At 44.1% G+C, this 71,569-nt stretch overlaps 1 protein-coding gene across 1 annotated transcript; it reads right to left on the reverse strand.

The window, feature by feature from the left end:
- Positions 1-44,407: 44,407 nt before the first annotated feature.
- LOC135532583 (keratin-associated protein 5-1-like) lies at positions 44,408-60,463 on the reverse strand (the record flags this gene model as incomplete). The annotated part of the gene is made up of 6 exons (XM_064960341.1): positions 44,408-44,600; positions 47,106-47,194; positions 52,165-52,235; positions 52,397-52,650; positions 59,692-59,694; positions 60,210-60,463. Coding segments are annotated over 6 exons (864 nt in total), but the record flags the coding sequence as incomplete, so codon positions are not given.
- Positions 60,464-71,569: the final 11,106 nt, after the last annotated feature.

Here is a 71,569-nt window from a genome sequence, read left to right on the forward strand (position 1 = left end):
TCCGTATCATCCAGAGAGTCAAGGGGCTCTAGAACGCTGGCATCAGACACTGAAGGCAATGCTACGCAAGTATTGTATGGATACCAGTACTGATTGGGATGAAGGGGTGCCCTTTGTCCTATTTGCTATAAGGGAAACGATACAAGAGTCCTTAGGGTTCAGCCCCACGGGGTCCGCTGAAAGTTTTGAAGGAGCATATCTTATCTCCTACACCCAGTAGCGCCCCTAAAAATGTGTTGGATTATGTCAGTAAGATACGGGAGAGACTGCACGCCGCATGTGCGTTAGCCCAAAAGTCTCTCTCCTCGTCTCAAAAACGCATGAAGTTGCATTATGACAAAAAGGTTGTTGGCCGTTCATTTGCACCAGGGGATCAAGTTTTAGTTTTGTTGCCAATCCCTGGCTCATCTCTGTCAGCACGTTTTTCTGGACCATATCTGGTGGAAAAGAAACTCATGACACCAATTATGTGATAAAGACACCAGATCGAAGGCGTTCTTCCCGTGTGTGTCATGTTAACATGCTGAAAACATATTATGTGCGCGATTCTCCCGACAGCTCCTCAAGTAAGCCGGTCCATCCCGCCGTCTCCAGTGTGGCTGCGGTGGTGCGACCTAGTTGAGGATAAGGAGGACGGGTTGGAGTTACGCCATACGTTACAGCAAGGTGAACGCCTATGTAATTCAGAGATGCTGAAGAAGTTACCCCCTCAAATGGAACATTTGGATAACGATCAAACTAAGGATCTTATCCTGTTGATAAACAGTTTTCTCAGTGTGTTTCAGGACATTCCAAGTCGCACATCCATCTTGGAACATGACGTGGATGTGGGGAACGCTGTTCCTATACGTCAGCATCCGTACCGGGTTAATGCTAAGAAAAGGGAGGTAATGAAAAGTGAGGTAGCTTATTTATTACAGAATGACATGGCAAAACCCAGTAACAGCTCCTGGAGTTCCCCATGTATTCTTGTTCCTAAGCCTGATGGTACGTCCCGCTTATGTACGGACTATCGTCGCGTAAATGCAGTTACAAAGTCTGATTCTTTTCCTCTACCTAGCTTAGATGCCTGCATTGATAGAATTGGCTCTGCTGCTTACGTTAGTAAGTTAGATTTGCTAAAAGGTTATTGGCAAGTGCCTCTGACCTCTCGAGCTTCTGACATATCGGCTTTTGTTACGCCAGATAACTTTGTACAATACACTGTGATGCCCTTTGGCATGTGTAATGCACCTGCTACTTTTCAGCGGCTAGTTAACATTGTGTTTGCAGATGTGCCAAATTGTACTGCTTACCTTGACGATGAGGTGATTCATTCGTCTACTTGGTCTGATCATCTCTCCACTTTGAAAAGAGTGTTTCAGCGGTTGGAGAATGCTTCTTTAACCCTCAATTTGGCCAAGTGTGAGTTTGGGAAGGCTACAGTGACTTACTTAGGGAAACAAGTGGGACGAGGTAAAGTGCACCCAGTAACTGGCAAAGTGGAAGCAATTGTTGCTTTTCCTGCTCCCACGACTCGCCGCCAGTTGCGCAGATTCCTAGGGATGGTAGGGTACTATCGTACATTCTGTAAGAATTTCTCAACGGTAGTAGCTCCCCTTTCATCTCTGCTTAGTCCCAAGGTACCATTCAAGTGGTCCAAGGACTGTAACTATGCTTTTGAGTCCGCTAAAGCGCTACTTTGTAGTGCTCCAGTGCTTGCCGCCCCCAACTTTGACAAACCTTTTAAGTTGGAGGTAGATGCTAGTATAGTGGGGGTGGGTGCGGTTCTCCCCATTTTTCCTCCAAACATAACGATGGTCATTATGTCCAAACAGTTCTATTTGTATTTCATCAGACCAGAGGACATTTTTCCAAAAAGTACAATATTTGTCCCCATGTGCAGTTGCAAACTGTAGTCTTGCTTGTTTATGGCCGATTTGGAGCAGTGGCTTCTTCCTTGCTGAGCGGCCTTTCAGGTTATGTCGATATAGGACTCGTTTTACTGTGTGATATAGATACCTGTTCTTAGGTTGTCCCCATAGGAGAACCAGGTAGAACCGTTTTGGTTTCAGCTAGAACTTGTACAAGTATATATTTTTTATAGCATCAACATGAAGCATTTAAAAGCAAAATAACCATGGATCTCTGATAACAGCCAGGACAATTTCTGAATTATATCTATGGCTGTTGCGTTAACTGTATTTCTGCCACACCGGCAGTCATGACAGCAGTCAAAATCCACTTGACCGTTGAGTCATGGATCTCCTCTTATGCACTGGTGAACATGCGTTGGTAGTACCCAACTTGCTAACGATGGGCTAATGGCCTGGGACTCAGTGCTCTATTGTCCCTTTAACCACATCAATGCAAATTAAATCGAAAATCACATCAAATACTTATCATTAAAACAGTATCATGCTTTAAAAAGTCACCGCTAGGCTACATTGTACTACATGTTACGCATAACAACATTTCTTCGTTACATATTTTGTCTAGCCTTTGAGTGAGGACTGTATTATGCATTGCATTGCAATTTTCTTTTACTTTTACATTAACGTGGAGTTTATGTATAAAATGGTCTGCCAGTGGACGTACTCTTTATTCAGTGGACATACTCTTCATTCATATCCCTTATGAAATAAAAGAACTTATTACAACACATTTTTACAGAGGGTTAGCAAAAATAGAAAATATCTGGCTTCCACGGAAACCTGTCTATTTGTGAAAAAATCTCCCAGATGAATTCTTTAGTCTTATCAGTTTACCTATTCACTTTATGGCCCTGCCTACACCGAACGATTTGTGTTTTAAAATATTTGAGCAAAACATATTTTGCTTTTCTGGAATGGCAAGCCAGACAAAATAAATGTGCTAATTTATATAAGGAATGTGAGTTCCGGGGGCAAAATTAACCTCTACTATAAAACCACTATAAAAGCATATTTCATACAAGTTATACTTAAACCCGAACTGGTTCTCAAGTAGATTAGTAAGAATGGCTCATCCTTTGTTAAAAACTTGCCTTTTTCCATTTATCCAGATTACAACCATCCACTTTCAGTTATTTGAAAATATAAGCCTTTTCAAAATATCACCATTTCTAAAACAAGCCATATAAAGCTGGTTGCAATTCCAGTTTCGTACTCCAGAAAAGACAAATATCACCACAAATAATATGGCTAAGTTCAAATATACTAATTGATAAAAAGAAATAGCAGATTCCATGGCACATGGTTTATGAACTGAATAGCAAAACAACGCTTAAATGATTATGCAAAATTCTTGTCGCAAACAGAATGTTATATATATATGGGGCATATATACAGGGCGGCAGGGTAGCCTAGTGGTTAGAGCGTTGGACTAGCAACCGGAAGGTTGTGAGTTCAAACCCCCGAGCTGACAAGGTACAAATCTTTCGTTCTGCCCCTGAACAGGCAGTTAACCCACTGTTCCCAGGCCATCATTGAAAATAAGAATTTGTTCTAAACTGACTTGCCTGGTTAAATAAAGGTAAAATTAAAAATTAAATAACCCATCTCAGCTCTGCAGATTTTTCTAGGACGAGAAAGAATCATTAGAACACTTATTTTGGTATTGCCCCTATGTAGCCTGTTTCTGGTCACAGGTTCCGGAATGGCTGAAAAATCACAACATTTATCTAAAATTAACCCTACAAATAGCACTGTTGGGAGATATGGAAATCCATAGTCAATCAATCAACAATATAATAATACTTTTAGTAAAAATGTTTACCTTTACCTTACAATCTGTAGATACTATGCAATTAGACAGGTTCAGAATTTATCTGAAACATCAAAGCACAGTTGAAAAATATATGGCACATGGAAATCATAAGAGGGTGGTTTATGGAGTTGGGTGGATTGAGAGTAGCTGAGGGGTGTGTTAAAAGCTCATGTTCTATAATAGTTATGACTGAAAACACGATTTATAATCTAAATGTAATGTATATCAATGTATATCAAATTACTTTCTTTTTGCTATTATGTAACTACTGTAAAAAAATAAAAAAATAATTCCCATGTATGTAAAATATGTGTAGAATATCAACAAAAGAAAAAGCAGTGGGTGCAAGTTGTAGAGCTAGGGACAGGACACAGGGTTGGATTCTCTTCCATCGTTCTTCATAGAGGCTTGTGACTTGGAATACTTAAGGTTGCCATGCTAAACAGCCTGCTGCCTTTTTAAATATCCAGACCAGTGTTTGTTTGTTTGTTTTACCCCTAATTTCATAAGCAATTGGTAGTTACAGTCTTGTTACAGTCTTGTCCCATTGCTGCCCATCGCTTGTTCCAACCCTGCCGCACTGCTTCTTGACACAGTGCTCACTTTACCTGGAAGCCAGTCTCATATGTCAGAGGAAACACCGTAGGCCTGGCGACTGAAATCAGTTTGCAGGCGCCCGGTCCGCCACAGGGAGTCACTAGAGTGCAATGAGCTAAGTAAAGACCACCCTGGCCAAACTTTCCCCTAATCCTGGCTGGGCCAATTGTGCGGCGCCTCATGGGTCTCCCAGAAGCGGCCGACTGTGAAACAGCCTGGGATCGAACCCAGGTCTGCAGTGACACCTCAAGCACTGAGATGCAGTGCCATAGACCGCTGCTAGACCGCGGCTAGACAAAGGTGTTTGAGTGTATATTGTTGGCATATTGGATTCCTAACCAACAGTGGTGATCGGTGCCGTTTAAGATGAGGGAGGATCATTTTTTTATGAGCATGGCCTTGTTTCTGTTACAGTATATTGGATGACTGTCATTCATATTTCAATGTATCATCAACAGGTTCAGGCTACTTCATGATAATCACATTTTCCCTAATGACGTTGCTACAACCTAGCCTATGAATGAAAGTTTACAGCATGAGAGCACAGGTCCAGAGAATTTTGACTAATCAAGGTGACAGACAGTGTCACATTCAATACCGCCTTGCACACTCTTGCCTGCGTCGAGCTGGTCTAGGATGTAGTCATTAAGTCCAGAGTTTTTATTTGACAAATTCGGGTATGTTTATCCCCTTTTTGTTCCATTTTCTTCCATTTAAGAATTTTTTTCAACAGAATTGGGGGAATAAATACAAACACAGTTCACTGTCATAGCAGCCACATAAAAACACCAGAATCACTTTGCTCATTGTATATATAATTCCTTCTCGCAACTATCTATCTACGAGCTCTCCGACTTTCTCCTTTTCCATTTGCTTGTGGGTCTTCAGTGCACAACACATCAGCTGTCTGTGACCAGGTGAAAAAATCTTTCCAAGCCAAACCTTCATATCATGACCGCTAACCACTAGACACAGCCTACATCGTTGTCACGTCATAGTCAACATACTACAACTAACGCATTAGTAAACCCGCTACAATGATGCAGTACAGTGTACTGCCAGAAAGCAGTTTAGCAGTTACACCGGCGAGCCCCTGTGGCAATACAGACCCCTTCACTTTTTCCACATTTATTCTAAAATGGATTAAGTAAAATGTTTTCCTCATCAATATACACACAATACCCCATAATGATGAAGCAAAAATAGAAATACCTTATTTACATAAGTATTCAGACCTTTGCTATGAAACTCGAAATTGAGCTGTTGTATCCTGTTTCCATTGATCATCCTTGAGATGTTTCTCCAACTTCATTGGAGTCCACTTGTGGTAAATTCAATTGATTTGACATGATTTGGAAAGGCACACACCTGTTAATATAAGGTCCCACAGTTGACAGTGCATGTCAGAGCAAAAACCAAGCCATGAGGGCAAAAGAATTGTCATAAAACTCTGAGACCGGATTGTTTTAAGTCACAGATCTGGGGAAGGGTACCAAAAAAGATCTGCAGCATTGAAGGTCCTCAAGAACACAGTGGCATTCTTAAATGGTAGACGTTTGGATGCACCAAGACTCTTCCTAGAGCTGGCTGCCTGGCCAAACTGAGTAATCGGGGGAGAAGGGCCTTGGTCAGGGTGGTGACCAAGAACCCAATTGTCACTCTGACAGAGCTCCAGAGTTTTTTTGTGGAGATGGGAGAGCCTTCCAGAAGGACAACTGTCTTTGCAGCAGTCCACCAATCAGGCCTTTATGGTAGATTGGCCACATGGCACATGACATCCCGCTTGGAGCTTGCCAAAAGGGACCTAAAGAACAAGAGACAAACAAGATTCTCTGGTCTGCTGAAACCAAGATTGAACTCTTTGGCCTGAATGCCAAGCGTCTCGTCTGGAGGAAACCAGGCACCGCTCATCACCTGGCCAATACCTACAGGGAAGCATGCTTATGGCAGCATCATGCTGTGGAGATGTTTTTCAGCTGCAGGGACTGGGAGGCTAGTCAGGACCAAGGGAAAGATGAATGAAGCAAAGTCCCCAGAGATACTTGACGAAAACCTGCTCCAGAGCACTCAAGGTTCACCTTCCGACAGGACAATGACTCTAAGCACACAGCCAAGACAATGCAAGAGTGGCTTTGGGACATGTCTCTGAATGTCCTTGAGTGTCCCAGCCAGAGTCCGGACTTGAACCCAATCAAACATCTCTGGAGAGACCTGAAAATTGCTGTGCAGCGACGCTCCCCTTCCAACCTGACAGAGCTTGAGAGGATCTGCAGAGAAGAATGGGAGAAACTCCCCAAATACAGGTGTGCCAAGCTTGTATCGTCATACCCAAGAAGAGTTGGGTATGATGCTGTAATCGCTGCTAAATGTAATATTTTATTTTTATTTGCAAATATTGCTCTCTCTCTCTCTCTTGCATCTCTTTCATTTGGAAGAAATTAATTTGTTCAAAACTGTTAAACTATTGTCTTTCTCCCTCTTTGAGTCAACTACTCACCATGCTTTATGCACTGCAGTGCTAGCTAGCTGTAGCTTATGCTTTCAGTACTAGATTCATTCTCTGATCCTTTGATATTGTGGACAACATGTCAGTTCATGCTGCAAGAGCTCTGATGGGTTGGAGGACGTCTTCCTGAAGTTGTCTTAATTACTGTGTAACGTCTATGGAAGGGGGTGAGTCTCCTAGATTTTGTATTGAAGCTAGCTGTCCTCTGGCTAAACTGTGGTGCTACCCTACAGAGGGCTGCTGAGGCTACTGTTGACCTTCATTGCAAAACATTGTGTTTTAGTCAATTATTTGGTGACGTGAATATTTTTAGCATCGTTTTATATAAAAAGGATAGCTCTTTTAATTTTTCACTATTTAAAAACAAATGGAATTCACTGAGGAGGATGGTCCTGCCCTTCCTCCTCTGAGGAGCCTCCACTGCTAACCAGTTCAGTGTCTGAACGATTAAAATAAACATTAAAAAGCTTGTGTAACTGTATGCACTTGTCAGGCAGGACCATGGGGCCATGGGGCTCCTTAGTGGCGCACTGCATCTCATTGCTAGAGACGTCACTACAGACACCCTGTTTTGAATCTAGGTAGCATCACAACAACCCGTGATTTGGAGTCCCGTAGGGTCCCACAGTGTCGGGTCCCACAGTGTCGTCTGGGTTTGGCCGGTGTAGGACGTCATTGTAAATAAGAATTTGTTCTTAACTGACTTGCCTTGTTAAATAAAGGTTAAATACATTTTTTTTATTTTTTTATTACAGTACTGAATGAGAAGAAATTTGACTTGGAAAGTTGTCTATTGAATAGCTACATGCATTATAAATATTCCTAGTTGATATTTCCATCTATTGTATCTGTATGCTTACAGCTTTCTGTATTTCCGATATGCATTAAGATATCCTAATGTTTGTTTGTGTACGTAGGGCAGACAAAAAAAATGGCATTTTGGGCTCATTGTGATTTTGTGTGTCACAATATCTTTCAATTTAACCACTTTTGCTGTAAAATATTTGGATACAACCATCCATTTCATATATGGGAGACCTTGGAGATATGTAAAAACATTGTTGTGCTTTGTTATACCTAGGGTATATCAAAAACAAAAGCCTTTTTTGAGGATTGTCCAGTAGCCTATTCTTCTGTTTTTATGGCTGTGTGTGTGTGAGCTCTGGGAGCTCTGCCAAGGAGACCAAGAGCAAGGCCAGCCCTGGCCTCCTGCCAACACTCCATTAAAATACCAACAGAGGAGGGGAGTGGGGGAAGAGAGAGAGAGTAATGGGGGGGGGGGTACTGGGATGGGAGGGAGTATAGAGTGACTATTCACTTTTTAGATATTAAAATAAAGGTATGATTGTTAAGATCATTTCATAGTGCAGCGTGTGGTAAACAAAGCACATTCACACAGAGGAATAAATAAGAAGAAGAAGGAGAGAGAGAGAATAGAGAGGGAGAGATAATAGAGAGGGAGAGAGAAGGGGGTAAAGATAACAAGAGGAGGATAGAGGACAAGAGGATGAACGCATCTGCGTGGCAAATGGCACACTATTCCCTATGTAGTGCACTATTTTTGACAAGATCTCTCAACCAAACAGTAATTAAAATCTACACGCGAGGACACATTCATCAACAGAGATGACAGAGAGAGGGGAAGGGGCCAATCTGGGGGTTTGTGTCAAAACCCTTGAGTTTTGGAATCAGAAAATTATTGTAATAATTGATTAAGTAAAACTACAATAATTGTAATACATAAAAATACTGTAATTCCCATAGACTAATAGGCTTCGTATTGTTCATGTGTCTTTATGTATGCTAGATTCTGGGAATAAAGAGTAGTGGATGTAGTCATGGTTGGTGTGTTTGGGTTGGGGAATGGGGGGAATGTTTGTGTACGAGTGTACGAGTGTGTGGATATTAATCAATGTCAAGTTGGATTAGAATGCGCTCCCTCCCTGCCCCCCCCCCCCCAGTCCCACCTCCTCACCAGTAATGCCTTCAACCTCCATTCCCTCCTGTTACTCCTCTCCTCCCCTCCAACCCCTGTCCCTTATTGCAGATTTTCTATGTTGTGACAGGAGTCCTGCTGTGTCCCGACAACGACTCTAATTTTCACACACACATGTCCACACACGTCCATATATGTACACATGTACACAGAGCCCTATGCTCAGCACCAGCATGATTTGAAGGGGACAGAAGGGTGTTGAGGGAGGGAGTGTGGGGTTGTGGTATTGTTTGATGTGTGTGCATATGTGTGTTGCCACCACAGCAGCTGTTAGCATGTTTTATCCTGCTGCCTGTCTATACAGGGACGGGTGAGTGTCTGGAGCCTTTGTGACATCATAGAGATCAACACCCCTGACACACATGCATAGACATACATAAATAATCATGCAAACAAACACACTATCCATGTGCTTATCATATGGTTTTGGTGAAGTTGAGTTGTGTCTGCAACTCAAATAGGCTAAAGCTTTACCTTTCTCTCTGTCTCCAGCTCTGTCTTGCAACCAGTTGTGTAGGAAAGGGTCAACACACATAAACGCCATTTACACAACTGTTTTATTTGCGCAAGTATATTGAAAATATAGGAAACTGTTCGCTGCAGACATCGATCAGTGGAGGCTGCTGAGGGGAACACGTTCTAGCTCATAATAATGGCTCGAACGGAGCGAATGGAATGATGTATTTGATACCATTCCACTCATTCTACTCCAGCCATTACCACGAGTCCATCCTCCCCAATTAAGGTGCCACCAATCTCCTGTGACATTGACCAGCGCTGAACCACTTATATTGACTGATACATTCCAGCTTTCAACCCTTTAAATGAATAGCATCATGCTAAATCAGCCTTGTTAGAGAAATGTATTCATTTATGCACTTTCCTCTCTACGTGTATTCTGACCATGAATTTAAGCATGAGAATAGTTTAAGAATATTCACGTTTTTTGTTTGGGTTGGAGATTTAAAAAAAATCAAGGTATGGCGGAGGTGTGTCTAATAAGGTCAAGCAACCCGTTGGTTCCAAGTGGAACAATCTGTATTTTTCTGGTAGAAATATCACCATTCTCCACTGTAATTTACAAATTGAAAAGAGCAATTGATATGAGCTAGGTAAATTAGTAAGCCATTTGGATGAGGGGGATTGTAAATATAAATTACAATTGTTTTATACTGAACAAAAATATAAATCGAACAAGCAACAATTTCAAAGATTTTGCTGAGTTACAATTCATATAGGGAAATTAGTCAATTGAAATAAATTCAGGGGGTGCAGCCATGGGAGGGCATAGGCCCACCTACTTGGGAGCCAGGCCCACCCACTGGGGAGCAAGGCCAAGCCAATCAGGAGTTTTTCCCCATAAAAGGGCTTTATTACTGACAGAAATTCTCCTCAGCACCCAGCATGCTCACAGTATGCTCACAGTGATGAAAACACATTTGTGCACATCATTTGGAGGAAATAAGGAAATAAGTGTGTATGGAACATTTCTGAGATTTTTTATTTCAGTTCATGGAACATGGTACCAGCACTTTACATGTTGAATTTATATCGTTTCAGGAAACTAGGGGTATGTCTAACGTCACTACGTTACAGGAGAAGCCTAAATGTAAACATTTATTTTTTATCAAAATGCATTTTTTTGGGCAGAAATGCCTTCTGGAACATGTGAACTTTCATGTGCCTTAATAACAAACTTGTATTCCGTCCATAAATATGAATAAAATTGTTAAATTATGAGTCTAGTTGGTTTAGCTACAGAAAAAATAAAGGAACCTTCCCACTAGCCATGATTGGCTGAGATAATGGATGGACTGGACATGGCGGGGAGTTTGTATTAGTATGCCATGTAGCATGCTTCTGTCTGTAACTTGAGCTGTTCAGTATGTGTTGATTGCCTTTTATACTGTGCTGTTTTTGAAAGATATCACATTAGCCTTCGAGAACTACAAAAGTGGGCCTCCCGAGTGGCCCAGCAACCATGGCCGGGATTCCAATAGGACTGCACACAATTGGCACAGCGTCATCCGGGTTAGGGGAGGGTTTGGCCGGTGGGGCATTACTTGGCTTACCGCGCTCTAGCAACTCCTTGTGGTGGGCCAGGTGCCTGCAGGCTGATCCCAGTCGCCAGTTGTATGTTGTTTCCTCTGACACATTGGTTAAGCTGGTGTGGTTTTTGTTTCGGAGTACCCATGACTCCACCTTCACCTCTCCCGAGCCGGTTGGGGAGTTGCAGCAATGAGACAAGATTGAAAATTGGGGGTAAAAATAACAAAAAAATATTTGCTACTGTTCTCAACAACATGATGGGCTACTTTCTGCACACGCCACGGTCAGTGTTAACCGGAGTGACTTGACACAACGCTGGCTACAAACAAAACAGAGTTAATTGGGGCGGCAGGGTAGCCTTGTGGTTAGAGCATTGGACTAGAAACCGCAAGGTTGAGAGTTCAAACCCCCGAGCTGACAAGGTACAAATCTGTCGTTCTGCCCCTGAACAGGCAGTTAACCCACTGTTCCCAGGCCGTCATTGAAAATAAGAATGTGTTCTTAACTGACTTGCCTGGTTAAATAAAGGTAAAAAAAAAAATGGGTCCAGTCTGCCGTGAAACATTCATCCATGTGTACAGTAAGAGTCTAGCTACATTTTCAGATATTTGTTTCAAATTTAGTTAGAAAGTTGTTTGTATTACAAGCTAAAGTGTACTGTTAGTTAGCTAGCGAATGTTAACTTGCTGGCTCGCTAGCTAACGTTACATGTATGATCTGTGTAGTAATATTATTTGAATCAGAACTCCAATTTGCATTGCTAGTTATAGCCTATTGTTAGCTAGCTTTTGTTTAGTTTGTTCTCTTTTAGCTACCTGCAGATTTGTACTCCAGCTATAACAATGTACGTTTTGGTGGTAGAATGAGTTTGTATTATGCTGGTTGATTGTTTAGCTAAAGGTTTAGCTACATGTCTAAACAAAAGATTCCACTTCGGCCGGATTATTACATGACCCATCCACTTAGCTATATGTGTCTGGGGGTGGTTATGGAATTTCCTTCACAATGACCCATCAATTTAGACAAGTGTCAGGTAAGCGTCATCTAAAAATGATAAATATTTATAAAATTGTTTTATCTGGACACTTCCTGCTTTTGATATTTTTACATTTGGTCATAATCACCACCAGACACACCTGGCTAATTTGATGGGTCATGTAATTAGTATTTTGTTTAGACATATAGCTAGCTACTATAGAAGTAACCATTTCAGTGTACTGTTTGCACCTTCTGTGCATGTGACAAATAAACATACATTTTATTTGATATAGTGTGTGTTTACCACATGGCCTCAAATGTGAATTCTTAAGGCTTAAGAGCTTGTGAGCGATGCAAGAATGGGTGTAGAAAAAGAAGAGCTCTCCAGTAGGTGTACCAAAACTGTCAAGGGCCATTTCTCAAAAGTGGGTTTATCAACTTTCAAATCAGAATCAACAAAGCATATCAACAAATCACTATCAACAAAGCATATCAACAAAACACAGTATAGCACCAAACCTACCAAGTAGATTTATGATTTCTGGAATGTTTTAATTATAAGCCCGGCCTTTGCTCTGTATTTTTTACATTTTGTATTGTGTTAAATATTAGCCACTATCGGTAGCTGCCGTCAGTTATACCCACACACATGTATAACTGTCACTGACTTTAGTGTTAGTTTCCTTATATTTTGCATTTTTTCCATTACATCATAAGTTTACCTTTCTTTCCTATATCACGGTTGTGTGGTTGTTCCTGAGGGTTGCTAGCAGGAGGGAAACATAGTTTTGATGTCTTCACTGTTACTCTACAATGTAGAAAATAGTAAAAATAAAGAAATTCCCTTGAATGAGTAGGTGTGTCCAAACATTTGACTGGTACTGTATATCGCCCATATCGGTGGTCATTTTAGGTCATACCGGTATGTCAAATTAGCTCAATCGACAACTTCTCAGTGTAACGGCGTCGGTGGAAGAAGGTGAGGACCAAAGCGCAGCGTGGTACTTGTTCATGTTATTTATTTAAACTGAACACTATCAAACAAAGAAACATAAAGCACAACCGAAACAGCTTCGTCAGGTGCAAAACACACTAAACAGAAAATAATCACCCACAACTCAAGGGTGAAAACAGGCTGCCTAAGTATGGTTCTCAATCAGGGACGATTGACAGCTGCCTCTGATTGAGAACCATACCAGGCCAAACACAGAAATACCAAATCATAGAAACAACAACATAGACTACCCACCCAACTCACGCCCTGACCATACTAAAACAAAGACATCACAAAGGAACTAAGGTCAGAACTTGACAGTAACCCCCGTCCAAAGGTGCGGACTCCGGCCACAACCCTGATCCTATAGATGACGGTCTGGTGGGCGTCTGTCCGCGGTGGTCGCTCTGGCGCGGGACGTGGACCCCACTCCACCATAGTCTTTGCCCACAACCTTTACCCGCCTGCGTGGTGTCTTTAGAGCGGCGACTCTCGCCACCGACCTCGGACTGGGGACCCTAGCAGCGGGCCCCGAATGGACTGGCGGCTCCGGCAGCTCCTGACTGAGGGGCGGCTCCGGCAGCTCAGGACAGACGGGAGGACAGACAGGAGACTCCGGCAGATGGGAGACTCGGCAGCTCAGCACAGACGGGAGACTCTGGCAGCTCAGGACAGACGGGAGACCCTAGCAGCTCAGGACAGGAGGGAGCACCTGGAGGAAGTAGATGGAGAGGCGGTGCCTGCCTCTCTTCACGGTAAGCACGGGGAGTTGGCTCAGGTCCTACCTGACTTAGCCACACTCCCCGTGTTCCCCCCCAATACATTTTTATTTCGCTGCCTCCAGCTCTGCTTTGGGGTGGCGATATTCCCCAGCCTGTGCCCAGGGTCTCTTGCCGTCTAATATCTCCTCCCAAGTCCAGTTCTCCAGGTATCGCTGCCTCTCGTCACCACGCTGCTTGGTCCTTGGTTGGTGGGTGATTCTGTAACGGTCGTCGGTGGAAGAAGGTGAGGAACAAAGCGCAGCGTGGTACTTGTTCATGTTATTTATTTCAACTGAACACTACCAAACAAAGAAACAAAAAATCTTTATCTGTATTTTTTGAAACTGCACTGTTGGTTAGGGGTTCGTATGTAAGCATTTCACTGTAAGGTCTACTACACCTGTTGTATTCAGCGCATGTGACTAGTAAAATTTGATTTGATTTGAAATCTGTCTTCCGTATTTAACCCAACCCCTTAGAATCAGAACAGCCGTAATCTACGTCCAAGTCATCGGAGCCCAGGGAACAGTTGTTGTGGGGGTTAACTGCCTTGTTCAAGGGCAGAACGACAGATTTATCCACCTTGGGGTCCAAACAAGAAACCTTTCGGTTACTGTCCCAACGCTCAAACCGCTAGGCTACCTGCCACCCTAATAGTAGTTAGCCTAACAAATACTGTAGGTGAGTACTCTTGAATTTTTTTTTTTACATTTAAAATATTGGACCAAAACACAGTATCCAACATCCCTTCTATTCGTGTGACTTGTCCAGTGACCCTGTCCTTTTCCTCTCTCTCTCCAGCCCTCTGGACTGCACTTATTAAGCTTGTGAATGGACAGAGAGGGTCTGGCAGCTGCCTCATGAAGGAGAGAGAGAGAGACACGCACAAACACTCACAGCTCCTAATGAGATGCACAGTATCAATGGCCCTCCCTTTCTGAAGAAGGAAGAAGAAAAGGACTCTTTCTCTCTTTCTCACCCCTCTTCTGCTCCGCTCTGTCTTCTATGCCCTTCTCCCTCCCTCTCTCTCCATCTCCTGGCCTACTCCCCAGCTAGCCAAGGCTTTTGTTCAGACACCAGATGATAACCCAAATGCCCCAGCGCAGCCGGCCTTTTCAGCCACGTTCACCAGTCTACCCTCGAGTCACAAGTCACCACAACTGGGCAGCTGAATGCATCACGTGACAACGGCAACCATTGCAGGATTTTGATGATGGCAGGGTACTTGTAATTGTTGTGGACATTGCAAGACAGGACTGTTCCATTGGTGATGGAAATATGTACGATTAGTTTGATGTGGGCCTGAGACACTTTTTTTAAAGTAGAAGATGTGTAGAGAGCAGCCTCTAAAATACTTTTCTTTCATGGTCAAGAAATTGATGCATGTCAACTTGTTCAGCCTTGTGAGGACACAGATGAACTTCGCTCAAGTTCTTAGCTACCTTAATAGTGCCCAAGCCCTCTGCAGGACAAGAAGAGAACTGCACGGCTGGTCTCATTTTTATCTAATCCAACTCTTTATGTACTGTACTTTATGTAAGATTATAAACTGGGTGGTTCGAGCCCTGAATGCTGATTGGCTGAAAGTTGTGGTATATCAGACTGTATACCATGTATACCTTTTCATTGCTCAAATTATTTTGGCAACCAGTTTATAATAGCAATAATGTACCATGGGGTTTGTGACATTTGGCCATATACCCCCCCCCCCCCCCCCGGGCCTTATTGCTGAAATATAACCTGATACAACATGTTTTGTGAATAAATAACATGAATAAAAAAGTAGGCGGAGTCTGGTTAAGTTTGAGTCGCTCTGCGGCTGCTTTTCTCTCTGAAGCTGCTCTATAGGGAGCAGAGGAGAAAGTCCTGACCTGGTCATCAGCTAAGACAGCTTCTATTCTAAAGACAGTGGATCTTTTTGCCTGTTGGCTAATATAAGGAATCCGTTGAAAGTAGAGTTTTGATTTTGTCATTGCATTGGCGATTATCTGTTATAAATCAGATAAGTCATCCTATCATCCTTTATCGTAAAACATATTTTTTTTAAATCAGAAATAACATTAATAATCTGATTTAATTGATAAATGTTAAGACAACATGTTATAACACTGTCTTTATATCAGCCAACAGGCAAAATATCTTTGGGCTTTAGAATGTATTAGCTGATGACCAGATTCTCCCTGCATTCTCCTGACTGGTCTTTCTTAACTGGACATTTCGCCAATGTCTATCTATTGGTTGGTCTCTTTGCAGTTACAGTAGCTACTCTATCTTGACTGATCCCTCTTGTGGCACGTCTCTGTCTGTCCCTACTCTCTCTCTATAGCTGGATGTGTTGTGGAGCTCCATTGGTTCACACTGTCCAAACTGTTTTCTTTATTTTTACCTTTATTTAACCAGGTAGGCTAGTTGAGAACAAGCTCTCATTTACATCTGCAACCTGGCCAAGATAAAGCAAAGCAGATCGACACAAACAACACAGAGTTACACATGGAGCAAACAAAACATACAGTCAATAACACAATAGAAAATAAGTATATATATAGAGGCAATAAATAGGCCATAGTGGTGAAAAATTACAATTTAGCAATTAAACACTGGAGTGAGAGACTGGAGTGATAGATGTGAAGAAGATGAATGTGCAAGTAGAGATACTGGGGTGCGAATGAGCAAGAAAAATTAAAATAACAATATGGGGTGAGGAAGTTGGATGGGCTATTTACAGATGGGCGATGTACAGGTGCATTGATATGTGAGCTGCTCTGACAGCTGGTGCTTAAAGTTAGTGAGGGAGATATGAGTCTCCATCTTCATTGATTTTTGCAATTCGTTCCAGTCATTGGCAGCAGAGAACTGGAAGGAAAGGCGGCCAAAAGAGAATTGGCTTTGGGGGTGACCAGTGAAATATACTTGCTGGAGCGCGTGCTACGGGTGGGTGCTGCTATGGTGACCAGTGAGCTGAGATAAGGCATGGCTTTACCTAGCAAAGACTTATAGATGACCTGGAGCCAGTGGGTTTGGCGGCGAATATGAAGCGGGGGCCAGCCAGCGAGAGCATACAGGTCACAATGGTGGGTAGTATAAGGGGCTTTGGTGACAAAACGGATGGCACTGTGATAGACTGCATCCAATTTGCTGAGTAGATGACATCGTCAAAGTCAAGGGTCGGTAGGATAGTCCGTTTTACGAGGGTATGTTTGGTAGCATGAGTGAAGGATTCTTTGTTGCGAAATAGGAAGCCTATTCTAGATGTCATTTTGGATTGGAGATGCTAAATGTGAGTCTGGATGGAGATTTACAGTCTAACCAGACACCTAGTTATTTGTAGTTTTCCACATATTTTGAGTCAGAACCATCCAGAGTAGTGATGTTGGACGGGCGGCCAGGTGCTGGTAGCGATTGGTTGAAGAGCATGCATTTAGTTTTACTTGTATTTAAGAGCAGTTGGAGGCCACGGAAGGAGAGTTGTATGGTATTGAAGCTCGTCTGGACGTTAGTTAACACAGTGTCCAAAGAAGGGCCAGAAGTATGCAGAATGGTGTCGTCTGCATAGAGGTGGATCAGAGAATCACCAGCAGCAAGAGCGACATCATTGAGAAAAGATTCGGCCCAAGAATTGAACCCTGTGGCACCCCCATAGAGACTGCCAGAGGTCCGGACAACAGGCCCTCCGATTTGACACACTGAACTCTGTCTGAGAAGTAGTTGTTGAACCTGGCATGGCAGTCATTTGAGAAACCAAGGCTGTTGAGTCTGCCGATAAGAATGTGGTGATTGACAGAGTCAAACAAGGCAAAGTTCACACGATAAGGAGAGGTCGAACAGAGGGGCCTATTCACCAGCCCAGACCCCATCCGCACAACACGTGTGCAAACACACACATAGAGATAGAGGAGGGGAGAGAGAGAAAGAGGGGGAGAGAGAGAAGATGCAAGAGAGGGCAGTGAGGGTGGGTATGCTTTGTCCTGACAAGCCCTCTTAGCGTAATAGAGAGAGAGGGAAAGAGAAAGACAGACAAGAGAGTGTTTTGTGTCTGTCTGTCTGTCTGTCTGTCTGTCTGTCTGTCTGTGTTTCCCAAGTCCCCTGTTACCAGTAAAAACCTTGAGGTTTGCCTCTCTCACCCTTAGTCATGAAAGGGCCTAAGAGATAACACCACAAAGACAGATTACACCAAACAACCACAACAGGCCATGGTGGGCTTCCTATGGCATGTCTAAATACACATTGCCACATTTGGATGTTTTTATGTCGGTCACTGGGTGTGCTGTTATTTTCAGTCAGGCCACTCTTGTAAAATATCAATTATATCGCAATGAGACTAACCTGGTAAAAATAAGGTAAAATAGATTGATTGTGCACTTTGTTGGACTTTTTCTAAAAAAAAATGACAAGGCGCAGAAAAACAACTATTTTATTGTAAGGTAAATAAAATATGTATTCAGATCTGAGCCTCTTTTGGATCCTGGTCTTAAGTGTTGGCTGAATAACCCACTTTTTTTTTACATTGTTAAAAGGAACTATTCCAAAAGTATGGAAATTAGCTCTTGTGCTGCCACTCTATAAGGGCGGGGATAGTAGTGATTTTAATAATTATTACCCCATTTCAAGGCTTCCTTGTCTAGCTAAGAATCTTGAATCCTTGGTAAATGTACAACTTTGCTATTTTTTATTTGAGAAATATATTTTGAATGTAAACCAGTTTTGGCTTGGGCAAAGCACAATTATAGCAATCACTTCAGTTTTTAATGATCTTGTCAGTGCTTTGGACACCAAAATTAAATGTACCTGTCACGCCCTGACCTTAGAGAGACGTTTTATTTCTCTATTTGATTAGGTCAGGGTGTGATGTGGGGTGGGCATTCTATGTTCTATTTTCAATGTTTTGTATTTCTTTGTTTTGGCCAGGTATGGGACAGGGACAGCTGTCTATCGTTGTCTCTGATTGGGTACCATACTTAGGCAGCCCTTTTTCCCACCTGTCTTTGTGGGTAGTTAGCTTTGTTTGTGGCACTAATGCCCTGTAAGCGTCACTGTAAAGTTGTTTTTTGTTTGTTGGTGTCATTTATAAAAATAAAGAAATGTACACTCACCACGCTGCACCTTGGTCTTCTTCCAGCAACGGCCATGACAGTACCGCTTTGTTTATGGACCTGTCAAAAGCTTTTGATACAGTTGATCATGCTACTTTATTGAATAAGTTGTCCTGGATAGGCCTTAGCTCTGACACCTGTTCATAGTTTCATGATTATCTTACTGACAGAACTTAGGCCACCGTGATTGATGGGGTTAAGTCTGCATTTGTTGATGTACATAAGGCTGATTTTGGGACCTATTCTCTAACCTATTTATAGAAAAAACATTGGTCAGGCTGTTATAAATTGTAATCTTCATCTGTATGCAGAAGATACTATTATGTATGCTATTGCCATGACTGTTGATCTGCCTGTGTCAAAACTAAAGTCCGACATTATAGCTATGCAGAAATCACTTGCTATTTTAAAACTTGTGCTTAATACAGGCAAAACAAAATGCATGTTGTTTTCAAACTGTCATAAGAATGTTTCAGATGAACTACACGTTAACTCATTAGATAGTTATCCAATCGAACGTTTGCCCACATAGAAATACTTAGGCATTTGGATTGATATGGATTTGACGTTTAAAACACATAAATGAGCTGGTTAAGAAGCTAAGATGTAAAGTTGGCTTTTTCTACAGAAACAGATGGCGCCTTTCTCTAAACAGTATTGTCACGCCCTGGTCTAAGTATTTTGTGTTTTCTTAATTGATTTGGTCAGGTGTGGTGTGGCATGGGTTTTTGTATGTGGTGTGTTTTTGTATTGGGATTTTTTCACATGTATTGGGAGTGTAGCTTAGTGGGGTGTTCTAGGTGTATCTATGGCTGTCTGAAGTGGTTCTCAATCAGAGGCAGGTGTTTATCGTTGTCTCTGATTGGGAACCATATTTAGGCAGCCATATTCTTTGAGTGTTTCGTGGGTGATTGTCCTTATTGTCCTTATTTCCTTATGTCTCTGTTCTGTGTTAATTTACACCAGTATAGGCTGTTTCGGTTTTCGTTACGTTTGTTGTTTTTGTAATTGATTCGTGTTTACTTTTGTTTATTAAACATGGATCGCAATCTACACGCCGCATTTTGGTCCGACTCTCCTTCGCCTATAGAAAACCGTAACAGAATCACCCACCACAACAGGACCAAGCGGCGTGTAAACAGGCAGGAGCAGCAGGAGAAGCAACAGCGGCAGCAGGAGCAACAAAGTTTGGAGTATACGACTTGGGAGGAAATAGACAGGTGGGCGGACGACCCAGGGAGAGTGCCGGAGCCCGCCTGGGATTCGCTGGAGCAGTGCGAAAAGGGTTATAGGAGAATGGAGTTGGAGAGACAAGCACGGCGGCGCGGAAGGAAGCCCGAGAGTCAGCCCCAAAAACTTATTGGGGGGGGGGGGCTCAGGGAGAGTGTGGCAGAGTCAGGAGTCAGACCTGAGCCAACTCTTCCTGTTTATCGTGAGGAGCCAAGGCGGAGACCAGAACCAGAGTCGGTGTTGGAGGTGAGCGAAGCAGAGACTGTGAAGGAGTTAATGGGGAAATTGGAGGAGAGAGTTATGAGGGAGTTGCTGTGTTGGTGCTTTAAGCATGGAATTCGCCCAACGGAGCGTGTCGGGGATTTGATGGCACCTGGGTCAGAGCTCCATACTCGTCCTGAGGTGCGTGTTAGTCAGCTGGTAAAGATTGTGCCAGCCTCACGCACCAGGCCTCCTGTGCACCTCCCTAGCCTTGCACGTCCTGTGCCAGCCCTGCTCTCAAGATCTCCAGTATGCCTTCACGGTCTAGCCCATCCTGTGCCACCTCCACACACCAGCCCTCCGGTGGCAGCTCCCCGCACCAGGCTTCCTGTGCGTGTCCTCGGCCCAGTACCACCAGTGCCAGCACCACGCACCAGGCCTTCAGCGCGCTTTGCCTGTTCAGCGCTGTCAGAGCCTTCCTCCTCTCCTGCGTTGCCGGAGTCTCCCGCCTGTCCAGCGCTGCCAGAGCCTTCCTCCTCTCCTGCACTGCCGGAGTCTCCCGCCTGTTTAGCGCTGCCAAAGCCTTCCGCCTCTACAGCGCTGCCGGAGTCTCCCGCCTGTTTAGAGCTGCCAGAGCCTTCCTCCTCTACAGCGCTGCTGGAGTCTCCTGCCTGTTCAGCGCAGCCAGAGCTGCCAGCCTGCATGGAGCAGCCAGAGCTGCCAGCCTGCATGGAGCAGCCAGAGCTGCCAGTCTGCATGGAGCAGCCAGAGCTGCCAGTCTGCATGGAGCTGCCAGAGCTGCCAGTCTGCATGGAGCTGCCAGAGCTGCCAGTCTGCAAGAAGCCGCCAGAGCTGCCAGTCTGCATGGAGCAGCCAGAGCCGTCAGTCATGGAGCAGCCAGAGCCGCCAGTCAGCATGGAGCAGCCAGAGCCGCCAGTCAGCATGGAGCAGCCAGAGCCGCCAGTCAGCATGGAGCTGCCAGAGCCGCCAGTCAGCATGGAGCCGCCAGTCCATGGAGCAGCCAGAGCCGCCAGTCAGCATGGAGCAGCCAGAACCGCCAGTCAGCATGGAGCAGCCAGAGCCGTCAGTCTGCCAGGATCCGCCAGTCAATCAGACTCTTCCAGATCCGCCAGTCAGCCAGGATCCGCCAGTCAGCCAGACTCTTCCAGATCTGCCAGTCAGCCAGACTCTTCCAGATCTGCCAGTCAGCCAGACTCTTCCAGGTCTGCCAGTCAGCCAGACCCTTCCAGATCCGCCAGTCAGCCAGACTCTTCCAGATCTGCCAGTCAGCCAGACTCTTCCAGATCTGCCAGTCAGCCAGACTCTTCTAGATACGCCAGTCAGCCAGACTCTTCCAGATCCGCCAGTCAGCCAGACTCTTCCAGATCCGCCAGTCAGCCAGACTCTTCCAGATCCGCCAGTCAGCCAGGATCTGCCAGAACCGCCAGCCTGCCAGGATCTGCCAGATCCAACTACCTGCCTGAGCTTCCTCTCAGTGCTGAGCTTCCTCTCAGTGCTGAGCTTCCCCTCAGTCCCGAGCTGCCCCAGTCCCGAGCTGCCCCTCGGTCCCGAGCTGCCCCTCGGTCCCGAGCTGCCCCTCAGTCCCGAGCTGCCCCTCAGTCCAGTGGGGTCCTGGGTGAGGACTACTAGGCCAAGGTTGAAGGCGAGGGACACCTATCTAAGGACGAGAGGAAAATGGACAAAGACTTTGATAGAGTGGGCTCCATGTCCCGCGCCGGAGCCGCCACCGTGGACAGGCGCCCACCCGGACCCTCCCCTATGGGTTTTGGTGTGCGGCCGGGAGTACGCACCTTGGGGGGGGGTTCTGTCACGCCTTGGTATTTTGTGTTTTCTTATTTGGTCAGGCCAGGGTGTGGCATGGGTTTTTGTATGTGGTGTGTTTTTGTATTGGGGTTTTTTCCACATGTATTGGGATGATAGCTTAGTGGGGTGTTCTAGGTGTATCTATGGCTGTCTGAAGTGGTTCTCAATCAGAGGCAGGTGTTTATCGTTGTCTCTGATTGGGAACCCTATTTAGGCAGCCATATTCTTGAGTGTTTCGTGGGTGGTTGTCCTTATTGAACTTATGTCCCTGTTCTGTGATAATTTACACCAGTATAGGCTGTTTCGGTTTTCGTTACGTTTGTTGTTTTTGTAATTGATTCGTGTTTACTTTTGTTTATTAAACATGGATCGCAATCTACACGCCACATTTTGGTCCGACTCTCCTTCGCCTATAGAAAACCGTAACAAGTATGTACCAGATTATTCAGTCAACCTTTTTAAATGTTCTTTATTATGTTGAAATGATTTATCAAAGTGCAGCTGCTACTACTCCTAAACCTTTGGATTCCATCCGCCATAGTGCCCTTCATTTTGTTACAGCTGACAGTTTTGATACATCACTGTATCATGTATCAAATAGTTGGCTGGACTTCACTAAAGACCTGTAGATCTCTACATTGCTTCCTTTTTGTTTTCAAGACCCTACTTCATAAACTTCTGTCTTATCTAACTTTGGTGTTGAAGTTTAGATACCTGAGATGCCTAACCCGTTCACAGGAATGAGGTTCCTAGGGTCTCCACCAAGCTCCACATATATATACTATATTTTATACCATCTACTGCACCTTGTTAGATTTGTGTGTTAGGTAGTTGTTGGGGAATTGTTATATTACTTGTTAGATATTACTGCAATGTTGGAACTAGAAGCACAAGCATTTTGCTACAATCGCATTAACATCTGCTAACTATGTTAGATTTGATTTGATTTGATGCTAGGTACTGTGGGGCAAAAAAGTATTTATTCAGCCACCAATTGTGCAAGTTCTCCCACTTAAAAATTTGAGAGAGGCCTGTAATTTTCATCATAGGTACACTTCAACTATGACCGACAAAATGAGAAAAAAAATCCAGAAAATCACATTGTAGGATTTTTAATGAATTTATTTGCAAATTATGGTGGAAAATAAGTATTTGGTCACCTACAAACAAGCAACATTTCTGGCTCTCACAGACCTGTAACTTCTTCTTTAAGAGGCTCCTCTGTCCTCCACTTGTTACCTGTATTAATGGCACCTGTTTGAACTTGTTATCAGTATAAAAGACACCTGTCCACAACCTCAAACAGTCACACTCGAAACTCCACTATGGCCAAGACCAAAGAGCTCTCAAAGGACACCAGGAACAAAATTGTAGACCTGCACCAGGCTGGGAAGCAGCTTGGTTTGAAGAAATCAACCGTGGGAGCAATTATTAGGAAATGGAAGTATACAAGACCACTGATAATCTCCCTCGATCTGGGGCTCCACGCAAGATCTCACACTGTGGGGTCAAAATGATCCCAAGAACGGTGAGCAAAAATCCCAGAACCACATGAGGGGACCTAGTGAATGACCTGCAAAGAGCTGGGACCAAAGTAACAAAGCCTACCATCAGCAAGGGCATTGAAGATGAAACGTGGCTGGGTCTTTCAGCATGACAATTATCCCAAACACACCGCCCGGTCAACGAAGGAGTGGCTTCGTAAGAAGCATTTCAAGGTCCTGGAGTGGCCCAGCCAGTCTTCAGATCTCGACCCCATAGAAAAACTTTGGAAGGAGTTGAAAGTCTGTGTTGCCCAGCAACAGCCCCACTGTAAATCTGCTTTTAGTTTTAATGCACTGTATTGCTGGAAAAAAATCTAAATACATTCCCTGATGATGTTCTGGTGCCATTTTGGGCAGTTTTAAGTATTGATCGGGGACCTATTTGTCAATGAATACTACTGTTTTTCTGGGTGATTTGTGATTATTATTATTTGTGCTTCCCATTACTGTATTTTTGTATTTTAATGGGTATATTTTGGGATATAATGTGTATTTATGCTGTATATACAGGGCACATTTGTAAAAGAGACCTAGGTCTCAATATGTTTTCCTTGTTAAAATAAATGATAAGTAATAAATCAATAAAAATCCGCTTTTGTGTGTGTGAGGGACTTATGATGAGTGTGGACAATATTATGGTAACTACACCTATAGGTTTGAGTGAGATTTGCAGTTAGGCTTATGGCCATATAATTTATATTTTTAAGTGTGATTCCAGTTCAGTAAACTGTCAGAAAATCATGAAATCATATTTTATGATTACATAGTCAATTATGTGTCAGGATTACATTTGAGAGGTAGAATGTTGACGTAATGCTAGATGTTTGAACATTGGGTTGGGCTTGCAATCATTTTTTCGCTTATAAATTACTCATTATTGGGGCTTGTGAAGCATTAAATCTTGAAATCCTCTTACACAGTTAAAGCTAGAAACGGCATTCAAAAATTAAAATGTGCAGAGCTGTTTTAAGATTAGTTTAGTCATTTGGAGTCACCTTTTATTGTAAATAAGAATATAATGTTTTTAAAAAACTTATACATGAATGTGGATGCTTCCATGATTACGGATAATCCTGAATGAATCGTGAATAATGATGAGTGAGAAAGTTACAGAAGCACAAATATCATACGCCCCCAAAACTGCAATGGTGAGAGGTTAGCATGTGTTGGGAGTATGCTATGTGATATTATTATTCACAATTCATTCAGGATATCCTTAATCATGGTAGCGTCCACAATGTAGAAGTGTTAAGAAACGTATTGTATTGTTATTTACAATAAAATTGACTCCAAAATGACACACTACATTATTTACCATTCATTTATTTTGGGCACAAAATAATCTGAACACAACCCAAACAAACAGCAAATGCATTCAACAAATGTGTAGTCACAAGCTTGATGTAGTCATTGTGTGATATTAATATGGGACCAAATAATTAACCTTTTACTACTTTAATACACATCTAAGTGAATTCGTCCCAATACTTTTGGTCACCTAAAATGGGGCTACTATGTACAAAAAGTTCTGTAATTTCTCAACGGTTCACTTGAAATGGATTAAAGTACCCTCAAATTAATGCTGACAGTCTACACTTTAACCTCATAGTCAACATCGTATCATTTGAAATCCAAAGTGCTGGAGTACCGAGCCAAAACAGAAAACATTTGTCACTGTCCCAATAATTTTGGAGCTCACTATATGTATAAATTATTTATAATAAATTATGTATATTAAGTCTTGGTGATTCAATAGCTTAGTTAATCATTACATGACTGTCTATGACTGTCTAAACACTGTCTATGTTTTGCACAGTCTGGCAGTAACCCAGGACTTTCAGAGGCAGAGGATCTCTCTTTCGGCTGCTGCTGACAACAATTGCATGTAAGTTGTTCTACATTATTATAATTATGTATCTGCATTGCATTTGTGACCGCCCAGTGGATTAAAGGTGAGACACAGAGCTACAAAATGATATATCATACACTGGTATATCATACACTGGTATATCATACACTGCATTTTTTTGAAAATGGGAAAGTAATTCTTCTTTGAAAGTTGATGAACTTCTAACCTCAATTTTGAGAAAATGTCCTTTGAATGTTTTGGTAGTACTAATGGAGAGATCTCCTTTGTCGACACACCCGCTCACACCCTCTTAAGCCAACCACACCCATCTCTTTAAGGATTCACATGTGAGGTCATGTGCTAAACAATGAGTAGTGTAGTAAAGATGAAGACTAAAAGTGGTAAAAGTAATACCCTGCAATAAGGAAAAAAATCCAGGTTAACAGAACATGTCCAGATAAATACATTTCATAAATATTAGATGACGCTTACCCAGACACTAAATTGATGGGTCATGTGAAAGAAATGCTATAACCCCCAGCCACATCTTGCTAAGTGGATGGTCTCTACATGGTCTCTACAGAAGGTGTGAACAGTACAGTCAAACAGTACAGTCAAATGGTTACTTGCATAGTAGAAATATTAGAAATAGATAGGTAATGTGAAAGAAGTGCTATAACCCCCAGCCACATGTTGCTAAGTGGATGGGTCTCTACAGAAGGTGTGAACAGTACAGTGAAATGGTTACTTGCATAGTAGAAATATTAGAAATAGATAGTGTCAATATGAATAAAATAATATACAGTATGTACAAGAACAATATCAATATCAGTGATAGATGAGGTAGTTCTATGCATACAATCAGGGGTAAAGTGGCTAAGCAGTGGCTTGTCCATAGCCTCTTTGTCGCAAAACTCCCTGATATTCTCAAAAAGGTTAAGTTTGTCTGTGTCCAGTCCAGGTGGTGCTTGTACAGGCAGACCATCTATGGGAGGAAGGATGTCACCGTTGTGCAGCAGCTGAAACCTGGTCCCGACTGAGTCCGACAGCTCCTTGACGACAACAACACCAGGCTCCAAAACATCAAAGCTGTAAAACAGGAAATAACAAAAACAAATTGAGAAGAGGTTACAACCTTGCACAACATCAATTCACACCCCAAGTTTAAAAAATAAATAAAAATCTCATACAATTGCAATGAAGATGATATTCACCTGAAGTGCTGATACTGGTTGATCTGTGGCAGTCAGGTGTTGTTGCCAGCCATAGCTTTCCACCAGCACCGTACCATCCTCCAGTCCAACCAGCTGTGGGATGTTGACCCCTGTTACAGTGCTGTCCGTCACAAAACCAGCAATCTCAGACAAAGTGACAATCATGTTGGAAGTCAATTAAATAATCAAAACGTGTTGTTTATGCTACACATACTAAGTGTTGTCATCGATTCCTTGTAGAGACGCCACACTGCTGATTTTGTCACATGGGATGACAGCAGCTTTCCACCAAAGTGTTTGTGTCCTGAGTGGCGTCCTGGTAATACTATTGCATTATCCTCTGCATAGTTGTTGATGAAGTTCACCACTCTCTGCTGGTCCTCATGCTTCAGGTGTAAGCTGCGCTTACTTGGGCCAGCTCTCTTTTTGATGGGAGGCATTAGACCATTCTCCTTGAATGACTGGTGGAGGAGAGTCAGGTATGTTCTGCTGATGCTGAAAGACAAATTCCAGAAACAAATATTTCAGCATTATTATACAAAAGCTAGCCGTAATCACCGTCAGACACACTTGGCTAACTTGATGGGTTGTCAGCTAGCTAGCTAATAGTAAGCTTTAACTTGGGGTCTTTTGTTTAGACATGCAGCTAGCTAGCTAAAGAATTAACCATAATCCCAATCCACTGTCAGGATTTGGCCAGCGTTGTTCCGGGTTTTGGTCACTAGATGCCCCCATTGTGCTTTTTGACCTTATGTTTTTTCCCTTGTTCCCCATTATTATTTGCACCTGTGCCTCGTTTTTTCCCTGATTGTATTTAAACCCTTAGTTTCCCTCAGTTCTGTGCTCTGTGTTTGTATGTTAGCACCCAGCCCTAGTGTTCTGTGTATTCTTGTCGATTCCGGTGGATGCTCTTGTAGAATTCTGTTTTTGTTTTTGAGTATCTCTTGAGGCTTTTTTGTGCTATTCCTACCACCTTTTGGATTTGCCATTTTTGTATTGAAGGACTTCTCCTTTTTACTTTATTAAATACACCGTCTTAAGTACTGCTGTGTCTGCCTCATCTTCTGGGTTCTGCTGACTATTCGTGGCTCAGTTGGTTAAGTGACTGTTTCTCACTCCGGAGACCCAGGTTCGTAACCGGGTCCTGACATCCACAGAGTACTAGCAATACAAACCGATTGTCATAGTTAGTTAACCAAAGTTAACCAAACAGGTTCAATGCTAGCTTTTTAGCTAGCTAACATTAGGCTATAACTAGCAATGTGAAATGGCAGGATGACATTACTACACACAGATCATAAACGTAATGTTAGCTAGCGAGCCAAACATCTAACTTCAGCTCGTTAGCCAACAGTAAGCTTTACTACTTGGGGTCTATTGTTTAGACATCCCAGCTAGCACAGTGGATCTGGGCTGATTCCGGCTGAGAGTTGGGGCACTCGGCTGAGAGTTAGATTCGGCTGATGTCATGTGGCTCCAGTCTGGGCCGCCTTAGGCAGTATTACTTATGGCTAAAATGCAGGGATTGAGCTCGGGCTGATTCCGGTGAGAGTTTTCTGGCCCAAATGTATTACTTGGGGCTCGGGCTGATTAAGGCTACTCTCTGGCAGATGATTACACGGGCTGCTTGATATAAATTAACATTTCATTTTTTTATTTTTTTTATTTCACCTTTATTTAACCAGGTAGGCTAGTTGAGAACAAGTTCTCATTTGCAACTGCGACCTGGCCAAGATAAAGCATAGCAGTGTGAACAGACAACACAGAGTTACACATGGAGTAAACAATTAACAAGTCAATAACACAGTAGAAAAAAAGGGGAGTCTATATACATTGTGTGCAAAAGGCATGAGGAGGTAGGCGAATAATTACAATTTTGCAGATTAGCACTGGAGTGATAAATGATCAGATGGTCATGTACAGGTAGAGATACTGGTGTGCAAAAGAGCAGAAAAGTAAATAAATATATAAATAAAACAGTGTGGGGATGAGGTAGGTGAAAATGGGTGGGCTATTTACCAATAGACTATGTACAGCTGCAGCGATCGGTTAGCTGCTCAGATAGCACATGTTTGAAGTTGGTGAGGGAGATAAAAGTCTCCAACTTCAGGGATTTTTGCAATTCGTTCCAGTCACAGGCAGCAGAGTACTGGAACGAAAGGCGGCCAAATGAGGTGTTGGCTTTAGGGATGATCAGTGAGATACACCTGCTGGAGCGCGTGCAACGGATGGGTGTTGCCATCGTGACCAGGGAACTGAGATAAGGCGGAGCTTTACCTAGCATGGACTTGTAGATGGCCAGTGGGTCTGGCAACGAATATGTAGCGAGGGCCAGCCGACTAGAGCATACAAGTCGCAGTGGTGGGTGGTATAAGGTGCTTTAGTGACAAAACGGATGGCACTGTGATAAACTGCATCCAGTTTGCTGAGTAGAGTGTTGGAAGCAATTTTGTAGATGACATCGCCGAAGTCGAGGATCGGTAGGATAGTCAGTTTTACTAGGGTAAGTTTGGCGGCGTGAGTGAAGGAGGCTTTGTTGCGGAATAGAAAGCTGACTCTTGATTTGATTTTCGATTGGAGATGTTTGATATGAGTCTGGAAGGAGAGTTTACAGTCTAGCCAGACACCTAGGTACTTATAGGTGTCCACATATTCAAGGTCGGAACCATCCAGGGTGGTGATGCTCGTCGGGCATGCGGGTGCAGGAAGCGATCGGTTGAAAAGCATGCATTTGGTTTTACTAGCGTTTAAGAGCAGTTGGAGGCCACAGAAGGAGTGTTGTATGGCATTGAAGCTTGTTTGGAGGTTAGATAGCACAGTGTCCAAGGACGGGCCGGAAGTATATAGAATGGTGTCGTCTGCGTAGAGGTGGATCAGGGAATCGCCCGCAGCAAGAGCAACATCATTGATATATACAGAGAAAAGAGTCGGCCCGGGAATTGAACCCTGTGGCACCCCCATAGAGACTGCCAGAGGACCGGACAGCATGCCCTCCGATTTGACACACTGAACTCTGTCTGCAAAGTAATTGGTGAACCAGTCAGTCATCCGAAAAACCGAGGCTACTGAGTCTGCCGATAAGAATATGGTGATTGACAGAGTCGAAAGCCTTGGCAAGGTCGATGAAGACGGCTGCACAGTACTGTCTTTTATCGATGGCGGTTATGATATCGTTTAGCACCTTGAGTGTGGCTGAGGTGCACCCGTGACCGGCTCGGAAACCAGATTGCACAGCGGAGAAGGTACGGTGGGATTCGAGATGGTCAGTGACCTGTTTGTTGACTTGGCTTTCGAAGACCTTAGATAGGCAGGGCAGGATGGATATAGGTCTGTAACAGTTTGGGTCCAGGGTGTCTCCCCCTTTGAAGAGGGGGATGACTGCGGCAACTTTCAAAACCTTGGGGATCTCAGACGATATGAAAGAGAGGTTGAACAGGCTGGTAATAGGGGTTGAGACAATGGCGGCGGATAGTTTCAGAAATAGAGGGTCCAGATTGTCAAGCCCAGCTGATTTGTACGGGTCCAGGTTTTGCAGCTCTTTCAGAACATCTGCTATCTGGATTTGGGTAAAGGAGAACCTGGAAGGGCTTGGGCGAGAAGCTGCGGTGGGGGCGGAGCTGTTGGCCGAGGTTGGAGTAGCCAGGCGGAAGGCATGGCCAGCCGTTGAGAAATGCTTGTTGAAGTTTTCGATAATCATGGATTTATCGGTGGTGACCGTGTTACCTAGCCTCAGTGCAGTGGGCAGCTGGGAGGAGGTGCTCTTGTTCTCCATGGACTTCACAGTGTCCCAGAACTTTTTGGAGTTGGAGCTACAGGATGCAAACTTCTGCCTGAAGAAGCTGGCCTTAGCTTTCCTGACTGACTGCGTGTATTGGTTCCTGACTTCCCTGAACAGTTGCATATTGCGGGGACTATTCGATGCTATTGCAGTCCGCCACAGGATGTTTTTGTGCTGGTCGAGGGCAGTCAGGTCTTCTGGAGTGAACCAAGGGCTGTATCTGTTCTTGGTTCTGCATTTTTTGAACGGAGCATGCTTATCTAAAATGGTGAGGAAGTTACTTTTAAAGAATGACCAGGCATCCTCAACTGACGGGATGAGGTCAATGTCCTTCCAGGATACCCGGGCCAGGTCGATTAGGAAGGCCAGCTCACAGAAGTGTTTTAGGGAGCGTTTGACAGTGATGAGGGGTGGTCGTTTGACTGCGGCTCCGTAGCAGATACAGGCAATGAGGCAGTGATTGCTGAGATCCTGGTTGAAGACAGCGAAGGTGTATCTGGAGGGGCAGTTGGTCAGGATGACGTCTATGAGGGTGCCCTTGTTTACAGAGTTAGGGTTGTACCTGGTGGGTTCCTTGATGATTTGTGTGAGATTGAGGGCATCTAGCTTAGATAGTAGGACTGCCGGGGTGTTAAGCATATCCCAGTTTAGGTCACCTAAAAGAACAAACTCTGAAGCTAGATGGGGGGCGATCAAATCACAAATGGTGTCCAGGGCACAGCTGGGAGCTGAGGGGGGTCGGTAAGCAGGCGGCAACAGTGAGAGACTTATTTCTGGAGAGAGTAATTTTCAAAATTAGTAGTTCGAACTGTTTGGGTATGGACCTGGAAAGTATGACATTACTTTGCAGGCTATCTCTGCAGTAGACTGTTTTTTTTCCACCTAGTGAACACTGAATTTTTTTTTACAGTTCTATCTTGACGGAAGATGTTATAGTTGGGTATGGAAATCTCTGAATTTTGGGTGGCCTTCCTGAGCCAGGACTCAGACACGGCTAGGACATCAGGGTTAGCAGAGTGTGCTAAAGCAGTGAGTAAAACAAACTTAGGGAGGAGGCTTCTGATGTTGACATGCATGAAACCAAGGCTTTTTCGATCACAGAAGTCAACAAATGAGGGTGCCTGGGGACATGCAGGGCCTGGGTTTACCTCCACATCACCCGCGGAACAGAGAAGGAGTAGTATGAGGGTGCGGCTAAAGGCTATCAAAACTGGTTGCCTAGAGCATTGGGGACAGAGAATAAGAGGAGCAGGTTTCTGGGCATGGTAGAATATATTCAGGGCATAATGCGCAGACAGGGGTATGGTGGGGTGCGGGTACAGCGGAGGTAAGCCCAGGCACTCTCTCCGATGAGAGAGGTTGTATCTCTGGACATGCTAGTTGTAATGGGTGAGGTCACCGCATGTGTGGGAGGTGGGACAAAGGAGGTATCAGGGGTATGAAGAGTGGAACTAGGGGCTCCATTGTGAACTAAAACAATGATAAGTAACCTGAACAACAGTATACAAGGCATATTGACATTTGAGAGAGACATACAGCGAGGCATACAGTAATCAAAGGTGTTGAATTGGGAAAGCTAGCTAAAACAGTAGGTGAGACAACACAGCTAATCAGCTAGCACAACAACAGCAGGTAAAATGGCGTTGACTAGGCAATGGGGCCGACAGATAAAACATAAACAAGCAGAATGGAGTACCGTGATTAATGGACAGTCCAGCGTGCATCAGCTATGTAGCCAAGTGATCAGTGTCCAGGGGGCAGGGAAGCTGGATTAGTGAGTGTTATCCAGGTTAAAAAAACTAACAATGACTAAATAGCTTGTAGCTAGTTAGCTGGTTAGCTTCTGGAGGTTCTTGAGTGTGTTCTAAAAATTAAACATAATAGCGATTCCGTATCACATTGGGTGATGCAGGTTACCGGAAGGTATAAACAAATTAAAAATCGAAAAGAGATAAAAGAGTAAATATGGGTCCAGTGAGTGTTTGGGACGCGGCGATTCAGACGGTTAGCAGGCCTGTGCTAACAGGCCGGGGCTAAACAAGGTAGCAGTTAGCGGACCGGGGCTAAACAAGCTGGCAGTTAGCAGGCCGAAATAGCAAGCAAGGAGATAGCAAGGGCTAGAGAGTTAGCCTTTGGGGGACTTCGCGATTATTTATTTATTATTCCATATTTTCTCAATATTTTCAATGTTTCTGTGATCAAAAAATACAATTAACATTTAAATTAAATTTTTTAACCTGATTAAGTAGTGTAGTATTTTGATACTTTGTGCAAGGCAATTGATAAGCATTAAACACTTAATGCGTCCCGAGTGGCGCTGCGGTCCAAGACACTAAATCGCACTGCGTTGCTTCAGATGCTGGTTCGATACCCATGCCAGCAGCGACCGTGTGTCACGACTTCCATCGAAGGTGGCTCCTCTCCCTGTTCTCTCGGCGGTCATCATCGCCGGTCTACTAGCTGCAACCGATTCATTTTTCCTTTTCTTTTGGTTATGTCTGTTTTGTGTTTCACCTGGTTTCATTTTGGTTAATTAGGGGGGATACTTCATTGACATTTCCTTTGGGGTTTTGTGCGGGATTGTTTTCGTTTGAACTATCAGTGAGTTTGGGTTTCGTTTTATTAGCTCATGTTTTACAGGTGTTTTTCCCTGGACTGTGTCTGAGTGGGGTTTTCGTGGCTATTGCTGTAGTCCGGTGTCCTGTTGTTTTTTGAGCTAGTTTAATAAAACACCCTTTTCTTTGGAACTTGTTTCTCCTGCGCCTGACTCCACACCCACATCTCCTTGGGGAGATCTGACACCGTGAGACCCATTAATTGGCCCAGCGTTGTCCAAGTGTTTTCTCTGACACAATTTTTTGGGGGGTGGATGGGTATAATTGTACGGATAAAATGTATAATAGTAATATTTAAAGTGACTAAATCAGGTCATTTTGTATACATTTAATACATTTGCATCGGACCGCTTCTGGGGAAATTCTGGTCAGATGCCAGTAAGGTTGGCTGAATTCCGGTTGACGGAAACGGGCCGATTCTGGGCAGTCATTAATTTTGATTCCGGGCCGAGTCCGACACCTGATTCCGGGCCGATTCAATCAGTTCCGGCCCCTGAAGAGGGTCGCTTCTGGGCCGATTCCTCATTGCTATCTGGGATGTAGCTAGCTAGCTTGCTAAACAATTAACCATAATCTCAATCCATAGAGTACTAGCAATTCAAACCGATTGTCATAGCTAGCTAAAGTTAACCAAATAGGTACAATGTTAGCTAGTTAGCTAGCTAACATTAGGCTATAACTAGCAATGTGAAATGGCATTCTGAGAACATTACTACACACAGATCATAAACGTAATGTTAGCTAGCGAGCCAGCCATCTAACATCAGCTAGCTAGCTAACAGTATGCTTTAACTTGCAATGAAAACAACTTTGACAAAATTAGAAACGTATAATATCTGAAACTGTAGCTAGACTCTTATCCGTATACATGGATGAACGCTTCACGGCAGACTGCAACCCCTTTCATTAAATAAGACATCCTGTGTTGTTTCCGTTTTGTTTGTACAGCTTGCTTGACCCATTGTGTCAAGTCACTCTGGTTCACACAGACCGTGTGCAATGCCATGAGAATCATCTTAAGCTTTAGCCCCCACCCAAACTCTGACCATTTTACTCCCCCTAGCAGAGCTGGTTAGGCTATTTTTATGTTATCTTGACCCTTGGTGACTGTAACTGTGCACCTGGCAACAATTGCATTACTATTTTTTGTCTACGTTTACTGACACGTCCATATTCAACTGGTGTTGAGCGTTCATAAATTCATCAGTTATTCTGCGCTCTGGCACATTCAGACGAGAGTGCTCTGAAACAGTTGTTGCAGTGATATTCTATGGAAATGGATACTTGCATAGTGGGGTCTTTTGTTAAGTTTTACTACGCGATACATAAAAAAGCAGTGTTAGACAGGATTACCTACACATACTGACCAGATCAAATAGACAGAAGCGAACTATATGGCCAACCAATCCAAATTCATCTCTTGGCATGTCCAGCCCACTCATTATCTCAGCCAATCATGGCTAGCGGGAAGGTTGCTGGCTTTTTCTGTGTTTTAATCTTGATACTCCCCATCCCGGATCCGGGATCGTGAATAAAGCCTCAGGCTCATTAGCATAATGCAACGTTAACGATTTCTGAAAATCGCAAATAAAATGAAAATAATGCGCCTGCTCTCAAGCTTAGCCTTTTCTTAACAACACTGTCATCTCAGATTTTCAAAATATGCTTTTGAACCACAGCAAATCAATCATTTGTGTAAGAGTATTGCAAGCTAGCTTAGCATTTTGCGTAGCATTTAGCACGCAACATTTTCACAAAAACCAGATAACCAAATAAATAAAATCATTTACCTTTGAAGAGCTTCGGATGTTTTCAATGAGGAGACTCAGTTACATAGCAAATGTTCAGTTTTTCCTGAAAGAATCTTTGTGTAGGAGAAATCGCTCCGTTTTGTACATCACATTTGGCTACCGAAACGAAACGAAAATTCAGTCACCAAAACGTCAACCTTTTTCCGAATTAACTCCATAATATCGACCGAAACATGGCAAACGTTGTTTAGAATCAATCCTCAAGGTGTTTTTCCACATATCTCTTCATTGATATGCAGTTCGTGGAAGCCTGCTTTCCCCTCAGAATCGCATGGAAAAATACCAGCAGCTGAAAATGACGCACCAATTTCGACGGAGGACACCGGGCGGACACCTGGTAAATGTAGTCTCTTATGGTCAATCTTCCAATGATATGCCTACAAATACGTCACAATGCTGCAGACACCTTGGGGAAATGACAGAAAGGGCAGGCTCATTCCTCTCGCATTCACAGCCATATAAGGAGACAATGGAAAACGGAGCCTCAAAAATCCTGCTGATTTCCTGGTTGCCGTTTCATCTTGGTTTTGCCTGTAGCTCCCGTTCTAGGGCACCCACAGACAATATCTTTGCAGTTCTGGAAAATTCAGAGTGTTTTCTTTCCAAAGCTATCAATTATATGCAGAGTCGAGCATCTTTTTGTGACAAAATAGCTTGTTTAAAACAGGAACGTTTTTCATCCAAAAATGAAATTGCGCCCCCAGAGTTTCAAGACCAACTAGGCCCATCATTTAACAATTTTATTTGTATTTACAGATGGCATAAACATTTGTTATTAAGGCACATGGAAGTTTCCATGTTCGAGAAGATTTGTATATAATACCCACCAACAATAACTGTAACTCTTGAACTGTTCAAACTAGAGACACCAAGCCAATTTTCACATGTTCAGGCTATCCTATTCTATCAAACAACCAATCAATAATTTTATCATCACTACGTTTTCAACTATAACCAGTCAACACCATTACTACTACAGACACTACCACCACTACTATAACTTATTTCAAAACCATACATACATTAAAACTAGCAACCACACCCCATTTCTTTCAGGAAATGTACTTTGCAGTGATCATTGTTAGCCTAAAGAGGTTATTTCTTAGATATAACTACAGCTAGCTATCAGTAGGTCTACATATGAACCTATTCTACATAGTTCTTCAACTACCACAGAAATACCTTTGCAGAGCTGTCATTACTAGATGCACAATCATAATTCTCTCCCAAAATAATAGCTTAAAATGCTACTATCATTACATCATCATTCAACTAAAACCAAACTTAATTTACATTAAACATTTTTGTAAATTGTGCATTTGATGATCTGAAACCCACAGCATGAATGATTCAGAGTTGCTTTGCTTTCCTAAAGTGTTGTTCACGTTATCCTGTCTTTTATTCCCCTCTTCCGACAGAAGATCACTTTGTCCTATGTCTTTCTTCTTTCAGTTTTCATAAGCAACAACAATAGTTTAGACAATTTTGTGATCTATCTGGCCCACAATCAAAATAAATAATGTCGATAGTAGTCTATCAAAGTATTCAGACCAACTATTTTATCTTGACTAGAATTAACTGCTTTGCATTAAATAGTAAAGTAAAACTTTATAAACTTCTTTCATTACCACAAAAAAATACTTTTAAATAGCTAAAGAAAACCCCACAACTTTACTGGTAAAGTTACCATCTAGTTACACCACACTAACATGTTCTCATCAGTCATTGCACCAGAATCAAAACCAGGATGAGTGATTATCTATACAGACCGATGTGTTGTTTTATGTTTGTGGAAGGCATTAGTTTACGCGTTAGTGTATGGTATAATGTTATCATACAACTTAATCTATTACAGTAACGTAAAGCTAATGGACAAGCTTCAACCCTGAAGATCCCCCAATACCACATGTCCTTCATGCCATAAAACACACACACACACACACACACACGCTGAACTCAATGGGGGTCTTGTGACACACTCACTCTCCTTGAACTGGTGGATAAAGTCATGTATGCCAACCATGTGCTACACAATAATTAACTCTTCTCCAAGGCGTTGCAGCCATTAAAACAGTGTGTATAGAGTGAGGGCATGGTGAAAGGCCTGCTTGTCCAGAGGTCCCAGCAGACAGTCAGGCCTATTGATGAGTCCTGGGCTTAATCAGGGAATAGCTGGAGCACAGCTGTGAATAGTAATGTTTATGCTTTTGCGGACAGAGTGGAAAAAAACCCCGATGCCACACAAAAGCCTGCCATGTCACCTTTGCCCCTGCTGTTTTCAAACATCTATATTTTTGCCTCAAAAACTTAACATTTTCACACTGAGATTGAGGTGACTTTGTTGTTTTTTGTTACAGTAAGATGATTTATTTATACACTCCCCCTACATATGTATTTGGACAGTGAAGCTAAAAAAAATAATCCAGCATTTTAGATTTGAGATCAAGAGTTTCATATGAGGCGAAATGCCAGCCTTTATTTGAGGTTATTTTCGAACATATCTGTTTTACCGTTTACAAATAACTCACTTTATAGTGTATTCAATTATTCAGTAGTGAATGGTGAATATTGCATTATGTCATTTTGGAGGCACTTTATGTTTAAAGAAATCTAAAATAAATGTACCCCCACTGCAACTCCCTAACGGGCTCGGGAGGCAAAGGACAAGTCACGTATCCTCCGAAACATGACCCGCCAAACCGCACTTCTTAGCACCCGCCCACTTAACCCGGAAGCCATCCACACCAATGTGTCGGAGGAAACACAGTTCAACTGATGACTGATGTCAGCCTGCAGGCACCCGGCCTACCACAAGGAATCGCTAGAGCGCGATGAGAAGGACAGCCCCTTCCCTCCGCCCAAGCCCTCCCCTAACCCAGACGACATTGGGCCAATTGTACCCCACACCATGGGACTCCCAATCACAGCCGGGTTGTGATACAGCCCGGGATTGAACCCAGGTCTGTAGTGATGCCTCTAGCACTGTGATGCAGTGCCTTAGACCTCAGCTCCACTCGGGAGGCCCTTGGAGTCACTTTTATTGTAAATAAGGATAGTGGATGTTTCTGAACACTACATTCATGTGGATGCTACCATGATTATAGATGATCAAGAATGAATTGTGAATAATAATGAATGAGAAAGTTAGCCTCTCCAGTTGGTAATGGTGAGTGGTTAGCATGTTTTGTTCGTCTCTGTAACCTTCTCACTCATCATTATTGATTCATGATTTCTCTTAATCATGACATTATCAGAAATATCTTACCTACTCACTTAGAAAGAACATTACTCCAGTCATCGTTCACCATTCAGTTCCTAACGGGCCAAACATAACCCAACACTCAACTGCAAATCACAAGCTTGATGTAGTTATTGCGTACTAGGCAGGGGTGCTACTTTCACTGGGTGATGGAGGAGACATGACCACCCGACATTCTAAAATTGAATTTTTGTCCCCCCCAGTTTTTCATTGCACTGTGATACAAAAAAAAGCAGCAACAGCGTGCTTTAGGACCATGCAGACACCTCAGAGCGGTCAAGTAGGCTGTACATTTTTGCCAGTTAATGTACCATTAGAGCTAACGAAAAGTTTGCTCACGTTAGCAAGCTAGAGCACAAACTTAAGGTTTTATTTTTGCCTCAATCACACTAGATCTATGAAACCAGCAGACAAACTATTTTTTTGACAGTGCATTGTGAGTTTTTATTAGTCAGTATAGCAATGTAACATCATTGATCTGTCAGTTTCCCTAGCTTTTCACACTGACACAGTATTATCAACTATAGACTACACTGTCATGGGGAAGAGTCAGTACACAACACAACATTGATGATTATGAATGGACACAGTTATATTTAAATGCCCAGTCATGGTCATCTAATCTCTGTTATAAATTACTGCAGTTTAATACCATCCATAGAACATCCTATATGCCAGTGAAAATGAATATCTGCTGGAAGTGTAAAACAAAAAAGGGGACATATATGCACACTAAATAGCGTTTCAATCGGTGACGTCACTTGCTCTGAGACCTTGAAGTAGTGTTTCCCCTTGCTCTGCAATGCTTTTGTGGAGCAACTGTTGTTGATGTGTGCAGAGGGTCCCTGGTTCACGCCTGGGTATGGGCGAGGGGACGGTCTAAAATTATACTGTTACATTGATGCTGTTGACCCAGATCACTGATTGCTGCGGAAAAGGAGGAGGTCAAAAGGAGGGTGAGTGTAACAGATGTGAAAAAGCTAGCTAGCTCGTTAGCGGTGGTGCGCACTAAATAGCTTTTCAATCAGTGACGTCACTTTCTCTGAGACCTTGAAGTAGTAGTTCCCCTTGCTCTGTGTGTAACGATGCTTTGTGGGTGACTGTTGTTGATGTGTTCGCGAGGGGACGGTCTGAAGTTATACTGTTACATGTGTCCCACCTTTTTTTCAGGTAAAGTAACCAATTTATGGTACTAACATAATGCAACATTGACAAATCGCTCTGCAATGGTAAAGTGTAGGCCTAGTACCCTCTAAAACCACTATAGCTCATAGTGAAAAACCACAACACACGTAGTCTAGTGTACCCTCTTAAACCTTGAGACCTAGATAGGGTATGGTGAGACGAAACCTTACATATTTAAAATAGTTAGTTTATCTGGTGCTTCTCTCTTCAATACAGTTTTCAGTTGTCTCTCTCTCTCATTCAACTGACTTGGCTACTTTTATAAAATTCTAAATAATCAACTAAAAAACTATTTGTTAAAAGGTATTAGTATTATCATCTTATCTCATAGACACATTTTCATCATGTAATTCTCAACAGATCTCTGAAACCAGCAAGTTACAATGTTTCCCTTTGATTATACTCTGTGTTAACGTTTGTTGGTCCTGTCGCCATGACTATGACTGGCTCTCATCAAGCTGCTCAATCAAGAAGATACTGCAAACTGTAACCAGTGCCTGCAACCTGGATCCGGTTATCAATCAACCTAACAGTTACAAACAGCACAGGAATGAAATCGTCATCATGTATTGACACATCTTTACCAACGCTGCAGATATTTGCTTTAAATCCATAGGATGTAGTGATCACAATATATTAGCCATATCTAGGAAAACCAAAGTTCCAAAGGCTGGGCCTAATATAGTGTATAAGAGGTCATACAATACGTTTTGTTGTGATTTATATGTTGATGATGTAAATGATATTTGTTGGTCTATGGTGTGTAATGAGAAGCAACCAGATGCTGCACTTGACACATTTATGAAATTGCTTATTCTAGTTACAAACAAAGCATGCACCCATTAAGACAATTATTGTAAAAACTGTTAAATCCCCTTGGATTGATGAGGAATTGAAAAAAAAATATGGTTGAAAGGGATGAGGCAAAAGCAGTGGTGGAAAAAGTACTCAATTGTCATACAGAGTACAGAGGACAAAGAGCCGGATGCCTGGTCAGGACCCGGAGAAGGCGACTGGGGGAAAGCTGCCGTTATCGTCAATATTACTCGCCGACGTGCAATCATTGGACAACTAGACGACAACTAGACGAGGTACGATCATGAATATCCTACTTACGGGACATCAAAACTGTAATATCCTATGTTTCACGGAATCGTGTCTGAATGATGTCACGGATATTCAGCTAGCGGGATATACGCTGCACCGGCAAGATAGAACAGCACACTCCAGTAAGACCAAGGGGGGGCGGTCTGTGCATATTTGTAAACAACAGCTGGTGCACGAAATCTAAGAAAGACTCTAGATTTTGCTCACCTGAAGTAGTGTGTATTATGATAAATTGCAGGCCACACTACTTTCCTTGAGAGATTTCTACTATATTCTTCGTGGTGGTTTATTTACCATCACAGACAGATGCTGGCACTACACCGCACTCAGTCAGCATGTATAAGGAAATAAGCAAACAGGAACAGGAGACTTTCATGCAGGGAAACTTAAATCAGAACTACAAAATCTCTATCAACATGTTAAATGTGAAACCAGAGGGAAAGGAATTCTAGATCACCTGTTGGTAATGGCACACATCAACAACATTATCCCAGAAACCCTAGACCCACTCCAATTTGCATACCGCCAAACAGATCCACAAATGATGCAATCTCCATTGCACACCACACTACCCTTTCCCACCTGGACAAAAGGAACACTTATGGTGTTGTACAGCTCAGCGTACAACACCATAGTACCCTCAAAGCTCATCACTAAGCTAAGGACCCTGGGACTAAACAACTTCTGCAACTGGATCATGGACTTCCTGACGTTCGCCCCCAGGTGGTGAGGGTAGGTAGCAACACATCTGCCACGCTGATCCTCAACACTGGAGCTCCCAAGGGGTGTGTGATCAGTCCCCTCCTGTACTCCCTGTTCACCCACAACTGCATGGTCAAGGCACGACTCCAACACCATCATTAACTTTGCAGCCGACACAACAGTGGGAGGCCTGATCGCCAACAAAGACGAGACAGCCTATAGGGAGGAGGTCAGAGACCTGGCCGAGTGGTGCCAGAATAACAACCTATCCCTCAACGTAACCAAGACTAAGGAGATGATTGTGGACTACAGGAAAAAGACGACCGAGCACTCCCGCATTCTCATCGACGGGGTTGGAGTGGAGCAGGTTGAGAGCTTCAAGTTCCTCGGTGTCCACATCAACATCAAACTAGAATGGTCCAAACACACCAAGACAGTCGCGAAGAGGGCACGACACAGCCTATTCCCCCTCAGGAAACTAAAAACATTTGGCATGGGTGCTGAGAACCTCAAAAGGTTCTACAGCTGCAACATCGAGAGCATCACTGCCTGGTACGGCAATTGCTCGGCCTCTGACCGCAAGGTCTACAAAGGGTAGTGCGTACTGCCCAGTACATCACTGGGGCTAAGCTGCCTGCCATCCAGGACCTCTACACCAGGCGGTGTCAGAGGAAGGCCCTAAAAATTGTCAAAGACCCCAGCCCCCCCAGTCATAGACTGTTCTCTCTACTACCGCATGGCAAGCGGTACCGGAGTGCCAAGTCTAGGACAAAAGGCTTCTCAACAGTTTTTACCCCCAAGCCATAAGACTACTGAACAGTTAATCAAATGGCTTCCCGGGCTATCTGCATTGTGTCCCGCCACCCACCACCCGCCAACCCCTCTTTTACGCTACTGCTACTCTCTGTTCATCATATATGCATAGTCACTTTAACCATATCTACATGTACATATCACCGCAATCAGCCTGACTAACCATTGTCTTTATGTAGCCTCGCTACTTTTATAGCCTCGCTACTGTATATAGCCTGTCTCTTTAATGTGGTTTTATTTCTTTACTTACCTATAGTTCAACTAACACCTTTTATGCACTATTGGCAAGAGCCTGTAAGCAAGCATTTATCTGCTTCACGGCGCACGTGACAAATGAACTTTGATTTGATTTAAAGTAAAGATATTTTAATAGAAAATTACTCAAGTAAAAGTGAAAGTCACTTTCACTTTTAACGTGTCTGTTAGATCAGAGGCAGTAGGGAAGACCAGGGATGTTCTCTTGATAAGTGTGTGATTTGGACAATTTTCCTGTCAAAATGTAATGAGTACTTTTGGTTTCAGGGAAAATGTTTGGAGTAAAAAGTACATTATTTTCTTCAGGAATGTAGTGAACTTGTCACGTTCGTTGAAATGAGCGGACCAAGATGCAGCGTGGTATGTTCCCATCCTTTTATTCGGAAGAGAAACTTAAAGAACAAAACGAACAACCGAAATGTGACGCTATAAATAATGATCAACGGCAACTACACATAGACAAGATCCCAAAAAGCACAATGGGAAATAGGCTACCTAAATATGATCCCCAATCAGAGACAACGATTAACAGTTGCCTCTGATTGGTAACCAAACTAGGCCAACATAGAAACATAGAAATATAATTCACACCCCGACCCACCCTTAATCACACCCCGACATAACCAACATAGAGAATAAATGCTCTCTATGGTCAGGGCATGACAGATCTAAAAGTAAAAGTTGGCAAAAATATAAGTAGTAAAGTAAAGTACAGATACCCCAAAAAACTACTTAAGTAGTTTCATTTAACATTTTTGGGATAGGGGGCAGCATTTTCACTTTTGGATGAATAGCATTCCCAGAGTGAACTGCCTCCTATTCTGTCCCAGATGCTAATATATGCATATTATTATTGTATTGGATAGAAAACACTCTGAAGTTTCTAAAACTGTTTGAATGATGTCTGTGAGTATAACAGAACTCATATGGCAGGCGAAAATCTGAGAAAACTCCAACCAGGAAGTGGGACATCTGAGGTTTGTAGTTTTTCAAAGCTTGACCTACCGAATACACATTGAGAAATGGATGAGATTGCACTTCCTAGGGCTTCCACTAGATGTCATCCGTCTTTAGAAACTGGTTTGAGGATTGTACTATAAAGGAGGGGCTCATGAGACCTCTTTGAGTCAGTGGTCTGGCAGAGAGCCTTGGTCTCCCAACAGTTACCACTCGTTCCAGTGCTTTTCTGAAGACAAAGGAATTCTCCGGTTGGAACGTCATTGATGTTTTATGTTAAAAACATCCTAACTATTGATTCCATACATTGTTTGACATGTTTCTAAAGGACTGTAATGGAAATTTTTGAGTTTTTGTCTGGATGAAGTGCCTGCGCCTCATGAAGTTGAGAATCACCAGCAGCAAGAGCGACATCATTGATGCATACAGAGAAAAGAGTCAGCCCGAGGATTGAACCCTTGTGGCACCCCCATAGAGACTGCCAGAGGTCTGGACAACAGGCACTCCAATTTGACACACTGAACTCTGTAAGATAAGTAGTTGGTGAACCAGGCTAGGCAGTCATTTGAGAAACCAAGGCTGTTGAGTCTGCCGATAAGAATATGGTGATTGACAGAGTCGAATGCCTTGGCCAGTTCGATGAATTCAGCTGCACAGTATTGTCTCTTATCGACAATGGTGGTTATGATATCATTTAGGACTTGTGGCTGAGGTGCACCCGGGACCAGCTCGGAAACCAGATTGCACAGAGGAGAAGGTACAGTGGGATTCGAAATGGTCGGTGATCTATTTGTTAACCTGTTGTGGCTGCAATCCCCCGATCGGGATAAGTGTCATCAACAACCGCTGAATAGCATAGCGCTACATACAATAAATATTACTATAAATATTTATATTCATAAAATCACAAGTGCAATATAGGAAAACACAGATTAGCCTTGTGTTAATCTACCTGTCGTGTCAGATTTTGAAATTATGCTTTACAGAGAAAGCAATCCAAGCGTTTGTGTAAGTTTATCGATCGCACAATAAAACATTAAGTACACTTAGCATCAGGTAGATTGCTTTTCTGATTTTCGTGACCAATCAAATTAATCATTTACCTTTGATGATCTTCGGATGTTTTCACTCACGAGACTCCCAGTTACACAAAATGTTCCATTTGTTTCATAAAGATGATTTTTATATCCAAAATACCTCCGTTTGTTTGTCGCGTTATGTTCAGAAATCCCCAGGAAAGAGCGGTCACGACAACGCAGACAAAAATTCCAAATAGTTTCCATTATGTCCACAGAAACATGTCAAACTTTTTTATAATCACGTTTTTAAAATATATAATCGATAATATATCAACCGCAAATGTCTTTTACAGTAGGGGAGGTAGGGAGTGTTTGACAGTGATGAGTGGTGGTCGCTTGACCACAGACCCATTACGGACGCAGGCAAAGATGTCGTGATCGCTGAGATCCTGGTTAAAGACAGCATAGGAGTATTTGGAGGACAGGTTGGATAGGATGATGTCTATGAGGGTGCCTGTGTTTACGGATTTGGTGTTGTACCTGGTGGGTTATTTGATAATTTGTGTGAGATTGAGAGCTTCATGCTTAGATTGTAGGATGGGCGGGGTGTTAAGCATGCCCCAGTTTAGGTCACCTAGCAGCAAGAGCTCTGAAGATAGATGGGGTGCAATCAATTCACATATGTGTCCAGGGCACAGCTGGGGGCAGAAGGTGGTCTAAAGCAAGCGGCAATGGTAAGAGACTTGTTTCTGTAGAGGTGGATTTTTAAAAGTAGAAACTTAAAAATTGTTTGGGCACAGACTTGGATAGTAAGACAGAACTCTGCAGGCTAACTCTGCAGTAGATTGGAACTCCGCCCCCTTTGGCAGTTCTATCTTGTTGGAAAATATTATAGTTAGGGATGGAAATGTCTTCCTAAGCCAGGATTCAGACACGGCTAGGACATCTTGGTTGGCAGAGTGTGCTAGGGCAGTGAATAAAAAAAACTTAGGGAGGAGGCTTCTAATGTTAATATGCATGAAACCAAGGCTTTACGGGGAATGGGAGTGGAGCTAGGCACTGCAGGGCCTGGATTCACCTCTACATCACCAGAGGAACAGAGGAGGAGTAGGATAAGAGTACGGCTAAAGGCTAAAATAACTGGTTGTCTAGTGCGTTCGGAACAGAGAGTAAAAGGAGCAGGTTTCTGGGCACGGTGGAATAGATTCAAGACATAATATACTGACAAAGGTATGGTAGGATGTGAATACAGTGGAGGTAAGCCTATGCATTGAGTGACGATGAGAGAGATATTGTCTCTAGAAACATAACAGGCGAGGTCACCACATGTGTGGGAGGTGGAACTAAAGGGTTAACTAAGGCGTATTGAGCAGGGCTAGAGGCCCAAAACAGCAATGGACAATGCATATTGACGTTAGGGTGAGGCATGGGTAGCCGAGTTATTATAGAAGTCCAGTGAGTGGCTTCAGGCAGCTAGCGGGTCGTTTCTAGCAAGCTAGCAGAAGAGCCCTTGAGGGACGTCGTGACGGAAGAAAGTCTGTTGTGGCCCATGCAATTACGTCGGCAGACACATAAGCAGGGCTCCTTGTGGTAAACCAAGCCAATTGGCAAAATTGGTATCGTGGCCAAAGAATTTGTCCAATGGCCCTCTTAACATCAACGGGGCTGTAGTGGAGCGGGTCGAGAGTTTCAAGTTCCTTGATGTCTACATCACCAACGAACTATCATGGTCCAAACACACCAAGACAGTTGTGAAGGGGGCAAAACAAAACATTTGAACCCCTCAGGAGAATGAAAAGATTTGGCATGGGACCCAGATCCTCAAAAGGTTCTACAGCTACACAGTCAAGAGCTTCCTAACCGGTTGCTCTGCCACCTGGTATGGCAACTGCTCGGCATCTGACCGTAAGGCACTGCAGAGGGTAGTGCGTACGGCGCAGACTGGACAACTGACGTGATTCGCCTGAGGGGGTCTCTCAACTGGCTCCATCCACTGAATGCCCATCCGCTAGCCGCAGCCCGCGAGCTGTCTAGAGCACATCGGACTGTTACCGTAACTTCTTCGATATAGGGGGCGCTCTTTTAATTATTGGATAAAAAAACGTTCCCGTTTTAAACAAGATATTTTGTCACGAAAAGATGCTCGACGATGCATATAATTGACAGCTTTGGAAAGAAAACACTCTGACGTTTCCAAAACTGCAAAGATATTATCTGTGAGTGCCACAGAACTGATGCTACAGGCGAAACCAAGATGAAATTTCAAACAGGAAATGCCCCAGATTTTGAAGGCGCTGTGTTCCAATGTCTCCTTATATGGCTGTGAATGCGCCAGGAATGAGCTTACACTTTCTGTCGTTTCCCCAAGGTGTCTGCAGCATTGTGGCGTATTTGTAGGCATACCATTTTACACTACATCTACCAGGAGCTTGCTTGGTGTCCTCCGTCGCAATTATTGCGTAATCTCCAGCTGCGTGTATTTTTCCATTTGCTTCCGAGGAGAAACCCAACTGCCACGAATGATTTATCATCGAATAGATATGCGAAAAACACCTTGAGGATTGATTCTAAACAACGTTTGCCATGTTTCTGTCGATATTATGGAGTTAATTTGGAAAAAAGTTTGGCGTTGTAATGACTGAATTATTTATTTATTTTCTTAGCCAAATGTGATGAACAAAATGAAGTGATTTCTCCTACACAAATAATCTTTTTGGAAAAACTAAACATTTGCTATCTAACTGAGAGTCTCCTCATTGAAAACATCCAAAGTTCTTCAAAGGTAAATGATTTTATTTGAATGCTTTTCTTGTTTTTGTGAAAATGTTGCCTGCTGAATGCTAGGCTTAATGCTATGCTAGCTATCAATACTCTTACACAAATGCTTGTGTAGCTATGGTTGAAAAGCATATTTTGAAAATCTGAGATGACAGTGTTGTTAACAAAAGGCTAAGCCTTTGAGTGAATATATTTCTTTCATTTCATTTGCGATTTTCATGAATAGTTAACGTTGCATTATGGTAATGAGCTTGAGGCTATGATTACGCTCCCGGATACGGGATTGCTCGACGCAAGAAGTTAATGGGGTTCTGTTCGGCCCCCCTTTTCATGTAGTCCACGATCAGCGCCTTTGTCTTGCTCACGTTGAGGGAGAGGTTGTTGTCCTGGCACCACACTGACTGTTCTCTGACCTCATCCCTATAGGCTGTCTCATCGTTGTCGGTGATCAGGCCTACCACTGTTGTGTCATCAGAAAACATAATGATGGTGTTGTAGTCGTGTTTGGCCACACAGCCATGGGTGAACAGGGAGTACAGGAGGTACACAACCCTGAGGGGCCCCAGTGTTGAGGATCAGCGTGGCAGATGTGTTGCTACCTACCCTCACCACCTGGGGGTGGCCCATCAGGAAGTCCAGAATCCAGTTTCAGAGGGAGGTGTTTAATCCCAGGGTCCTTAGCTTAGTGATGGGCTTCATGGGCACTATGGTGTTAAACGCTGCGCTGTAGTCAATGGACAGCATTGATGTTGAGATGTGTCTGTTACTTGAACTCTGTGAAGCAGTTATTTGGGATGCAATCTTTGCAGAGGTAACTCTGGGTCTTCCTTTCCTGTGGTTGTCCTCAGGAGAGCCAGTTTCATCATAGCGCTGATTGTTTTTACGACTGCACTTAAAGAAACGTTCAAAGTTCTTGACATTTTCTGTATTGAGCTGTTCTTGCCATAATATGGACTTTTACCAAATATGGCTATCTTCTGTATACCCCCCTACCTTGTCACAAGACAATTGATTGAAATTCCATAAATTAACTTTTTGAAATGCATTCATCAAGCTGGTTGAGAGAATGCTAAGAGTGTGCAAAGCTGTCATCAAGGCAAATGGTGGCATCTTTGAAGAATCTCAAATATAAAATCAAAATCAAATGTTTTATTTCATAGTTTTGATTCTAAAACCCTTGAATAAGTAAGTGTGTCGAAACAATTGAGTGGATATATATACATATATATATATATATATATATATATATATATATATAAAGGACAGAGACACTTCTGAAACAATTTCCTTTAGATTTGAATGCAATGTGTTTGTATGGGCTAATAGCAATTAAGGCAATTTTTATTTTATTTTAATCTTTTTTTACATATTTTTGGGAATGTGTCATGTCTTATTATATCTTGTTCCTGTTCTTTCTCTTCACTCTGTCTCTCTCTGCTGGTCTTATTAGGTTACCTTCTCTTTCTCTCCTTCTCCAGCTGTTCCTCATCTCCTCTAACTACCTCGTTCACCCTTTCCCCACCTGTTCCCTTTTTTCCCTCTGATTAGGTCTCTATTTCTCTCTCTGTTCCTGCTACTTTCGGTGTCAGATTCTCGTTTGAGTTTCTCATGCCAGAAGCAAGCTATCGTCTCGTTTGCTTCATCCTTGTCCTATCCTGTCGGAATCTGCCTGGCAGGTGCATCCTGTACACTACTAACTGTCTTTCGTTTGCACTGTGTCCAGTTCATCTGATGCTACGTGAGATCAGGTACCACTGTTCCTCTATGACCCGCGTCTACCCAGAGCGACCTGCAGCCTGTCGCCGCTAACCCAGCTATTCTCCTCTGCTGCTAAGGGGACTCTCTTGTTATTTATCAGAGGGACTTTATGTTTCATTTATCGCCCTCTCTGCGGGTTGTCTATTTTGCCGTTATCAACGTCTGAAGAGGATCTATGTCTTTCCTGTGTTCTCATTAAAGAACTCTGTTTTTGTTAAACCGCTTTTGGGTCCTCACTCAAGTGCACAACAGAATGCTTCAAAGTGCTGGTTTTATTTGGAACCATTTAAAAAAAATCCCTAGTGGACTCTAGTGGAGTGTGTATGGCAGGGTCTGTCAGGGACACATCTCCTGCTCATCAAATATACATTAAAGTGCCTCTCTTTGAACAGCTGTACTGTTGATACTTGATTAAATATTAACCACTTATTGTACCTAGAAATCCCCGCACTTAAACATACAACTGCTGATCCAGAGGATGCAATGCAACAGGATACACACACACATGATTCATTAACTATTTTGGGGGTTTGTGTGATGTGTGTGTCTCTCTCTGTGTGTGTGTGTCTCTCTTGCTCTGTGTGTGTATCTCTCTCTGTGTCTCTGTGTGTCTCTGTGTGTGTGTATGTCTCTCACTCTGTGCGTGTGTGTGTGTGTGTGTGTGTCTCTCACTCTGTGTGTGTGTGTGTGTGTCTCTCACTCTGTGTGTGTTGTGTGTCTCTCACACTCTGTGTGTGTGTGTGTGTCTCTCACACTCTGTGTGTGTGTGTGTGTGTGTGTCTCTCACACTCTGTGTGTGTGTGTGTGTCTCTCACACTGTGTGTGTCTCTCACACTCTGTGTGTGTGTGTGTGTGTGTGTGTCTCTCACACTCTGTGTGTGTGTGTGTCTCTCACACTCTGTGTGTGTGTGTGTGTCTCTCACACTCTGTGTGTGTGTCTCACACTCTGTGTGTGTGTGTCTCACACTCTGTGTGTGTGTGTGTCTCACACTCTGTGTGTGTGTGTGTGTCTCACACTCTGTGTGTGTGTGTGTCTCACACTCTGTGTGTGTGTGTGTCTCTCTCACTCTGTGTGTGTGTGTGTGTGTGTGTCTCTCACACTCTGTGTGTGTGTGTGTGTCTCACACTGTGTGTGTGTGTGTGTCTCACACTCTGTGTGTGTGTGTGTGTGTGTCACACTCTCACACTGTGTGTGTGTGTCTCACACTCTGTGTGTGTGTGTGTGTCTCTCACACTCTGTGTGTGTGTCTCTCACACTGTGTGTGTGGCTCTCACACTCTGTGTGTGTGTGTGTGTGTGTGTGTGTCTCTCACACTCTGTGTGTGTGTGTGTGTGTCTCTCACACTGTGTGTGTGTCTCTCACACTCTGTGTGTGTGTGTGTGTGTGTCTCTCACTCTGTGTGTGTGTGTGTGTCTCTCACTCTGTGTGTGTGTGTGTGTCTCTCACACTCTGTGTGTGTGTGTGTGTCTCTCACACTCTGTGTGTGTGTGTGTGTGTGTGTCTCTCACACTCTGTGTGTGTGTGTGTGTGTCTCTCACACTCTGTGTGTGTGTGTGTGTGTCTCTCACACTCTGTGTGTGTGTGTGTGTCTCTCACACTCTGTGTGTGTGTCTCACACTCTGTGTGTGTGTGTCTCACACTCTGTGTGTGTGTGTGTCTCACACTCTGTGTGTGTGTGTGTCTCACACTCTGTGTGTGTGTGTGTCTCACACTCTGTGTGTGTGTGTGTCTCACACTCTGTGTGTGTGTGTCTCTCACACTCTGTGTGTGTGTGTGTGTCTCTCACACTGTGTGTGTGGCTCTCACACTCTGTGTGTGTGTGTGTGTGTCTCTCACACTGTGTGTGTGTGTGTGTCTCACACTCTGTGTGTGTGTGTGTGTCTCTCACACTCTGTGTGTGTGTCTCTCACACTGTGTGTGTGGCTCTCACACTCTGTGTGTGTGTGTGTGTGTGTGTGTGTGTGTGTGTCTCTCACACTCTGTGTGTGTGTGTGTGTGTCTCTCACACTGTGTGTGTGTCTCTCAGACTCTGTGTGTGTGTGTGTGTGTCTCTCACACTCTGTGTGTGTGTGTGTGTCTCTCACACTCGGTGTGTGTGTGTGTGTGTGTGTGTGTGTCTCTCACACTCTGTGTGTGTGTGTCTCACACTCTGTGTGTGTGTGTGTCTCACACTCTGTGTGTGTGTGTGTGTCTCACACTCTGTGTGTGTGTGTGTCTCACACTCTGTGTGTGTGTGTGTCTCACTCTGTGTGTGTGTGTGTCTCACACTCTGTGTGTGTGTGACACAATGTGTGTGTGTGTGACACAATGTGTGTGTGTGACACAATGTGTGTGCCACACACACACACACACACACACACACACACACACACACAGAGAGAAAGACACAGAAAGAGAGACACAGACACACACACACACACACACACACGGAGACACACACACAATGAGAGAGACACAGCCCCACAGAGAGAGAGAGAGACACACAGAGAGAGATTTGACACACAGAGAGAGGGACCCACAGAGAGAAAGAGTGAGAGAGACACACACAGAGAGTGACACACATACATAAAGGGAGACAAACACAGAGAGAGACACACAGAGAGAGAGAGACACACACACACTGAGACACACACACACACACAGAGAGAGAGCGACACACACAGAGAGAGAGACATGCACACATAGTGAGACACCAGGAGAGAAAGAGAGATACAGAGAGAGAGAGACACAGACACAGAGAGAGAGAGAGAGACACACACAGAGAGACACACACAGAGAGAGAGACAGAGCGAGAGACACACACATAGAGATACACACACACACACACACAGACACGCACACAGAGAGAGAGAGACACTGTCACGCCCTGGTCGAAGTATATTGTGTTTGTCTGCATTTATTTGGTCAGGCCAGGGTGTGACATGGGTTTTTTGTGGTGTGTTTTGTCTTGGGGGTGTGTAGCATTGTCTATGGCTGCCTGAGGCAGTCATATTCTTTGAGTATTTCGTGGGTGATTGTTCCTGTCTCTGTGTTTGTTGTCACCAGATAGGCTGTATAGGTTTTCACCTTCCGTTTGTTGTTTTTGTATAGTTCGTTTTTACATTCCTCATTAAACATGTCTCAAAAATACCACGCTGCATGTTGGTCCGCTTCTCTTCCACCAGACGAAAGCACACAAAGAGAGAGACACAGACCCACAGAGAGAGAGACACACACACACAGAGATATTTGATACAAAGAGAGAGACACACACACAGAGAGAGAGAGAGAGAGACACCGAGAGAGAGAGACACACACAAAGAGAGAGAGAGAGAAAGACAGACACACAGAGAGAGAGACACACACAAAGAGAGAGAGAGAGAAAGACAGACACAGAGAGAGAGAGAGAGACACACACACATAGAGGGAGACAAACAGAGAGAGAGAGAGAGAGAGAGAGAGAGAGAGAGATATAGTGAGACACCAGGAGATAAAGAGAGATACAGAGAGAGAGAGAGACAGAAAGAGAGACACAGACACAGAGAGAGAGAGACACACACACAGAGAGAGACACACACAGAGAGAGAGACAAAGAGAGATACACAGACACACACACACAGAGACACACAAACAAAGAGAGAGACACAGACCCACAGAGAGAGAGAGACACACACAGAGAGATAATTGAAACACAGAGAGAGATACCCAAACAGAGCGAGAAAGAGAGAGAGACACACACCCATAGTGAGACACCAGAAGAGAAAGAGAGATGCAGAGAGAGAGAGTCACACACACACACACACACACACACACACACACACACACACACACACACACACACACACACACACACACACACACACAGAGAGAGACACACACACAGAGAGACACACACACAGAGAGAGACACACACAGAGAGAGACACACACAGAGAGAGAAACACACAGAGAGAGAGAAACACACAGAGACACAGAGAGAGAGAGACTCACACACACACACACAGAAGCACAGAGAGAGAGAGAGAGAGAGACACACACACACAAAGAGAGACAGAGAGACACACACAGAGAGAGACTCTCAAACAAAGAGAGACAAACACACAGAGAGATTGACACACACACAGAGACCCCAAAAAAGGAGTTAAAAAGAGAGACACATACTGAGAGAGAAACACACACACAGAGAGAGGGTCACACACACACAGACACACACAGAGAGAGAAACAGAGAGAGAGACACACAGAGAGAGATAAATACAGAGAGAGAGAGACAATTACAGAGAGAGAGACACACACAGAGAGAGAGAGACTCACAGAGAGACACAGAGAGAAAGAGAGAGAGACACACACAGAGAGACAGAGAGAAACAGAGCGAGAGAGACTCACACAGAGAGAGAGATACACACACACAGAGAGATACACACAGAAATAGAGACACACACACACAGAGAGACACACACACACAGAGAGACACACACACACAGAGAGACACACACACACAGAGAGACACACACAGGGAGACACACACCGAGAGAGAGACAGAGAGAGAGAAAGAGAGAGAGACACACACACATAGAGAGAGATGCACACATAGAGAGAGAAGCACACAGAGAGAGAGAGACACACAGAGAGAGACACACCTAGAGAGATAAATACAGAGAGAGAGAGACAATTACAGAGAGAGAGAGACACACACACACACACACACACACACAGAGACACACACAGAGAGACACAAAGAGAGAGATACACACCGAGAGAGAGACAGAGAGAGAGAAGAAGAGAGAGAGACACACACACACAGAGAGACGCACAAAAAAGAGAGAGAGAGACACAGATTGAGACGCACACACAAACACCAAGAGAGAGACACACACACACAAAGAGAGACACACACACGTAGAGAGAAAAACACACACAGCGAGAGAGAGACAGAGAGAGAGACACACACAAAGAGTGAGAGACACACACAGAGAGACACAGAGAGAGAGTGAGAGAGAGAGAGAGACACACACAGAGAGAGACACACAACAGGGACACACACAGAGAAGGAGACACACAGAGAGAGTACACACACAGAGAGAACACAGAGAGAGAACACAGAGAGAGTACACAGAGAGAGTACACAGAGAGAGTACACAGAGACACACACACCCAGACAAACACATAGAGAGAACACAGAGACACACACACACACACAAAGTGAGACAAACACACAGAGAGAGACACACACACATAGACACACACAGAGAGAGAAACACAGAGACACACAGAGAGAGTTCAGAGAAATACACCAACTAATGCATGTAGGGCAGAATTGGGCCGTTTTCCAGTAATAATGAAAATACAGAAAAGATCATTAAAATTTTGGCTACATCTGAATTCAAGTCCAAATTCAAGTCTGCAATTTAAATCACTTCAAACCCAAGAGCTGAGCCCAGAAACGAGCCCTCTCAGTCAGCTGGTGTTGGACCTCACCAACCAAGCTGACACCAGCACTGCTTCAAAAGAAAGAATTCCAATAAGCAAAATCATGAACCAATCAAAGGAATCATATTTACAACATTGGAAAAATGAAACAAAATCCCAAAGCCGACTAAATTGCTATCTGACCCTAAACAGAGAATATGAATTGGCTGATTATCTCTACTCTGTCAGAGATACGAAGCAGAGACAGATCCTTACCAAGTACAGGCTGAGTGACCACCGATTGGCAATAGAAACCGGCAGACATAAAAAGACATGGCTACCCAAAGAGGAGCGTGTATGTGGTCACTGCATAACAGGGGAGGTAGAGACAGAGATGCACTTTCTCCTTTACTGTGATAAATATTCCTCACAAAGAGATTCATTATTCACAGAAATTACTAAACATATTCCAAATTTTTACAAATTGAACCCAGAGGAAAAACTAAGAATCCTCATGGGCGAAGGAGCAATGGCTCCTCTTGCAGCCAAATATGTATTTTCCTGCCATAGCCTGAGGGACACTGAATAATAACATCTGCATAGTAAGCAGTAACTTAATTGTTATTGCTATTATTGTTATTACTGTAATTATTATTATTTTTGTATTTAATTTTGTATTATTATTTAATACACTTTTATATTTTATATTTGCTATCATTTAGAATTTTGTTACAATGTATATTGTATACATTGTTGCTTTGGCAATATTGACACAATGTTTTTCATGCCAATAAAGCAGTTTGAATTTGAATTTGAATTTGAGAAACACACACAGAGAGAGACTCACAGAGAGAGAGAGACACACACACACAGAGAGAGAGACACACAAAGAGAGACACACAGAGAAAGAGAGAGACCAACACAGAGAGACAGAGAGAAACAGAGAGAGAGAGAGATACACACAGAGAGATACACACACAGAGAGATACGCACACGTAGAGAGAGAGACAGAGAGAGAGACACACACACAGAGAGAGACCCAGAGAGAGAGCGAGAAAGAGAGAGAGAGAGAGACACACACAGAGAGACACACACAAAGAGAGAGACACAGAGAGAGAGGGAGAGATAGAGACACACACAGAGAAAGAGACAGACAAACTCACAGAGAGAGACACACACGCAGAGAGTTAGGCACACAGAGAGAGAGAGAGACACACAAAGAGAGAGACACACACACAGAGAGAGAGAGGGAGAGAGAGAGAGACAAAAACAGAGCGATAGTGAGACACAGAGAGAGAGAAACATACACAGAGAGATACACAGAGAGTGAGAGACACAGACAGATATAGATGGAGCCACACAGATGGAGAGAGACACACAGAGAAGAAGACACACACAGAGAGAGACAAACACAGAGAGAGAGCGACACACACACAGAGAGAGAGACACACAGAGAGAGAGAGAGAGAGAGAGAGAGTGTGTGAGAGAGAGAGAGAGACACAGAGAGAGACACACAGAGGTAGAGACACACACACAGAGAGACACACATACAGAGACATTTACATTTACATTTAAGTCATTTAGCAGACACTTATCCAGAGCGACTTACAAATTGGTGAATTCACCTTCTGACATCCAGTGGAACAGCCACTTTACAATAGTGCATCTAAGTCATTAAGGGGGGGGGGGGGTGAGAAGGATTACTTATCCTATCCTAGGTATTCCTTGAAGAGGTGGGGTTTCAGGTGTCTCCGGAAGGTGGTGATTGACTCCGCTGTCCTGGCGTCGTGAGGGAGTTTGTTCCACCATTGGGGGGCCAGAGCAGCGAACAGTTTTGACTGGGCTGAGCGGGAACTGTACTTCCTCAATGGTAGGGAGGCGAGCAGGCCAGAGGTGGATGAACGCAGTGCCCTTGCTTGGGTGTAGGGCCTGATCAGAGCCTGGAGGTACTGCGGTGCCGTTCCCCTCACAGCTCCGTAGGCAAGCACCATGGTCTTGTAGCGGATGCAGCTTCAACTGGAAGCCAGTGGAGAGAGCGGAGGAGCGGGGTGACGTGAGAGAACTTGGGAAGGTTGAACACCAGACGGGCTGCGGCGTTCTGGATGAGTTGTAGGGGTTTAATGGCACAGGCAGGGAGCCCAGCCAACAGCGAAAGTGCAGTAATCCAGACGGGAGATGACAAGTGCCTGGATTAGGACCTGCGCCGCTTCCTGTGTGAGGCAGGGTCGTACTCTGCGGATGTTGTAGAGCATGAACCTACAGGAACGGGCCACCGCCATGATGTTGGTTGAGAACGACAGGGTGTTGTCCAGGATCACGCCAAGGTTCTTAGCGCTCTGGGAGGAGGACACAATGGAGTTGTCAACCGTGATGGCGAGATCATGGAACGGGCAGTCCTTCCCCGGGAGGAAGAGCAGCTCCGTCTTGCCGAGTTCAGCTTGAGGTGGTGATCCGTCATCCACACTGATATGTCTGCCAGACATGCAGAGATGCGATTCGCCACCTGGTCATCAGAAGGGGGAAAGGAGAAGATTAATTGTGTGTCGTCTGCATAGCAATGATAGGAGAGACCATGTGAGGTTATGACAGAGCCAAGTGACTTGGTGTATAGCGAGAATAGGAGAGGGCCTAGAACAGAGCCCTGGGGGACACCAGTGGTGAGAGCGCGTGGCAGGAGACAGATTCTCGCCACGCCACCTGGTAGGAGCGACCTGTCAGGTAGGACGCAATCCAAGCGTGGGCCGCGCCGGAGATGCCCAACTCGGAGAGGGTGGAGAGGAGGATCTGATGGTTCACAGTATCGAAGGCAGCCGATAGGTCTAGAAGGATGAGAGCAGAGGAGAGAGAGTTAGCTTTAGCAGTGCGGAGCGCCTCCGTGATGCAGAGAAGAGCAGTCTCCGTTGAATGACTAGTCTTGAAACCTGACTGATTTGGATCAAGAAGGTCATTCTGAGAGAGATAGAGGAGAGCTGGCCAAGGACGCACGTTCAAGAGTTTTGGAGAGAAAAGAAAGAAGGGATACTGGTCTGTAGTTGTTGACATCGGAGGGATCGAGTGTAGGTTTCTTCAGAAGGGGTGCAACTCTCGCTCTCTTGAAGACGGAAGGGACGTAGCCAGCGGTCAGGGATGAGTTGATGAGCGAGGTGAGGTAAGGGAGAAGGTCCCCGGAAATGGTCTGGAGGAGAGAGGAGGGGATAGGGTCGAGCGGGCAGGTTGTTGGGCGGCACCGTCACAAGAAGCGAGATTTCATCTGGAGAGAGAGGGGAGAAAGAGGTCAGAGCACAGGGTAGGGCAGTGTGAGCAGAACCAGCGGTGTCGTTTGACTTAGCAAACGAGGATCGGATGTCGTCGACCTTCTTTTCAAAATGGTTGACGAAGTCATCTGCAGAGAGGGAGGAGGGGGAGGGGAGGAGGATTCAGAAGGGAGGAGAAGGTGGCAAAGAGCTTCCTAGGGTTAGAGGCAGATGCTTGGAATTTAGAGTGGTAGAAAGTGGCTTTAGCAGCAGAGACAGAGGAGGAAAATGTAGAGAGGAGGGAGTGAAAGGATGCCAGGTCCGCAGGGAGGCGGTTTTCCTCCATTTCCGCTCGGCTGCCCGGAGCTCTGTTCTGTGAGCTCGCAATGAGTCATCGAGCCACGGAGCGGGAGGGGAGAGACCGAGCCGGCCTGGAGGATAGGGGACATAGAGAGTCAAAGGATGCAGAAAGGGAAGAGAGGAGGGTTGAGGAGGCAGAGTCAGGAGAAAGGTTGGAGAAGGTATGAGCAGAGGGAAGAGATGAAAGGATGGAAGAGGAAAGAGTAGCGGGGGAGAGAGAGCGAAGGTTGGGACGGCGCGATACCATCCGAGTAGGGGCAGTGTGGGAAGTGTTGGATGAGAGCGAGAGGGAAAAGGATACAAGGTAGTGGTCGGAGACTTGGAGGGGAGTTGCAGTGAGGTTAGTGGAAGAACAGCATCTAGTAAAGATGAGGTCGAGCGTATTGCCTGCCTTGTGAGTAGGGGGAAGGTGAGAGGGTGAGGTCAAAGAGAGAGAGGAGTGGAAAGAAGGAGGCAGAGAGGAATGAGTCAAAGGTAGACGTGGGGAGGTTAAAGTCGCCCAGGACTGTGAGAGGTGAGCCGTCCTCAGGAAAGGAGCTTATCAAGGCATCAAGCTCATTGATGAACTCTCCGAGGAACCTGGAGGGCGATAAATGATAAGAATGTTAAGCTTGAAAGGGCTGGTAACTGTGACAGCATGGAATTCAAAGGAGGCGATAGATAGATGGGTAAGGGGAGAGAGAGAGAATGACCACTTGGGAGAGATGAGGATCCCGGTGCCACCACCCCGCTGACCAGAAGCTCTCGGGGTGTGCGAGAACACGTGGGCGGACGAAGAGAGAGCAGTAGGAGTAGCAGTGTTATCTGTGGTGATCCATGTTTCCGTCAGTGCCAGGAAGTCGAGGGACTGGAGGAGGCATAGGCTGAGATGAACTCTGCCTTGTTGGCCGCACGGCAGTTCCAGAGGCTACCGGAGACCAGGAACTCCACGTGGGTCGTGCGCGCTGGGACCACCAGATTAGGGTGGCCATACGGCCACGCGGTGTGGAGCGTTTGTATGGTCTGTGCAGAGAGGAGAGAACAGGGATAGATAGACACATAGTTAACAGGGTACAGAAGAGGCTACGCTAATGCAAAGGAGATTGGAATGACAAGTGGACTACACGTCTCGAATGTTCAGAAAGTTAAGCTTACGTAGCAAGAATCTTATTGACTAAAATGATTGAAATGAAACAGTACTGCTGGAGTAGGCTAGCTGGTAGTGGCTGCGATGTTGACACTACACTAATCAAGTCGTTCCGTCGAGTGTAATAGTTTCTACAGTGCTGCTATTCGGGGGCTAGCTGGCTAGCTAGCAGGGTTGATTGCGTTCCGTTACTTAAAAGAACGACAATAGCTGGCTGGCTAACCTAGAAAATCGCTCTAGGCTACACAATTGTCTTAGATACAAAGACGGCTATGTAGCTAGCTAGCTACGATCAAACAAAACAAACCGTTGTACTGTAATAGTTACTACAGTGCTGCTATTCGGGGGCTAGCTGGCTACTACGTTAGAAGAACACAATAGCTGGCCAGCTAACCTAGAAAATCGCTCTAGACTACACAATTGTCTTAGATACAAAGACGGCTATGTATCTGGCTACTACGATCAAACAAATCAAACCGTTGTACTGTAATGAAGTGAAATGAAAATGTGATACTACCTGTGGAAAAGACAATGTTGACCGGGTAGTTGGAGTTCAATTCGGTAGAGGTTGGCTAGCTGTTGGCTAGCTAGCTAGCAATTTCCTACGTTAAGGACGACAAATAGCTGGCTAGCTAACCTCGGTAAATTAAGATAATCACTCTAAGTCTACACACTCTAAACTGCACAATTATCTTGGATACGAAGACAACTATGTAGCTAGCTGACACTACGCTAATCGAGTCGTTCAGTTGAGTGTAATAGTTTCTACAGTGCTAGTGGACAGTGGATGTTAGCTAGCTGCTTAGCTGCTTAGCTAGCTGCTTAGCTAGCTGCTGGGCAGATACGTTAGGACGACAAATACGATAATTATGCAATTGTCGTTGATACAAAGACGGCTATGTAGCTGGCTAAGAAGAAATTGCTAAGATTAGACAAATCAAACCGTTGTACTATAACGAAATGTAATGAAAAGTTATAAAAAGTTATACTACCTGCGGACCGAAGTGTAGATGCGGCCGCTCGCTCCAACCGGAACCAGAAAAACAACAACTAGAAAACAACAACTAAATCCTGAAATCCAGACAGCTCAACTGTCAAAAATCTGCGTAGTTTCTAGAAAACACTGTTTCATCCCTGAGCTTATGTTGTCTGTCCTGTGGTAAAGGCCTTTTGTTTGACAGGCGATGTGCGATGCTTCCTCACTGTCTACTACACAGTACTGCCTTTGAAACATCTGGAACACTCTGGGACTTAACAGTAATCTCCTTGGCTAGCTACAGTCAGAAACACGGTCCTAGAACTCCAATAGTCTAAAATAAGTGTGCTGCTTTTCTGAAATGCTGTGTGCTTTACCACGGAGGATAGGGTGAGACGTTCTGTAAGCCTCTTACATACACAGAGCGAGAAACACACACAGAGAGAGAGACACACAGAGAGATACACAGAGAGAGAGACAAACACACAGAAAAATGGAGAGAGATACACACAGAGAGAGAGAGAGACACACACACAGAGAGAGACACAAACATAGAGAGAGAGATACACACACAAAGAGAGAGAGAGAGAGAAAGACACACACACACACACACACACACACACACACACACACACACACACACACACACACACACACACACACACACACACACACACACACACACACACACACACACACACACACACACACAGAGAGAGAGAAACACACACAGAGAGACACAAACAGAGAGAGAGAGACAGACAGAGACACACACACAGAAAGAGGTAAATGCAGAGAGAGAGAGACACAGAGAGATAGAGAGAGTCACACACACACACACAGACACACACACAGAGAGAGAGAGAGACACACACACACACACACAGATACACACACACACACACTTACACACAAAGACACATACACACAAAGAAAGACACACAGAGAGAGACACTCACAGAGAGAAACACAGAGAAATTGAGACACACACAGAGACACACACACAGAGAGACAACCACAGAGAGAGAGATATAGACACACACACAGATACACACAGAGAGAGAGAGAGACATACACACACAGAGAGAAAAAGAGAAACAGAGAGAGAGACACACACAGAGAGATTGAGAGACACACACACAGAGAGAAAGAGACACAAACAGAGAAAAAGACAAACAGAGAGAGAGAGAGAAAGAGACACACACAGAGAGAGGCACACACACACAGAGAGACATACACACAGAGAAAGACACACAGAGACAGAGACACACAAAGAGAGAGACACACACAGAGAAAGAGACACAGAGAAAGAGACACAGAGAGAAAAAGAGACAGAGAGACACACACACAGAGAGAGAGAGCGAGAGAGAGAGAGAGATACAGAGAGATACAGAGAGAGAGACACACACACAGAGAGACACACACACACAGAGACATACACACAAAGAAAGACACACACACAGAGAAAGAGACACACACAGAGAGAGAAACACACACACACAGAGAGATACACAGAGAGAGAGATAGCCACACATAAAGATGGAGAGAGACACATAAATAGAGAGATACACAGAGAGAGAGAGAGAGAGTTCCGAAGTTCCAAATTGAGCAGCTGCTGAAAAATGAGCTCCTGTATATATTGAGATTTAAATGGTTTTTTAGAGTGAAGTACATCGAAAAAATCAAAAGAAAACCGCAAGACTCAATAGAAGACAAAACAAGCAACAAACCAAAAAGACAGGCTTTTGAAAAAGTAACTATTTTTCATAAAATTGTACAGTTATCTTAGCTAGCTGAATTGCTAGCTGAATTGTTTACTTGTTGCTAAGCAGTTGCTAGGGACTCTCCTGGAAGAAGCTAGCTAGCTATCAAAGAATAACAAAAAGAACAGAAGAAAGGAAGACAAAATAAGGACAAAATAAGGACAGAAGAAAAAGGAAAAGAAAAAGGACAACAAAGTGAAACAGTCCTCTAAAGAAACAAGAGACCATAATACAAGAAACATTGCTTCTGTTGCAACACTGTAGCAAACATCACCAGCGTTGCTATGGAAATTGTTTACCCACCAGACATCCAAACAGAGAAAGCTAAGAAAAGTTTCAAAGGTTTGTTGATGGGACAGAACCATGAATGCCTGTTTGCAGATCTTACCAGTTACAAAACAAGAGCAAATTTAATTTTTAATACCAATCGAGGGAACATATGGAAAAAGGTTATTTGCAAACATTTTCCCTTCTCAAAAAGAGGGGCATCAGCCAAGGATGTCAGATCAGCATTTTTGAAGAAGCTGACCAGAGCAACACATATCAAACAATAAACTTATATAATAATGGAACTGTATTGATACAAGGCAATGATTCAAGCCTCCAAGCTTTTGAGAATATGTTTGCTGCCCTAAAAGCAGATGCTGAAATCATCTCAGAAACTGAGGAAAAAGTCAAGGAGGGAGATGGAGAAAAGCAGACCCCAATGGTCTCTGTGACCCAGCAGGAAGCACTCAATGTCCCTCTACCTACCTCACCTGCAGCAGACAGAGTCAAGGACATGTCAATTTCAATAAGAACACCTGCTATGCAACGTTTCCACGACACCCTCTCTCTAGTCGAAGCAGAGGTCATAGAACTCAGAGAGAACAAGCTTCAAGAGGAGGACACTATCCAGAAACTCAAAGAAGAGATGAAACAGTTCAGGGAGGAGAGCAGAGCATCTATTGCTAAATTAGAAAGCAGAATGGACAAGCTGAGTCAGACAAATGATGACCTCAGAGACCATCTGAGCACAACAAGAAAGGAGCTAGAACAAAAAGAGAGGTACATTGACACCCTCAACCGGCAGCGAGTCATTGTGTCCTCTGTATCTGGAGAACATGTCCACCAGCTTGGCATAACACAATCAGAACCTGAGACCAGCATGGCCTTCACCACACAGCCTGATGACACTGCTCCAGCCCAGGTCAACCTACCAGCCTCCCAGTCTGCTCCAGCCCAGGTCAACTTACCAGCATCCCAGTCTGCTCCAGCCCAGGTCAACTTACCAGCATCCCAGTCTGCTCCAGCCCAGGTCAACTTACCAGCATCCCAGTCTGCTCCAGCCCAGGTCAACTTACCAGCATCCCAGTCTGCTACAGCCCAGGTCAATTTACCAGCCTCCCAATCTGCTCCAGCCCAGGTCAACCTACCAGCCTCCCAATCTGCTCCAGCCCAGGTCAGCCTACCAGCCTCTCAGTCTGCTCCAGCCCAGGTCAACTTACCAGCCTCCCAGTCTGTGCCACCCAGAAAATCACCCACAACTGCAATCCTAATTGATTCAAATGGGAAGTTCTTAGTCCAGGAAAGATTATTCCCTAGACACAATGTGTATAAGTTCTGGTGTCCTACAGCTGAGAGTGCAATGCAGCTACTCAGTCAGACCAAGATTGACACCCCTGACAACATCATCATCCACACTGGCACAAACGACCTTCATGCTAAAGGTGAAAATGTATCTGGGGCAGTGAGAAGAGTGGCAGAACTGGCACAGGCTATGTTCCCTACAACCAATATAGTTGTGTCCACCCTCCTACCAAGAAAAGACTTCCCAGGAAAGTTGATCGACAAAATAAATCAACAGATCACTGTGGACTGTGCCTCACTGCTCAACGTCAGAACGGCTCACCACCCTACTCTGACATGTCAACACTTATATGATAATGTACATCTTGATCAGGACAGTATCAGAACCTTTGCCAAGGACCTAAAAGATGCAACACTTGGCAGGGACCCACACACCCATCACCCCAGCAACAAAGGTCCCCCGCCCCACCATCTGAAACAACAGTACCTCAACCATCCCGAGGAGAAAAGAGCTAGACACAGCTTATTACAGCACAGCTATACTAGACCAGGCCCACCACAGCACATATTTACCAGACCAGACCCGCCTCAGGACAGCACGACTAGACCCATCCCATCACAACACAGCTCTACTAGACCTGGCCCATCACAACATAGCTCTACTAGACCCAGCCCATCACAACAGAGCTCTACTAGACCCAGCCCATCACAACACAGCTCTACTAGACCCAGCCCATCACAACACAGCTCTACTAGACCCAGGTCATCACAACACAGCTCTACTAGACCCAGCCCATCACAACACAGCTCTGACCACTACTCCAGGGTCGGACAGAACACTGCCCTTCAGGGAAGTAGACCACATGACGCAGTCCACACCTTGTATCAGTCAGATCATCAGCCTACATATGCTGAGGTAACCTCTGGCAGAAGACCCCTAGAACAATCAGAGATAGGAGAGGTGCGCCAACTACTGCAACTAATATGCAGACTACTGAGCTAGACAGTCCCTTTAATTCACACACAGGCACGCACGCACACGCGCACACGCGCACACACACACACACACACACACACACACACACACACACAGGGTTGCAGATTGCATTGTACTTATTTTATGTGCAATCTTATTCCATTCTTATTAATTTGTTTACAACTATTCTTAATTTTATTGACACCGGTATTATAATAATAATTCTGTGTGATGGTGTGTGTGTGTATATATATATGTGTGTCTGCGTGTGTGTGTGTGTGTGTGTGTGTGTGTGTGTGTGTGTGTGTGTGTATGTATGTATGTATGTATGTATGTGTACGTGTATGTATATATATATATATATATATATATGTATGTATGTGTATATGTATGTATGTGTATATATATATATATATATATATATAGTATTATTTTTATTTGTTTTTTTTCGATGTACTTTACTCAAACCAGTGAATATCACTTATTATAAATGAGATCATTAACTATCAGCTCTTGGAATATCCAGGGCCTATACTCTTCACATTTTGGTTATAAAACAACAAATCCAGAATTGCTTAAAAACATCAAGGGACAGGACATCATAATCCTACTGGAAACATGGTGTCGTGGAGACATAGATACTCAGTGTCCCTCGGGCTATAGAGAAAGTTTACTACCGTCAATCAAACATAAACATGTTAAACGGGGCCGAGACTCAGGTGGAATCATCATTTGGCATAAGCGGGACTTAGCGCTAGATGAAATGAAAAAAGGTACCTCTCACATTTGGCTAAAACTTAACAAAGGTACAATCTATTGTGACAACGATGTATACATATGTGCAGCTTATGCTCCTCCTTCAGATTCATCATATTATGATGATCAGTTTTTTGACAATCTCCAGACAGAAATCATTGCATTTCAGGCACAGGGTAAAGTGCTTCTTTGTGGAGATTTCAATGCAAGAACAGGTTCTGAGCCTGACTACACTGATGCGGGAGGTAACCACCACATATTTGGACACCCCTCCTTATACAGTAGCCCTATTATAAATAATAGAAACAGTCCTGACCAAATACTGAACAAAAATGGAAAGGAGTTAGTACATCTCTGTCGAGCCTTAGGCCTGTACATGCTTAATGGTAGAATCAAAGGGGACTCTTTAGGTCAGTTTACTTACTGCTCAGCCCTTGGGACAAGTGTAGTCGATTATGCCATCACTGACATTGACCCCTCTTCCATTAGTGCATTCACTGTCAGACCACAGACACCCTTGTCAGATCACAGTCAGATCAACGTGTTTCTGAAGAAATTAACCGGCAATATTCATTCAAAAAAACAGCCCAATAAACTCTACAACATAAACCAATCATACAGATGGGCTCCAAACAGTGCAGAGATTCACTGAAACATTGAACTCAAATGAAATAATGAACTCTATACAGTTTTTCAATAACTCACGGTACCAAAACAATAAAGATGGTGTCAATTCAGCTACTCAAAACATCAACTGCATATTCCAAAAAGCAGCATCGAAAGCAAATTTGAGAAAACCAAAGAAATGCAACATCAGAAGCAAAAATCAAAATGTTTCTGACAAATGGTTTGATAATGAATGTGAAACAATTAGAAAACACTTGAGACAAATGTCAAACAAAAAACATAAGCAGCAAAACAACCCAGAGCTACGATATGAATACTTTGAAACTCTGAAACAGTATAAACAAACACTGAAACGCAAGAAATTTAATTATACCAACAGGACACTTGATGAAATTGAAAACGCAATTGACCAAAATCAGTTCTGGGACATGTGGAACAATTTAAGCACAACAAAGCCACAAGAATTAGCAATACAAGATGTAGGAATTTGGAAAACTTATTTTGATAATCTATACAAAAACATCCCACAAAAAGACTTGCAACAGAACCAATTAGAAATTAAAGAAAAATTGAACATCCTTGAATCAGTCATTAAAAACAACCAAAATCCATTAGATTACCCAATAACCCAACAAGAACTAAATGAAAAGCTAAAATCTATTAAATCAAAGAAGGCTTGTGGTCTAGACAACATCAGAAATGAAATGCTGAAAAACAGCACACCTGAGTTGCAAAATGCTGTGCTTAAATTGTTCAACATGGTTTTAACTTCTGGCTGCTTCCCTGATGTCTGGAACCAGGGGCTCATCTCCCCTATCCACAAAAGTGGAGACAAATCAGACCCTAATAATTACAGGGGAATTTGCGTAAACAGTAACTTGGGAAAGATTTTCTGTAGCATTTTGAATTCAAGAATTCAAACCTTTCTTCAAGAAAAAATGTAATAAGTAAATGTCAAATTGGCTTTCTCCCTAACCATCGCACTACTGACCATATATACACCTTACACACACTAATTAATAAACACGTCCACCAAAAAAAAGAGGGCAAAATCTTTGCTTGCTTTATTGACTTTAAAAAAGCATTTGATTCGATTTGGCACGAAGGGCTATTCTACAAAATTCTACAAAGTGGACTTGGTGGTAAGGTATATGACTTAATAAAATGTATGTACACAGAAAACAAGTGTGCAATAAAAATCAAAAACCAAAGAACAGAATTTTTTTCACAATGTCGAGGTGTGAGACAAGGCTGCAGTTTGAGTCCAAATCTTTTCAACATTTATATCAATGAATTAGCAGACATGTTGGACCAATCTCCAGCCCCAGGACTCACACTATTTGACACAGAGGTGAAATACCTGCTATATGTGTCAGGACCCGGTTACAAACCTGGGTCTCCGGAGTGAGAAACAGTCACTTAACCAACTGAGCCACGAATAGTCAGCAGAACCCAGAAGATGAGGCAGACACAGCAGTACTTAAGACGGTGTATTTAATAAAGTTTAAAAAAAGAGAAGTCCTTCAATACAAAATGGCAAATCCAAAAGGTGGTAGGTATAGCACAAAAAAGCCTTAAGAGATACTCAAAAACAAAAACAGAATTCCACAAGAGCGTCCACCGGAATCGACAAGAGTACACAGAACACTAGGGCTGGGTGCTAACATACAAACACAGAGCACAGAACTGAGGGAAACAAAGGGTTTAAATACAATCAGGGCACAGGTGCAAATAATAATGGCGATCAAGGGAAAAAACATAAGGTCAAAAAGCACAATGGGGGCATCTAGTGACCAAAACCCGGAACAACCCTGGCCAAATCCTGACAGAATCCCCCCCCCCTAGGAACGGCTCCTGACGTTCCTACCAGCTCTCTCAGGGTGGAGGGCCCTGAACTGACGAATGAGGTCAGGGTCCAGGATGTCTTTGGCAGGAACCCAGGAGCGCTCCTCGGGACCGTAGCCTTCCCAGTCCACCAGATACTGCCAGGACCGCTGCACCCGGCGGGAATCCAGTATCCGATGGACGGTAAGCCGGCTGGCCTCCAATGACACGAGGCGGAGGGGGAGGTCTGCCTGCCGGGACAAGGGGAGAAAAAACAACAGGTTTTAACAATGAAATGTGAAATGTGGGATTAATCTTAAGGGATCTGGGTAAGTGTAGGCGATAAGAAACTCTCCTGGCAACCTTGAAGGGACCGATGTATTTTTGGGACAGCTTGCGAGACTCCACCCGTAGTGGTAAGTCTCTTGTGGAGAGCCAGACTCTCTGGCCGGGGCGCAGGGTAGGCCCGGGACGGCGACGTCTGTTGGCTTGTTGTTGGTACCTCTGTGAGGAACGCATAAGATTAAGACGGGTCTTCCTCCACATAAGCCGACAGCATCTGACGAACTTCAAGGCTGAAGGCACTCTGACTTCTGCCTCCTGGTCCGGGAACAATGGAGGAGCATAGCCAAACTGACACTCATGCGGGGACATACCAGTGGAGGAGGAGCGCAAGGTGTTGTGCGCGTATTCGGCCCAAACAATAAAGGATGACCATGTGGACGGGTTGTCACGAGTCATACATCGGAGGGTGGTTTCCAGCTCTTGATTCATCCTCTCTGTTTGGCCGTTGGACTCCGGATGGTACCCTGAAGATAGACTGGCAGAAGCCCCCATGAGTTGGCAGAAGGCCTTCCAAAACCTTGAGGCGAACTGGGGACCTCTGTCAGAAACCATATCTTGAGGAATGCCGAAGACTCGGAACACATGATTAATTACCAACTCAGCTGTTTCCTTGGCAGAAGGTAACTTAGTCAGAGGGACGAACCTGGCCGCCTTTGAAAACCTGTCGATTATGACTAGGATAGTAGTATTGCCATGGGATGGAGGAAGTCCAGTAATAAAGTCCAATGAGATATGGGACCAGGGTCTGTGGGGAACAGGTAAAGGGTGAAGGAGTCCTTGAGGGCGGAGGTGAGAAGATTTGCACTGGCAGCACACGGGGCAGGCATTGACGAAAGTGGCAACATCTTCTCTTATGGTAGGCCACCAGAACTTACGCTGGATGAACTCCAAGGTGCGACCTACGCCCGGATGACAGGTGAGGCGAGAGGAGTGCCCCCACAGAAGGACCTGAGTCCTCACTGCCTTGGGGACAAACAACCGATTGGCAGGACCTCCTTTCGGGTCCGGTTCGCTAGCTTGAGCACGTCTCACGGTATCCTCAACTTGCCACGAGATCGGAGCCACAATCTTAGCAGCAGGAAGGACAGGCATGTCCGTGTCATCTCGAATGGCAGGAGCGTAGACTCGGGACAGGGCATCCGGTTTGAGATTCTTCGACCCGGGCCGATAGGTGAGGATAAACTGGAATTGATTGAAGAAAAGAGACCATCTAGCTTGTCTAGAGTTCAACCGCTTCGCCTGCTGGATATACTCCAGATTTTTGTGGTCCGTAAGCACTTGAAACGGGTGAGAAGCCCCTCGAGCCAGTGTCTCCATTCCTTCAATGCCATCTTAACCGCTAGGAGTTCACGATCCCCCACATCGTAGTTCCTCTCAGTCGGGGTAAGCCGGTGTGAGAAGAAAGCGCACGGATGAAGCTTCTTGTCTTCACCCCTCTGAGACAGGACAGCTCCAACACCAACCTCTGATGCGTCTACCTCCACCACAAATGGTTCATCCGTAGTCGGTAGTATCAGGATGGGAGCAGAGAGGACGCGCTGCTTGAGTCCTTGGAAGGCCGTCTCAGCTTCTCTTCCCCACAAAAACCTTGCATTGCCACCCTTGGTTAAAGCTGAGAGAGGGGCTGCCACCAAGCTGAAGTTCTTGATGAACTTGCGGTAAAAGTTTGTGAAGCCCAGGAAACGCTGAACTTCCTTAACGGATTTGGGGGTGGGCCAATCCGCTACCGCCCCTACCTTCCTGGGGTCCATTTGGACTCGACCGGGTTCCACTACAAATCCCAGGAATTGTACTCGGGATGAATGGAATTCACATTTTTCCGGCTTAACGTACAGATGGCTGTCTAGGAGGCATTTGAGTACTTGTCTGACATGCTTAGTGTGTTCTTGAAGGGAGCTCGAAAAGATGAGGATGTCATCCAAGTAAACGAACACAAATATGTTAAGCATATCCCTAAGCACATCGTTTATGAGCGCTTGGAACACCGCTGGGGCGTTGGTCAGGCCGAAGGGCATCACCAAGTATTCATAGTGACCAGTAGGCGTGTTGAAAGCGGTCTTCCACTCGTCACCAGGTCTGATCCGCACAAGATGGTATGCGTTCCGCAGGTCAAGCTTAGTAAAAACAACTGCTTCCTGGAGCAGCTCGAAGGCTGTGGCCATAAGGGGTAGCGGGTAACGGTTACGGATGGTTATGGCATTGAGTCCCCGGTAGTCGATGCAAGGACGTAATCCACCGTCTTTCTTGGCCACAAAGAAAAACCCTGCTCCCGCCGGGGAGGTGGATGGACGCATGAGGCCTGCTTCCAGAGCGTCCTTGATGTAGGTATCCATAGCAGCTCGTTCAGGTGGAGATAGGGAAAAGATCCGACCCCTGGGGGGGCAAGTGCCCGGAAACAGGTCGATGGGGCAATTGTAAGGTCTATGGGGTGGTAGCATGGTGGCCCTCTGTTTGCTAAACACCAGTTTGAGGTCAGGGTTTAAAGGGTTTAAATACAATCAGGGGAAAAAGAGGCACAGGTGCAAATAATAATGGGGATCAAGGGAAAAAACATAAGGTCAAAAAGCACAATGGGGGCATCTAGTGACCAAAACCCGGAACAACCCTGGCCAAATCCTGACAATATGCTGATGACTTGGTACTTCTATCACCAACCAAAGAAGGTCTTCAACAGAAAATTAATATTCTGGAGCAATATTGCTATAATTGGGCCCTGGCAGTAAATTTCCAAAAAACTAAAATCATGATTTTCCAAAAAAAAAACAGATGTCAGAAACACAACTATGAATTCACCCTGAACAACACCTTAATTGAACACACAAAAAATTACACCTATCTTGGTCTGACCATATCTGTCATGTCTTGTTATGTCTGTTCCTGTCCTTTCTCTTGATTCTCTCTCTCTGCTGGTCTTTTTAGGTTACCTTTCTGTCTCTCATTCCTCAGCTGTTCTATCTGCCCTAACTAGCTCTTTCAGTTCTCTCTTCCCCCTCTGATTAGGTCTCTATTTCTTTCTCTGTTCCTGCTACTTTCAGGTCTGATTCTTGTTTGTGTTTTTTGAAAAGCAAGCTGTCGTCTCGTTTGCTTCCACCTTGTCCTGTCCTGTCGACTGCCTGGCTGAAGCATCCTGCACTATACTAACGTTCTTTTTGTTCCCCTGACAACGTTGGAAGAGGATTTATGCCATTCCTGTATTTTCATTAAAGAACTCTGTTTTCTGTTAAAACCGCTTTTGGGTCTTCACTCAAGTTCATAACAATATCTGCATCGGGAAACTTTAATATGGCAGTGAATGCACTTGGACTAAAATATTTGACAGTGTAATCCTACCAATAGCTCTTTATGGAAGTGAGGTTTGGGGGCCACTCAATAAACTGGACTTTAAAATGTGGGACAAACATCCAATTGAAGCCCTACATGCAGAATTCTGTCGGAAAATCCTACAAGTCCAGAGAAATACACCAACTAATGCATGTAGGGCAGAATAGGGCCGTTTTCCAGTAATAATGAAAATACAGAAAAGATCATTAAAATTTTGGCTACATCTGAATTCAAGTCCAAATTCAAGTCTGCAATTTAAATCACTTCAAACCCAAGAGCTGAGCCCAGAAACGAGCCCTCTCAGTCAGCTGGTGTTGGACCTCACCAACCAAGCTGACACCAGCACTGCTTCAAAAGAAAGAATTCCAATAAGCAAAATCATGAACCAATCAAAGGAATCATATTTACAACATTGGAAAAATGAAACAAAATCCCAAAGCCGACTAAATTGCTATCTGACCCTAAACAGAGAATATGAATTGGCTGATTATCTCTACTCTGTCAGAGATACGAAGCAGAGACAGATCCTTACCAAGTACAGGCTGAGTGACCACCGATTGTGTCTCCTGACCCCTCCTGTCTCAGCCTTCAGTATTTATGCTGCAGTAGTTTATGTGTCGGGGGCTGGGGTCAGTTTGTTATATCTGGAGTACTTCTCCTGTCCAACGGTGTCCTGTGTGAATCTAAGTGTGCGTTCTCTAATTCTCTCC

This window comes from Oncorhynchus masou, chromosome 1 (assembly GCF_036934945.1).
Source record: "Oncorhynchus masou masou isolate Uvic2021 chromosome 1, UVic_Omas_1.1, whole genome shotgun sequence".
Classification (NCBI taxonomy): Eukaryota; Metazoa; Chordata; class Actinopteri; order Salmoniformes; family Salmonidae; genus Oncorhynchus; species Oncorhynchus masou.